Genomic DNA, 72089 nt, shown 5'->3' with positions numbered 1-72089 from the left:
CCTCTGTTATACTCTTTTACATTGTTTCTTACTCGCCCGAATCTAGTTTAAATGTCTGAACACTCCAAGCAACAAATACCATATATAAACATGGAAGGTACGTGGTAGAGGAATGACAGATTTGACCGTCAGGTCACCAGAAGGTCTAATACAGCCCTCACCACTAAATGAAAACACCCTTGGGTATTAATTTCCTTCAAAATTGAAGTTTGTGTTCTCAGGAGATGTGTGCTAAAGTACCGAGGAATTAAGTTTTATTGTACCCGCAAGTTTTATTTTCAAATAGTTTAGTCAAAAAAGATAGATAGATAAAACTAATAAGGCAAAATGGAAATTGTTGAATCGAGATGTATGGGGTATATAGGTGTTAATTGCACTAATCTTTCAACTTCTCTGTAAATATGAAAATGCTGATAGGGAAAATAAAACTGGCATAAATTTAAACTCTTCTATTCCCAAATTCCATGACTGCCTATCTCCGTATTGTACTTAATCAATCATCCTCCCAAACTATCTCCCATCTGGACTTCTATGTTTGTACAAATGTCACCTCATTCTCTCACAACTAAGTTTTGACATCCTGGAGTGACTCTTGATTCCTCCCTGTCCTTCTGGCCTCATAGTCACTAAGCCCAAGTCTATTGAGTCTTCCTTTCAAATGTCTTACATGTTTCACTGGCTTTGCATTCCCACTGGCATCACCTTCAGTCCATCCCTTATCTATTTCAGCATCCTACTCCCTGATTTCATTCCCACGTCAATGGTGCTAACACCAGTTTTATTATGTCACTTCCCTGTTCACAAGTTTTCAGTGGCTCCCTATCTACTTCTCAAATGTTGTCCTCCAGTATTCCATTATACAAGCCCTAGACTCCAGGCAAATAAGTCCATTCCTCATTACAATCTGTGTTCATGATTTTGTTCACACAACTCCCCTGCCTGAAATAATCTCTCCCTCCCCTTTGCAATTATTCAAGCTCTATCAGCTGGCACTCGGTGTATCTAAACCTGTTAATGTTGCTCTCTTTATATATAAACATCCTGTTATCTTCATCTATAGCCTTGGCCCTTATTATACCCAGAGATTTTTTTCTTAAGAATGTAACCTCCATGAGGGCAGAAACCTTGCCTGTCTTGTTCACTGATTTATCTCCAGCACATGGTAAATACAGAATATTATTTGGGGAATAAATTAATATTGTGCTCCTAGAAATTTTCACTTAGTTTTACATTTGTGTTGTGATGTTTCCCACATATGCACACACGATTCTTTCCCACCAAAACAGAATGTTGAAATGTTTTTTAAAGAACTGTATTAGTCAGGGTTCTCCAGAGAAACAAACCAACAGGATATATACAGATATATAGAAAGAGATTTATTATGAGGGATTGGCTCACATGATTACGGAGCTAAGTCCTATGGCTGTCTGCCAGCTGGAGGTCCGGGAAAGCTGAAGGTATGGTTCCAGTCCAAACTTGAAGGCCTGAGAACCAGGAGCGCTGATGCCCAAGGGCAGGAGAAGATGGATGTGCCAGCTCAAGCAGAGAGGGCAAATTCACCCTTCCTCCACTTTTTCGTTCCACGGTAGTCCCCTCTTATCTGTGGGGGATACATTCTAAGACCCCCAGTGGATGTCTGAAACCGCAGGTAGTACTGAACCCTATATATATATACCATGTTTTTTTCTATACATACAAACCTAGGATAAGGTTTAATTTATGAACTAGGCACAGTAAGAGATTTAACAACAAGAACTAATAATAACCTCAACATACAATTTCTTTTTCTTTCCTTATTAAGTGGAGAACTTTCACCTTTTCACTTAAAGGAAGCACTTTATGGCTTTTCTTTGGCATATCAGAATTGCCAGCATCACTACTCTTGTGCTTTAGGGCCATTATGAAGTCAAATAAGGGTGACTTGAACACAAGCCCTGAGACCCGAACAGTGGATCTGATAACTGAGACAGTTACTAAGTGACTAATGGGTGGATAGCGTCTACAGCATGGATCCGCTGGACGAAGGGATGACTCACGTCAGAGCAGGATAGTGTGAGATTTCACCATGCTACTCAGCACGGCACTGCACTATTTAAAACAGTTGAATTGTTTATTTGTGGAATTTTCCATTTAATATATTCAGAATGCAGCTGACCATGGGTAACTGAAACTTTGGAAAGCAAAACCGCAGATAAGGGGAGACTGCTGTATTTAAGCCCTCAATGGATTGGATGATGCCCACTCACATTGGTGAGGGAATCTATTCATTCTACCGATTCAAATGCTAATGTCTTCCAATGCTAATGTTTTCCGCAGACACCCTCACAGACACATCCAGAAATAATGTTTTACCAGCTATCTGGGTATTCCTCAACCAGTCAAGTTGACACATAAAATTAACCATCACAGATCTCCACAATTGTCAGGAAAGCATAGCAAAATAGAATAAGTGTTTGAAGTACAAGAGGTACTGTAGATCCTCCCCTCAGAAAGCAAGTTCTTGGGGCCGGCCCCGTGGCCGAGTGGTTACGTTCACGCACTCTGCTTCGGCGGCCCAGGGTTTCGCCGGTTCGGATCCTGGGCGCGGACATGGCACCGCTCATCAGACCATGCTGTGGCAGCGTCCCACATAGCACAACCAGAGGCACTCACAACTAGAATATACAACTACCTACTGGGGTCTTTGGGGAGGAGGAGAAGAAGAAGAAGAAGAAGAAGAAGAAAGGAAATTCTTGGGTAACCCAGCCAAAATGCAGACACAGATATATAAATATATTGTGAGGCAAAGCATGTGAAGAAAGTCCAATTGTTAGTACCTTAAAGACAAGGTCTAGGGGGCAATCAATATCTGTTGACTATGACAGTGAACGCTATATTTCCTCACCTTGACCCCCACATCTAACCTTCATCCATGAGCCTCTCAAAGGCCTTCTGTTACCAGTTCACTCATGCTTGACTCTGGGACCAATCCTGCTACAGGGGAGGGGCCTGAAAGTCCTGACCCTGAACATCAAAATCCCAGAAGATCTTGGACTTAGAGCTTTATTTGGCCAATTAAACAATGATACTCATGGGTCTGTTCTCCTCCCCCTTCTCTACTCTCCATTATCAGATGCGTACACATGCACACCTGTGTGTGCAGACATACACAACTTTCTGACCTAGACTCAGGCTTATATCATTCTGTAGCTAGGTCCAGAAAAACAACACCCGGACCTGCCCCCATGGTTAGGAAGAAGGCGGGTCTCCTCACCGTTATTAACCAAAACCTGATCATTTCCCTCATGGTGATTGTATTTGAATCACATTTACTAAATCTCCTTCTTCCATCCCCCCCTCAAAATGCTTTTATTTAATGATTCTCTCTTCTACCTTTTATTGAGAGGATACGTGAAAATCATCTTGTTAAACAGAATTTCTGCCTGAGTCCTATAAAACATAATTTAAAATATTGGCTCTTGACTTAATATCATTTATACATAGTAAATTTCTTCATGCTCTTTTTTGTCCCAACTTCCAGGAGAGCCAATTTTGCTTAGGGAAATATTTCATCTCCATAGATTTGTGTGTGGGCACTGGACTGTCAGAAAAAAATAACATTATCAAACACAATGTTTCCTCTGGAGCCTTCACTTTGAGAAACTTGAAAAACACACTTTTTCCCATGTAATATAATCTACTCATTTCTGGTGCCTGACATTTACCTCTTCTGCTTTCTTCAGTTAGATTCTGTTTTAACCTTTTGTGTCCAAACTTTCACGGCATTCTAATTTGTAAACTACGTCAAGTAGATGGAGTGTAAATATTAAAATCAGGATACCATGTCAGCCTCTCAAATTAACAAATAGAAAGGTAATTCTAATTACAGATTCATCATTACAGCTAGATTGAGACTGAGGTAAAGCTAAATATGTGAGTGGGGCCAGCCCAGTGGTATAGTGGTTATGGTGGTATGTAGCCCCCCTGACACAGGAAGGGTTAATAATCACTGGAAAAAGCTTGCCAACAAACTGTGACCCGGAGGTGAGAAGGCCGGTTAGCCAATGACGGGTAAGACCCCCTGGGGGGGCAACCTATGCCAGGCGGCGGCCGCCCGGGGGCACATATGGAGAAACGATATGGATATCGGGAGCAAGAGGGACCGTTGCCTAAGAGACCTTGCCTGCTCTGAGATAAAAATATAGGAGCACAGCAACAACATGATAATATCAAAACAGAGGCCAAGGGAGGGCTCCTTGAGAAATCACTAAGAATTCTTGGCATTCGCTAATTACTTCATCCAGAACACCTGTGTATGTTTAACAGCTGTAAGCTATGTATATATTGAAACGATGGTTATAATAAACTCAGAGTGGCCATCAGCCCTCTCCGCATCTATCCTGATGTGTACATTGGATTGTGACACTGACAGTGGTACACTCTGCTTTGATGGCCTAGGGTTTGCAGGTTCATATCCCTGGCACAGCCCTGCACACTGCTCATTATGCCATGCTGTGGCAGCGTCCCATATACAAAATAGAGGAAGACTGGCATGGATGTTAGCTCACTGACAATCTTCCTTAAGCAAAAAGAGGAAGATTGGCAACAGATGTTAGCTCAGGGCCAATCTTCCTCATCAAAAAAAAAAAGTAAAGGCAACGTCAATTCCAAATTTTCCATTATAAAAGACTGTGTAGGGGGGTCGGCCTGGTGGCTGAGTGGTTAAGTTTGTGCAGTCTGCTGCGGCAGCCTGGGGTTTTTCCTGTTTGAATCCTGGGCGCGGAAATGGCACTGCTCATCAAGCCATGCTGAGGTGGCATCCCGCATGCCACAACTAGAAGGACCCACAACTAAGAATATTCAGCTATGTACCAGGGAGCTTTGGGGAGAAAAAGGAAAAAAATAAAATCTTAAAAAAAAAAAAACAAAAAGACTGTGTAGGCCACAGTGAAATTGGCTTGGGGAAAATTAATGGTGAATAATTCAGAATAAATGTAGTCAGAAATGCACTTAAAATGTTTCCATAAAAATTCAGTTATATCTCAATCATAGTGCCCTTCGTAAACTCCTGGGGGCTCTTGAAAAATAACTCAGACCAGCGTGAGATAGATACTTCAACAGCATATTTTAAAACAAGGCGTCTGTATTAGCTTCATTTTAAATTCAGCTAGACAAAGAGATGGAAAATAAATTCATATAAATCTTGGAAAATTTAAAGAAAAAAATCAAACGACAATTTAGTACTAACCATGACACTTTTCTGAAGTCGATAGCACTGGTGATGTTTGTATTATGTTTTCAATCCAAAGCCTAAAAATTGGTATGATCATTAGAAGCTAGCGATTTCTATAATGAGTACACTTGTAGCTACTCGAAAGACAGGACTCATACATCGCTTAACGTAAAATATAATTCGTGATGCGCACATGGTTTCTACAAACATAGCCACTTAAATTTCTGCATTCCTTCCCAACCTTTTCAAAATATTTACCGCCCACTAGGCCTCCCAATTTCTTTTTTAGTTTTTATTTTTAAATATTTCAGTGTTTTAAAGTAGGTGATCTTTAAAAAGGAGAAAAAGAAGACTAGAGACTGATAGCAAGTCGTCTAAGCTGTCAGCCTTTATCCGAGTTATCCCCAGAGAACAATTCAGGGTGGGAAGCGGGGTCTCTGTTAAGCCCTTCTAAGTGCACCTCTCTGAAGTGACAATGACATGGGCAGGAACCGGCTTGTTTGGAGTCCGAAGGAGTCTCATAACATGTAGAACTATCAAAGAAATATCTTTGATTTCCAAATTAAAGGAGCCATATAATAGTAAATCTATCTTGTTTTATATTTATTGAAGTTGTTTACATTGTCTTTACTGAGGTCGTTCATCACAAGTTCAAAGGATCATATAGTTCTCTAAGTCATGTTACAAAGAAACACTAGCCCTCTCCCCCCACTACATCTCACAGGCCATAGAGACAAGCACTTTCAACAATTGTAGCTGGGTTTTGTAAAAAAAAAAAAAAAAAAAATGCCAGAACCCTTAATAATATGCTTATTTTGCTACTTGTAGGTATTTTTTTCATTTTAGATGGTATTTATTGATATGCCACTATGAAAACTAAGGATCTAGATCATTTGCGCCCTACCTCCTCCAAGACGCAATCACACTAAAACTTTCATAGCATAATTTTGGTTATACCAATAATCAGTATTTGCATTATTTTGACTTGTAAATGATATTCAAAGCTGCATCGTGGACTGCATCACGGTTACTTTTCCTTTCCTGCACAACTTTGTTTCTCCTTGGAGTTAATAATCGTATTGCTCCTTTTCTTAGTTTTCTATATACTAATTATCGATTTATCCCGCAGACTCTCCCTTAGTTGTGTAAAACTCCTCTCAATACGATCAATCATTTCACCCATGAACCAGTTTCCTTTACTTGGAGACATGTCCCAAAGCTTCTGACCTGCCCCAGTCTGGACTGGTTGTACCCCTGGGCATTCCCTTCAACTCTCTCATGTTGGATCTCATTTCCCAAATCACATATATTCTACTTTCTATGTCTATTCCCTTGTATTGTAAAGTCTTGTCTACCAACTTTCTGAGGAAGGATGCAGGAGAAGTGAATCTTATGAGTCCAGGCTGTCCAAAAATATTTTTATTACAGGCTCACATTTAATTGACACCTTGGCATGGCATAGAATTTAGGTTTATATTCATTTTCTCCCTGCAGTTTGAAAGCATGACTTCTAGCTTCCACTACTTCTATTGAAAACTCTGAGGACATTATGATTACTGATCCTTTGTAAATAATTTGCTTTTTTCTCTTTACACACTTTTAGAATTCTCTCTTTGACTCTGGTTTTCTGAAATATCCTAATGACGTTCTTTGATGTGAATCTAATTTCAACCATTGACCCAGCTACCAAGTGAGTTGTTTCAAACTGGAAACATGCCCTGGGACATTTTTTTGATTTACTTATCTGATGTATATCCTCCCCTCTATTTTCCATTTTCTCTTTCTGGAACTGTTATTGTTTGAATAATGGCTCCCAGATTGCACCCAAAATTTTATCTCATTCTCTCTCAATTTCTTTCACTTAATTTTTTGCCCTACTTTTCTAGAGACTTCCTCGACTTTAACTTGGAGTCTTTTAATTTATATATCAACAATTACTGAGCAATTACTATGTGTTAGGCACTGTTCTAAGTGCTGGGGATACAGGAGTTGAACAAAGCAGGTGCAAAAATCCTTGCCCTTGTAAAGCTGACAGTCCACTGTTTCTATATTCTATTATCCTAGACAAACAAACAGGATGAGTAAAGTAAAAGGGATAGGATATTAGACAAACAATAAACAACAAACACAGCTTTTTTTATTTTCCTTTTTTTACATGTACGGAAACTAAGGCACGGGAGGTTAAATAGGATGCTAAACTGAAGAATAAAGCAAGAAGAAAGGATAGGACAGTTGGGAAAGACTGCAATTTTAGAGCTGTTGGTCAGGAAAGGTGTCCCTGAATAGGTGATATTTGATTAAATGTCTTATGGAAGTGAGGGAATGAGGCTTACAGCTCTCTAGGGGACGGGCATTCCAGGCAGAGAAAAGAGACACAGTCAAGGCCGCAAGGAAAGAATGGTCCCCGTGTTTGAGGAAGAGCAAGAAGTCCAGTGTGACTGGAGCGGAATGAGTAATGGGCAGAAGTGATGAGGTTAGAGAGGAAATTCTAGAGCAGGGGCTATAGGTACGTCATGTAGGGCCTTGTAGATCATTCTAAAAACCTTGACTCTTACTTCCAGTTACATGAGAAGTCATTTTCTCAGGACCAGTGTGGTTGTTCTGCTGAAAATAAACTGTAAGTTTCCCTCCTAGGTAATGGTGGACCAGCAAATTTATCCAAACCTCTGTGCTGAGGAAAATAGGGGCCCTCTGTTTTACTTCTGCTGAATCAAACCCCAGAACTGTATCAGGGGAGAAGAGAGCACTGGAAATCTAACTGCTCCTCAAACAGAACTGCTTCCAGTTCTCCTATTTTCAACCCCTCCTTCACCCTTCACTTTCAGAAGTGTCACCAATCCCTGAGAGCTCTGGGGTTCCAGAGGTGTAAATCTGTTTCTGAACCTCCCCCTTTGTCAAGTAAGGATTCGATTCAGCTCCCTCAGACCAACTAAGTCAGTTACCAATCATGCTGCTTTCCAGCTGCCAACATGTTGTTGCGTTCATCTTCTATGCTACTCTTTGTCCTTCTGGTTTTATCTTATTGCTATCTCTTTACTCTCATTCTATTAGGCATTTCAGGGAGACAAAAAACAAATGCATGGTCACTGCCATTTTAAACAAAAGTTGAAATACAGCAATTCTGCACTTTAAAAAAACTACCAAAGAGCCAAAATAAAGTATAAGTTAGCAGCTCAGAATGAAATCTTGGAAGCCAGGATGCCTGGTTTCAGAAACAGCTTTGGAGAAATTATTTCACCTCTCCATCCCTCAGTTTGTTTATCTGTAAGATAAAGAAAATAACAAACCTGCCCTAGACATGTTGTGATTATAATACAAATTAATACGTACAAATAAGTTTACCTGCCACGTGGTAAGTGCTTAGTAAATCTTAGTTGTTATTAGCGATCTCACTAAATCTGTGTACATGCCCTCATAATACCAAGAGAAATAAATGGAATAATTTTGTAGTAAGCTTTTGCAAAAATATTTGTTTCACATAAAAAACAATCCACTGAAATACATCTAATATATTCGGAATTACTCTTCTCAATATTTCTATTTATTTGCTCCTCATTTTTTCTTGTTCATTTGTTCCAACTTGTTAACTCCACACCCACTCTCAGCACATTAAGTGATTTATAAATCTTTTACTTTGGCACTAGTTGACCTCTCCTATTAGCCTCCTATTCCCATTCGCTACAGGTTTCCCATCAGTTAGTAATCAATTCACTTTTTGCGGTCTTCTCTCCTAGCTTTTCCTGGGGCTGTATCAGAACACCAGCAGTAAGTTTTCAGCCCTCATCCTTTCCTTTCCTTACTGCTAGCTTTGCACTAGGGTTCCCTATTTTTACCTCTTAGGCATGCTTGCCATCAAAGGACGTGTTTTCCTTTGTTATTAGCAGAAGCCAGGAATTAGAAACCACTCAATTTATATGTTCTGAAGGAAATAATCAATTTTACACCATCATTTTTCTGACATTTGATAAAGCAAGGGGACTGCTAGAACCCTTCCAGTTCTCCAGATGATTCCCCACTGTGAGAGTTTCTCTCCAGATTTCCATTCCCCGGCTCATGGGTCTGGTTGCCCAAGTTCTGGGACTGCAGCCTTCTCTCTCATCCAGCCACTGCTGCAGAGGCAGAGAATGGCATCAAAATCAGCTATAACCTTCTTAGTTCATCAAAGTTTTTCAATAAATGAATTTTTATACTTTTCTCTGCAGGAGCAAACCATTAAATACTGGATTTTATATTTTCAAATTAATCATATTTCTAACCATTTATGTATGTATGTGTGTATGTATGTGTGTGTATTTAATTATATACGTGTGTGTATTTAACTATGTATGTGTGCATTTTAAAATGACTAGAAGAAAAAGCAATACATACAAAGTTTATCTTTAAAAATTTATGGTTTTTTATCTATTATATGTCTGAAATGAGCTCTTGGCTTTGGTCTGCCATGACTAACCAGCTTTGAAAACCCTCCATCTTTCTAGTTTGTTTACCCTTTTATTGGTGGGTGCCCTTGTACATTTTCTTTCAATTGTCTCTTTGGGCTTGTTTCAGCAGCTCCTAAATTGGATGCCACTGAAAATAACTTTCATCAGAAACTTCAAGACCTCTTTTTCACAGGTCAGAAGTTGAATCCTACTCAGATCAGAGCGACTTGCTAGAGTGACAGGTCAGAGACTCGTTGGCTCTGACTTAAGCAGACCTTGTTCTTTTACTTTTGAGCTAGAAAGCACCAGGGTTACTCTAAATTCTCCTGAGCAGATGAAAACAACACTGAGTTGGCAGTTTTTATGCTTTTTCTCTATTTATACTAGTTTATCCAAATCTCTAAGTCCTTGGTGGGGGAGGGGGATGTAAAAACGCAGTGTCTTAGATTTTGAGTTTCCTTTTCTGCATATTTTCAGGAGTAAATGAAATCATCTATATGAAATCACTTTGCAAACTTGAAAAATTGGTATATGAACATAAGGAATTGTAATCTTCTCAGATATAGGATGCTTTCTTCAACCAACTTATAGTTTGACCAGTAATATTCTTTAGAGAAGCAATAACAATCATAACTCTAAGCTTACTGGATTTGGAGAAAGGTAAGAGATGTTTCGGGACATGAGTTAAATGCCTCAAAAACCTGGGTCATTGAGAAATTGTCCTTTCAGTTGAATGATAAATACTAGAACGTGAAACGAGCTTCTTGTTCATTAAGTATCCAGCATCACGGTATCTGTTCCATATATTAAACTTGTCCCTCCAGTTATTCCTTCAAACATACTTTGAAAACTTTTATTATTATGTACATGACGTAATCAGAGTAGCCCTAAATATACCATGGCAGGTGCATGAAACATCTTTTGAAATTAATAAATCAAGTGGAAAGAACTATTAACTGCTCTGTGTTAAAAAAAAAAATTAAGTATACTACAGGGTTGTCAAACTAAGGCCTATGGGTAAAATCCAGCCTGCTATCTGTTTTTATAAATAAAGGTTTATTGGAACATACCCATGCTCATTCATTTACATATTGTCTATGGTCACTGTTGCACTAAAACAGCAAAGTTGAGTAGCTGTGACAGAAAGTGTGTGGTTCACAAAGCCACAACATTTATTAAGCGGCTCTTTACCAAAACAGTGTGCTGGCCCCTCATATTGCAGAATCTTAGCATGCCTACTAAATTCCTAACACGGCAAAGCTTTAGTAAGGAAACCTCTTTCATGGCATGGACTTTCTATCAGGAATGGAGTTAATTAAGATAATTAATTACTGAATTGCTAAAGGTGTTTTTTTCATTTTAGTTATCTTGAGAATACAGAGGTATTGTTTGCTTGCTTCAGTTTTCTGTTTCTGATGTTGAAGAGAAAGGAGACTAGAGCCTCTACAGAAAGCAAAAGTCATTTTGAAACAGAATAGCTCTCTCTTAAAAGAATAGTTTTTGTAGGCTGACTCTCACATCACTAACAGGAGAATAAGCTTTAATAATTTTTAATCTAAGCACTATAAATAATGTCTGAGTTTCAGGAAAACTATACATATTATAAGCAAACGTGGCAAATATTTTCTTGACAACAGAAAGTAAAAATTTATTAACCGTAATTTATAGCTATTAGAAAATGACCACGAGGTCTATGATTTTTAAGTATCAGTTTATATCTTTGATGTTATTTCTTATGGTATATATTGGTCACTCGTTACTGCAAAACAAATTATCCCAAAACTCTGCCACCGAAAAGAGCAATAACTATTTCTTATTGCACACAGATTCCGTGGGTCAGGAATTCAGAAATGTCTTAGCTGGGTGGTTCTGACTCTAAATCTCCATGAGGCTTCAGTCATCTGAAGGCTTGACTGGGGCTGGAGCATCTGTTTCTAAAGTACTTTCCTCACCTGCCTGGATTTCACTGACACTCCCTCAAAGTCCTACCAGCTTCCAGCCATTGCCCAGTTTCAAAGCCACTCCCACATTCAGGTTTTTGTTATGGCAGCACCCTACTTCCAGATATCAAAATCTATATTAGTTCTCTCTTGCTGTGTAAAAAACCTAAACATTTAAAACAATCAACTTTATTATCTTCTATAGTTTCTGTGGGTCAGAAATCTAAACACAGCTTAGCTAGGCAGTTTTGGCTCGAGGTCTTTCATTAGGATGTTGGCCGGAGCTGCAGTCATCAGAAGGCTTGACCAGGGCTAGAAGATCTGCTTCCAAAGTTCCTTATTCACATGCCTGATTGTTTGAATATCTCCATGATATGGGGGCTGGCTCACCCAGAGCTAGTGATCCAGGAGAAAGGGCAAGGCAAAAGTCATGTGTCTTTTATGACCTGGCCTAGGAAGTCACACTTGGTCATTTCTACAATATTCTCTTGGATACACACAGATCAAACTTATTCAGTGTGGAGATGAAATTCATTAAGGGCCATCTTGAAGGCTGGCCACCACACTATAGTTCTTAGCTCAGTTATTCCTTATAGTAACTTTAAAGAGTAGTTTAATATAGGTCTGTATTTCTTTATCGGCAACTGCAAAACCCATTAGGCTCTGAAAACCATGTTTTTCTTATAACTTTACTGCCGGCCAAGCTTTACCCAATCTAAACTCATCTGTCAGTAAAACCTGGTTTAAACTCATAAGAGGCTAATTATAGTCTCTATTTATCCCGCTTGGTGTGAACATTTCTACATTTTACTGCATAAATACATTTGATTAGGTGGTGTGATCCCCAACTCTCCTGGAGTATTAGGTAACAGAAAATATCTGAAACATATTACTTTTCCAAACTCTAAAAAATTTTGAAGTCAAAAGATATCTGGCTCCAATGGTTTGGGATAAAGTTTAACTTAATAGAAAGAATCTGTTTTCTTCACTACTATTGAGTTTATGAGAACTCTTCTGATGCTGGAGGCCATATATAACTTGTTATAATTCTCCTGGAGAAATCAACACACAAATGCAGGGAAAGTGCCCAAGAAGAAACAACTCACCTCTTAATTGGTGGCTGAAAAAAACTTTACCTAGGAAATGAGAATCAACCCCCTCCCACTCTCTGCTCTCCACTCCCATCACCATCACCACTGTCTATAGTCCTCACTTTCTTTCTTTCTGTGATTTTCTCTTTCCTCTTTCACCCACACAGTTTTGTCCCTCCATGTTCACCTGAAATTCTCTCCTTGACAGTTCCAAAATACAATAATTACCCCCAAAAAAGTGTTAACCAAACAAAAATATGTAGCTATAGTGCCAATAACTAGCACATATACATATTTGACTGTCTGATCCCATAGCAGAGGCTACTCCATGTTCCTGGCTCCACCTCTGACTTCACCCAGAGCTGAGATAGACAATTCATATGTACACTGACAGCGTCTCACCTAAACCACCCAAGTTCCTCCATTTCTATGCCTGAGGGCTCATCTAGTGATGGAGTTTGGGCAGCCTGGAAGTGCCAGGATTTAACATCTTCAACCAATGAGGAACAGAAGTTGGTAGATAAACATTCCAGATTCCCCAACACTCAGCAGAACAAGCTCAGTGGCTTAAAATAAAAAAGGTTTCTTTCTCACTCCAAGTCTGCTGGTCCCAGCAACTCCTCAGGGTAGCTGTCCCCCATGAGGTGACTCACACCTCTACGTAACATACACCTCCACAGTCACCAGTGCAGGGGAGAAGAGAGGCCTGCACTAACAAGCAGCACTTGAATGCTTCCATGAAGTGACGGGCATCACTGCTGCTCACATTTTATTAGCCAAATCCTGTCACGTGGCCACACCTAACTTCAAGGGAACAGGGAAACAAAATGAAATCCCCCCATGTTCCCCATAGGAGAGAGGAACTAGATGCTGAGGAAAAGGAGCAATGCCAACCCCACGTACTGTGAGCCTCCCTTTGCAAATTGCTTTTTTCTCAAGATGCTTTTGAGATTTGTCCACGTTAGTGCATGTAGGTTTAGTTAGTTCCTTCCTGTTGTCCAGTATTCCATTGTATGACTACATCACAATATTTGTTTTCCAACTGATGATTTTTTAAGGTTATTTTCAATAGTCTACTAAAACAAAAAATACTGCTACGAATATTTTATATGTGTAACATGAATTTCTCAAGGTTAATGTTTTAATTTAAATACCATTTTATGAGGCGGTCCATGCTGAGTTGTAGGGAGGGGTCAGGAGATGCCTGATCCACTTGGTGTACAGGCCTACCATGCAAAGCCCAGAGATGTATAGAAATCAAAGCCAACACCACATATACTGCCTATCCACATTTGCTCTAAAGAAATAAAGTGATATTATTTTCAGAGAGCCTTTCTTTCTCCATTGAACACAATAGAACAAAAAGCCAAGGTTGTTGACAATGCCTCATTCAGTTAACAAATGCCAAAATCAGATATTCTAGTAATTTTCTGCATCCTATTCAAACTCTATTGAAAATTATGAGAGCAATTGCAATTTAATATGACTAATAGAAGACACACCTTTGAAGCCTTCTGCAAATGTCAAGATGAGTGAAGTGTTTGACAAGACAAAGAAGATGAATCAACTACAAGGCTTCCCACTTTAGAGTGAAAGAACCCAGTGATAACGCCATAAAGCATTTCCCCAGAACAAAATGTGCTGGGGGAAAATGGATGCGATGGAAGGAGGGAAAAAAATTCCTCTCTCTAAAAGTCGAGGACAGGGACAAAATAATAATAAAAATTCAATTGAGTGAGACTAACTTTGTAACAACTACTGAATAGGAAGGTCAGCAACACAATTGCTTATGTATAGCTGGACCTAATGTTGGAACTGTGAGATTTTTCATAGTGCTTTCCACTCAAGGTGAGAGGACAGCTTTGTCTCTAAGTCATTTTTACCAAATGGCACCTCCTGCTTTGTCTTTTCCTTTCTCCTTATGTTTGTGTGAGCTATCATTTTTTAGATCTTTTTAAATATCATGGGTAAAGATCCTTTTACACCTTGTTAAAAACTCATTCTTTAACATGCACACGAAATGCCAGTTAACTCAAACCACCTAAAATTCTGAAATAGCTTGATGGAAGAAATCATTTATTTTTCTCAATCACTGTTCATAAATGATCAGATTACCACTGGAAGCCAGGCAAGTGTTCATCATTTTCATAAGCTATCCCGGAGTGAAATAAAAAGATGATTTGTCTAAACATGGGCTTTACAGACACCTGGGGCACGGACACATCTCAGTGAAGAAAAGCCTAGCTGACAATGTAATCCCATTACTTTAAAGGAGCAGTGTTTGTGACCACCACTTAACAAGAAGAAGAACACAGGCAGATGAAAGAAAAAAAAAACCACACTGAATTTTTGGATTACTGCTGACAGATCCTCCCCTAACATTTGCAGGATTGGAGCAAGAATATCCACGGAGGCTCACTTATCACACGTCTTTGTAACAACCTGACAGCCCAGGTTTGAATTTATAATTCTGGGCGTCCTTGAGTGAGATCATGGCCACATGGGAAAGCCTGTGACCTGCTCCTTTCTCTCTCCTGACTTCTCCCCACTCTATGTTGCAAATGTGCACACATGCATGTGGACACCAAAGCCTGCACACCTCAGGTCTGCCCCAAACCCCCACTGTCACCTTTTGGCTATTCCTTGGGCCTATGTGTGTATGCTGGTGTCATCATCTTCCCTCAAGAGGGTGGACTTGGGGAAGATGACCATGCAGGCCCTCAGTGCAAGCATGGGGCTCTTTAACAGGCACTCTGGGGTCCTGGGTAGCTGGAGCATGTTGTACAAGAGGGAGTGCAGGTTCTGAGTAGGCATGGCTTCTTGGACCCATAGATTCCTCTCCCCACGAGAGGGCACAGCTGGAGGAGGGCCAGAGTGGAGCCCTCTAAATTGTGGGGCCCAGTTCAGGGGCCCCTCTTAGCAGGCCTAAAGCCATACTGCTTAATAAAACTTCTTATTTCTTTCTTTCTTTTTTTTTTTTTTTTTGAGGAAGATTAGCCCTGAGCTAACTGCTGCCAATCCTCCTCTTTTTGCTGAGGAAGACTGGCCCTGAGCTAACATCCGTGCCCATCTTCCTCTACTTTCTATGTGGGATGCCTACCACAGCATGGCTTGCCAAGTGGTGCCATGTCCGCACCCGGGACGCGAACCGGCGAATCCCAGGCTGCTGAAGCAGAACGTGCGAACGTAACCACTGTGCCACCAGGCCAGCCCCAAAACTTCTTATTTCTTTTAAGGAAATTAGCTATCAAGAAAGGCCTACATACACAAAATTATCATTGGAGCATCATTTAGGATGATAGTCCTAGACTGCTTGGGATTGAGAAGTTAGAGTAGGTAATGAAAGATTTGTAAGAGGAGTGCCTGACAGAAGAGAGATGGATTGTATGAAATTTCAAAGGGGATGATGGGAGAAAAGAATGATCTCATATCTAAAGAAAGAAATAGAATAGAAATAGAATGAGGATGGGAGGACTCCTCTTTCATATCATGTACTTATTTTTATTATACCTCCTCTCTTCATTAATTCATTTCATTCATAATGACATCTTAAGAGACTTGCTGTGCTGTAGCACTTAAACAAAGACAAGAAGGGGACAAAGAGAATGTCAATATAAGAGTTCCCATCGTCAGCAATTTTGGAACTTGTTTGAGAAAACTAGACACTTAAATGCAACAGCAATAGAACAGAGTGAGGTGGTTTGTGCTCAAGCACTAAAACACAGAGCGCGTAAGCTGGTAAAGGCAGATAGAGCCAGTGTGAAGTGGCCAGGAAAAGGCTGCTTCAATTCCAGCACAGTCTTGTCAGAATTAATAGGATTTTATGGTTTCTCGAAAAAATTTCTTTGTTTCTCAAGAGCGGTTTCTCAATGTTCACTTCCTAGTTCTACTCCAAGTCATTTCTTTTAAAATAAAAATAAATCAGACAGACAATCTAACCAGGCAAAGATAGAACTAAATGTCAGAAACTCAAGAGTCTGCTCCCAACAGTGCTCAATTCCTCAAATGATAATTCAGACACATGCAGAGTGATACAACAGCCACACAACAGTCTATCTCCTCTACAGGTCTACATTTTAAAAATGAGGAATATTAATTTGACATGTACTTAACATATTGTCCTTGAATATTTAACAATCACAATACAGGGGACACAAGGTAAAAATTGTGGACAATGGATACAGGTTAAGTGTTGTTTACTGTAGAACACAAAAGGTCATTTCTTCAGTTGCGTGACTCACCTAGAAACTCACTAATACAAGGCTCTATATTAAACATGAAATTTCAAGAGGTTTTTGGAGAATGAGAGAGTGAGAAAAAGTTTTGATGGAAGTGACTCCAGACCCCAATTATCATGGAAGGAATATGGCACTCTAGATAGTAAAACAAAACTTTAGGGTTCAGATTAGGGATATTAGGGGAAAACACACTCCTGTGTGTCTCCTCTACTCTCAATACTCTACTACAACACGACTTCACTTTGCCACCACATGTGTGGGTTTCTCCACTTATCAAGCAATTCTTCCACACCAGCTGGGTGTCCTACAATTTAACTCAATTCTGACGATATCTACCTGGAGACAGCATCAAATCCCACGTTAAGTGTTCAGTCCTAGAAGACTGCCCTCCCCGCTCCAATTTCAGATGCCAATGACAAATCCAGGTGCTTCTGACCAACTGGCTATAAATCAGAGGGAACGAGGACATTCTCCTTGGGTTAGATTAATTTGCTAGAGCAGCTCACAGAACTCAGGAAAACCATCTACATATTAGCTTACCGGTTTATTACAAAGGATCCGAATGAACAGCCAGATGAAGAGATACATAGGGCAAGGTATGGAAGGATCCTGAGCACAGGAGCTTCTTTCTGTCCCCAAGGAATTTGGGGTGTGCCACTCTCCCAGCATATGGATGTGTTCTTGTTCACCAACCTGGAAGCTCTCCAAACCCCATCCTTTTGGATTTTTATGGAGGCTTCATTATGTAGTCACGATTTATTAAATCATTGCCCATTGATGATTGATTCAACTTCCAGCCGCTCTCCTCTCCCCAGAGTTCAGGGAATGGGGCTAAAAGTTCCCACCCTCTAATCACATGGTTGGTTCCCCTGGCAACCAGCTCCCCATACTTAGGGGCTTTCCAAGAATCATCTCATTAACATAAATTCAGGTGTAGTTGAAAGAGGCTTGTAATAAATAACAAGAGCTCTTTTCACCTTTATCACTCTGGGGCTATTTCAGGAACTGCAGCTATTTGAGGATAAAAGACGAAATATTAGGAGCCACTCCGTGAGGTAGTGGTTAAGTTCATGCACTCTGCTTCAGCAGCCCAGGGTTCGCAAGTTCAGATCCCAGGTGCAGACCTACACACCGCTCATCAAGCTATGCTGTGATAGGGTCCCACATACAAAAAAAAAAAAGAGGAAGATTGACACAGGTGTTAGCTCAGTGGCAATCTTCCTCAAACACAAAGAGGAAGACTGGCAACAGGTACTAGTTTAGGGCCAAACTTCCTCACCAAAAAATAAGACCAAATATTTTAACAAAAGATTCTCCCATTGCTCTTATGGTTTAGGAAATTACAAGGGATTTAGGAGCTGTTTGAGCCAGGAACAGAGATGAAGATCAAAAATATATTTCTTGGGGGCCGGCCCCATGGCCAAGTTGTTAAGTATCCACAATTAAAATATACAACTATGTACTGGGGGGATTTGGGAAGAAAAAGCAAAAGAAGATTGGCAACAGTTGTTAGCTCAGGTGCCAATCTTTAAAATATATATATATATTTCCTACTATAAATAATGATATCACAGGGAACAATGTATTCATCAAGAATAGAGTCCAGAGAGAAAATGACATGATTTTTGTCCTAATGGAGAGTAAAATGGAGACTAAGAGTGATGTGCAAACAAGGGCAAATGATCAAGCAGCACCTACACCAGAGAAGTTGGAGCAGTGTTCTTTCAGAACAACTGAGAAAAAGGATCAGTAGCAGGTATGCAGGTCCTCCATTGCCCATTTGATACCGGCTCAACACAAGGCTGACATAGGGAAGCCACATTGTAGAAAAGAAACCATATTGTAACTGTGCATGAACTCTGACTAACTAACCCAGCTGGATATGCACCTTCTATATCTACCTGCTCTGTAGATTTTATCATCACTGCTTGTGTCTGTACCTCCTAGCTGTGATAAGATGGTAACTTTGTTCTTTTGAGTTCCTTCGGAGTGTGAGGACCCCCAGGGAGAGAGTCTATGCTAATAGCCATCATCAGTGACAGCTGAAAGATCTGGTGTGGCGACTCCCAGTCTGTAACACCAGAGGGTCAACATTCCTAACCCTCTCCCCTATGACCCACTGGCCTATATAACTGCTTTCAAGATTCTGTGCCCCCTTAACATGGTTCTTTTGAATAGTAGTCGGCCATCTTCTCCTTTGCTAGCAAGCTGAAATAAAATGCCCTTTCTCTGCCACCATCTTGCCTCTTGACAATTGGCTTTTGTCTCACGGCAAGCAGATCGTGCCCTCCGCGCTGTAACACATTCATCCTAGGATAGCCCATGGAAATCCAACAGTGCTGGATATCAGATTCTAAGCCTCATTAGTGAAGCACCAGTCCTTGCCTAAGTGTAATCAGAAGCCAGAATATAACAGTAATACGACTTACCAAAACCTTGCCTTCAACTCTTTCCTGTCTGCTCAGCATTAATGATTGGATGAAGCACCAAGATCTGCACTAGTTGGGTCCAGGTGTTGGGATATAAGCCTGTGGTTATAGCTAAATGACAGGAAACTAGCAGTAGGATTCACTACATCAACCATTGAAACCAGGGGCCAACTTGCTTTAACTATACTCAGTTAGTTGTCTGTTTGCAAAAGTAGTTAGATAATGCATTACTAAAACCCACCCTAAGATAACATTTCTGACACTTAGGTCACCATAGGAACAGGTGCTTGAATTTTTTGGGAACTGAGAGTCGGTTAACTCCTTGTCAAGTTCAGGCTGGTTAAGATCACCTGGGGCCAGCCCTGTGGCCAAGTAGTTAAGTTCACACGCTCTGCTTCGGCAGCCCAGGGTTTCGCTGGTTCAGATCCTGGACGCGGACATGGCACTGCTCGTCAGGCCATGCTGAGGTGCATCCCACATGCCACAACTAGAAGGACCCACAACTAAAATATACAACTATGTACTTGGGGGATTTTGGGAGAAAAAGCAGAAAAAAAATTGGCAACAGTTGTTAGCTCAGGTGCCAATCTTTAGAAGAAAAAAAAAAGACCACTGACTTATCAACTGACCAACTGTCCCTGTGCAGATGACCAATAGGTGACCCTTTGATGTCAAGGAGCCAAAAACTCCACCCTCAGATCATGGTAATGCCCCCATTTTATGAACATACATCCTATGAAGAGCCACGAAGTTTGACTATGCTTGTGTAGATGATCAAAATACCTCAATCCTCCTTGCCTCCAATCATTGATTGCCACACTTCAGACCACCTTGACCCCTACCCCATAAATCTCCCTAGTCCCCATCTTTAAGGAGGTAGATTTGAGAGTCGTTCTCCTGTCTCCTCACTTGGCTGCCTTGTGAAAAAAAACATTTCTCTGCTGCAAACTCCTCATCTCAGTGATTGGCATAATTGTGCAGCAGGCAAGATGAACCTGGTTCAGTAACACGATCACAGTTGTGGAAGAAACTATCACTCTTCTTACATGGGTGGAGGATGAGGGGTGGCAGGAATTTAAGCCAGCCTTGCAATTGACCTGAATTGACTGTCATCTGCACTGGGTCATAACTAATTTCCATAGAGATTTGCAGACCACTTGTTTTTCTGGGAGGCCAACTTGCAGAGTGTGAGTCTTGGATAAATTAACCCTTACTTTAAGTAAGGCTATTTAGGTAAAAATGACTCTGGGAAGAAGGGTTGGAATTTATCTTAAGGAAAACACAGGAATAATATATTTGAGTAGTTAGTCAAAACAGAAGGCACTCTAGCAGATTTAATCAATTATGCTAATTCTTTACCCCTCCCTGTAGCTACAACTTTTAGCATGTGACTTTGCAGTTCCTCTCATTAGGATGTGGGAATATTTCTCTGCCATTTGATTCTTGTTTCAGCCATTTGATTTGTTTTGACATTGAGATGTTTGCAGATGTGACACAAGCAGACACTTGGAAAAGTGCTTGGGAAGTAGGCTGCTCTCAAACTTCTGGATTGCCAAGAGAAGGATGTTGGGGAAGAAAAATTTTCCCTTCTTCCCTTCTTGGTTCCTTGGCTGGTGTAATAATTAAATTGAAACAAGACAGATTAACAGGAGAAAAACATTTAATTTCATTTATATGGGAGCCCCACAAAGACATGAGACTCCTTGGCAGTCAGACAATTGAGGGGTCTTGGGCTTCAAAGGGGAGGAAGACAATTCACAGGAAGACGAGAAGAGCAAATGTTTGGTAAACAAGTGTTTGCTGTGCCATGCAGATAACTCTTTCTGATATAAAAAGTTATCACTGGTAATAGCTCTCTTCCTGGTACAGGCTCCCTTTCTAAAGTCTTTTAGGCAGTGAAAGGGGAGGTATAAAGGTCTTCCTGAGTCAGCTGGGCCCTGATTGTCTTCAGCTTGAAATGATCCACATGCCAAAATGGAACATTCTGGGGCAGCCTGGCCTGAACCACCTCAAGGACATGGCCAGTTATTCCACTGGTCCAAGGAAGAGGCTTAAGAGACATGTGGATCAGACCCCGCCCTCCCCCCCCCCCCAGCCAAGCTCACTCTGGATTGGTCAAGTCCCAGCCTTGGCCACAGACACGAGAGTGAGCCCTGCAGAGACCAGCAGAACCTCTCAGCTGATCCCAGCTCAGATCAGCCAACCTCCAGTCCGAACCACAGACTCTAAAGAAATAATAAATGAATTTTGTTTTAAGCACTAAGTTCTGGGTTGACAGCAATAACTAAGTGATACAATATTCAAAACTACCTTGAGGAAGTTGTGGGGGAATCAGAATTTGCCACCCTAAAATGTGTCTCTTTGGCTTGATTATTTTTCAAAACAATAGACTCAGAAAGAAACTGACCTTCCCCCAACTGCCTAAAAGAATTTAAGATAGAAGGCCTGTTCCAGGGAGGAGCAAATACCATAAGATAACTATAGGATAATATGAACTAGGTGTGATACACTGGGAGGAACCTCGCAAGGCCCACCTAATCAAAGTCCTCCCCATGTCCCATTGTTTTCGAAAGGGATGACAAACATTTGTTTACCAAACATCTGCTTTTCCATCTCCATGTAAATTGCCTTCTTCCCCCTTGAAGTTCCAAACCACTACCCACGACATCCTCCTTTGTCTTTAGCTAAAGACTGTATTTAAAGTGGTGGCTTTGGCCATTTTGCCAAGTTACTCAGTTTTCCTGGGTTTCTACCATGTGTGTGTGTTATTAAATTTGTTTGATTTTCTCCTGTTATTCTGTCTCATGTCAATTTAATTCTTAGACGAGCCAGAAGGACCTAGAGGAGAGAGGAATAGTTCTTCCTCCCCTGCAAAGTATTTTCACTTTGAGCATAATAAAGAAGGTACAAGGGAAGACATTGAAGGGCTACAGGAAAGTTCTTTAGCAATGCCATCAGTGCATATAAACAAAGGCTATCACAAAAGCAATTAAAGCATTTGAAATGCCAAAAATACATTGGGATTGCTAATTAGGGGAAATAAAACAAGTGTCATTAGACAAAGCTCAAGAGCCTATCTATAGTTAGATGTACATTTATGTTATTAATATGTCAAGAAAGTAGTCTTCATTTTGTCCTTACTAAATCTTTCTTTTAAGCTAACAAGTTTCTGTAAAATAATACTTCTTTATCTTCCATAAAGGTGTATAATCAGGATAATAGTATTAAGATGATTTATAAGCTAAAGGGAGTGGAAAAAGACCAAATATGCCCATATTTCCACAATTTCCATAAAATTCATGACACAGTTCCATCAAGTTGATGGCACTTAATATAGATTAGTTGAACATTTCCCTAAGGTGGAAGAAACAAAATCTAATGAAAGTACTCTACTTTGAGACAAAATTGGTTTATTATTCAGGACACCATCAGTCTCAGGAATTAATTCAACAATTTTTAGGTCTAGTATAGACATTCAAAGGCTCTTCCTTTGTTTATCAATGAAACTCTCTATTCTTTCTGGACTAAGCCTTTAATCTTACTACTTCTGTTCACATATGGGATTAGGAAAATCCAGGTATATATCTAGAATCAGATCAGATCAGGTCAGATGAACCTGTGTGAGCTCTATATTAGAAATGGAAACTACAAAAGAAAGAGGGAGAGTTCATTGCTTTACCAAAGAACATATAATCCAGTTCTATCATCCAGGTAGATGAGTATTCATGGGGTAGACTAGATGGGGCGGTCAGGGGGAGCAATTCTAAGTCATGCAGCAATTGAGAAGAAAAGGTAACTTTGTGCTAGAGTCATTGGAAAAGCTCTATGGGTAAAATGGTACATATATTGGGCTTCAGATAGAGAAAGGTTGTCTGTCCAGAGGAAGACAATGATTCAAGAAACAACAACAACAAAAACAAGAAAACCTAACAGAAATAAGTGTTATTAAATGAAGATTAAACACAATTCTTATATCATTAGAATGATACCTCTTAGACTCTGAATAAACATTAATTTCAATCCAATCACACATATGAAAATAAATGCCCTTCCTGTGATTTATAGTCTCTTGTTTTAGAAGCCCAAGGACTTCTTCCTACTATGAAACATTTAGTGTCCCTGTGAATCAGAAGTGAAGATTAAAAATATTTTAAGGAAGATAGACAAGTGACAAATCAAGAGATACACGATGTGGGGGATCAGAATTTGCCCCTCCAAGATGTGTCTCTTTGGCTTCATCAATTAAGAACAAAAGACTCAGGAAGAAATTCCGACCTTCCCCTCTAACTGCCTAAAAGAATTTAAGATAGAAGGCCTGTTCCAGGAAGGAGCTAATATCATCAGTTAAGTATAGTATAATATAAATCAGGTGTGATAGACAGGCAGGAACCTAGCAAGGGCCAGTTGATCAAAGTCCTCTCCCTCTCTCACTATCTTTGCAAGGCATGATAAACATTTGTTTACCAAACATTTGCTTTTCCATCTCCATGTGAATTGCCTTCCTCCCCTCTGAAGTCCAAACCACTACCCTCAACATCCTCCTTTGTCTTTAGCTGAAGATGGTATTTAAGGTGGTGGCTTTGGCCATTTTGGTGAGTTACTCAATTTTCCTGGGATTCTCCCATGTATACATGTTATTAAACTTTGTTTGATTTTCTCCTGTTATTCTGTCTCATGTCAATTTAACTCTTAGACCAGCCAAATGGACCTAAAGGGTAGAGGGATATTCTTGCTCCTCTACAGTGACTTTCCCAAGGTCACCTAACTTCCATCCTCCCTTTTCCTTTTCCTCTAGTACCTATCTCTGCCATACCTTTGATACCAGAAAAGCAGGATTGCACATATTTCCTGCCTTTAAGAAGTAGAATCAGAGCTAGCTGTCATGGCCTAGTGGTTGAAGTTCAGTGCTCTCACTGCTTCGGTGGCCCAGGTTCGGTTCCCAGGCATGGAACTACACCACTCATCTGTCAGCAGCCATGCTGTGGCCATGGCTTACACAGAAGAACTAGAAGGACTTACAACTAGAATATACAACTATGCACTGGGACTTTGGGGAGGAAAAACAAAGAGGAAGATTGGCAACAGATGTTAGCTCAGGATGAATGTTTCCCAGCAAAAAAAAAAAAAGAAGTAGAATCATGTAAATGAACAGAGTAAACCAACTATCAAGAATCATGAATAGAATTTGCAACAAAGTTTATACTCATACGAATATTAGACTTCATTAGGCACCAGATAACCTGAAATTCCCTTTCCACATTTGAAAAAAATAATAAAGCAAAATATAAAATTTTATAGTTAGAGCTTTTCTTTTCCCACTTTTTTTTATCATATATAAAACATCTAAATCTTTGATAATTAGACCTCCCCCTGAACATTTCTGCATTTTAAGCATTTATTATTTACAAAACAGCTATGGTTGTGATGTAAATAAGCCATAAAGGAAATTGCCCAACCTCTTCTGGTTGCGGGAAGGGAGGGGAGAGGCAGGCCTTGTGGGCTGGACAGATTTGGGACAGAGGGATCTTATTCACCAAAACGTCTCCCCCCGTGTGAAAATCCCACTCCTGACAGAGGACCAAGCTCCACTTTACAAACTTCTGAAAGCCAAGGCTTTCAAGCTAATATTGCTTCAAGGCCCATCATTCTGCCAGAAGTGGTAATACCTTAATTTGTCACTGTCAAGCAGGCAAATTTCCTTAAGGTCTGCTTATTGTTGTTCTGTTCCACTGTCTCTGGACACACCAGCTTGCTAATACAACAAGCATGCTGAGGATCAACTTCAGGGACATCAAACTGAGCTCATTACTCTGACCTGCCTGCTGTGTTAACTGTCCTAGCAAGAATGATGTGGCTCAAAAGGACATTTGATAGGGCACAGGCTGTCCAAATGGTTCTGTGGTTTTTGCCGTGATGCCTTTCAGGAGAGGACGCTGATGAGCAGATATCTGTTTCTCTGACACTGAACACTGAATTTGAAACACTAACTCATAATATATTAAATGCTTCATCCTTCTTCCTATTAGAGGACCCAAATCAATCTCTCAGGGCACAGGGAGGACTGAGGTATGAGCACAGAGGATTTCTCTCCAGAAGCATCCAGAGAGATTGCCCTCATGGTTGAGGCAAAGGACCTCTGTACAAAATCCCACTTGAGGTTTTCAGGGTCTTTCACCTGCATCTAATTCAAGGGACTCTGGATTCACTGAGACAAGTGTAGCAAAAAGCCTCGGGCTCCAAGCTCTCCCTGCCATGCCTATTTTTCCCTGTGCTGTGCAATTCTCGAGCTCCTGCTTCCATTTGAGAGTTTTTCACCCAAGAACAGAACCAGGACAAGATTTTTGTGTCAATTCCCAAAAGACTATGGGGAAAATAATACTTAACTTTGACACATGATGTAGGAGTGTGCAGTTAAAGGTTGACAGAAGCCAATATTTACAATGTTATTTAGAAACGATAGGACAGTTAGTTATAAAATCTTCCAAAATCTTTATAACTCTCTTCCAAGGGTCCTTACAGTTGGAAACTGCCTGACAACAAAGACATTCAGTGCTTGGATAGTGGCAGTTAAACAAACAAAACATTCAAAACTTCCCCTGCAACCACCCAAAGAGGGAGGCTCTATGCTGAGGCTCAGCCTAGGGAAACACTGTCCCTCAAGAATGCCTCAAGAATTGGGTCGGGGGCCAGCCCAGTGGGGTACTGGTTAAGTTCGCACCCTCTGCTGTGGCGCCTGGGTTCGGATCCCAGGTGTGGACCTACACACTACTCATCAAGCCATGCTGTGGTGGTGTCTCACATACAAAATAGAGGAGGATTGCCATGAATGTTAGCTCAGCAACAATCTTCCTCAATCAAAAAGAGGAAGATTGGCAACAGATGTTAGCTCAGGGCCAATTTTCCTCACCAAAAAAAAAAGAATCCAGGTCAGATAAGTGAACACCATCAGGACATTTGAATTCACATTTGAATTCCACAGGAACATTTCATCACTCACTTGAGGATCAAAGTCAGTCAGATTTGGTTTTCACAGGCATCGATGTTTAAGGTCACTCTGGTTTAGTGGTTGTGCCTATTTTCTTTTCGTTACTATGACTTTCCTCCTTTACACTGTAATTTGCTTTCTCTCCTCACATTTCTATTCACATCACCTTCTGAGGGTAGACTTCTTGCTTCATTTTCATTCTGATTGACTTCTAGAGTACTTTCTTCTCTGTTGAATCTTTCCTGGAAATTCCCCTTCCCTCAGTTTTCTTCCTTTTGTGTGTGTGTGACACATTTATTTATTTATTATTGAGGTCACATTGGTTTATAAAATTATATAGATTTCAAGTGTACATCATTATTATTCAACTTTTGAATACACTACACCATGTTCACCACCAAAGTCTAGTTTCCATCTGTCACTGTACACCTGTGCCCCTTTACTCACTTCACTCTCCTTCAGGGTATCATGCTAAAGTGAAATGAGTCAGATGGAGAATGACAAATACTGCATGATTTCCCTTGGTTTTCCTTTTCAGGTTCTCCCACTCCTCGTCCCCCATCTCCCTTGCCTCATTGGCTTTCTTTCCCCACCCCAGGACCATGCATTGACCCTCTCCACAGCCCCTAGACCAGTGGTGCAAACCTGGCAGCCCATTAGAATCACTAGGTGAGATTTTAAAATTCTGATGCCCATGCTGCACCCAGACCTGTTAAATCAGTCTCTGAAGTGGAACATAGGCATTGGAATTTTTTCTTTCTTTTTTTTTCATTGTTATAATTTACTTACCATGAAATGTACAAATTTTTGATATCATTTGGCAAATGTATACACTCATGTAACCCACCTCCTTATCTCAATATAGAACATTTCTGGCGCCCCAGAAAGTTCCTTCAAGTTCCTGTACAATCGATCCTCACCCCACCACCTCCTAATAGTAACCAGTTTTTTGATTTTCACCACCATGGATTAATTTTACCTATTCTAGAACTTCATATGAATGGAATCATACAGATCTTTCGTGTCTGGCTTCCCTCACTTAACATGACGTTTTTGAGGCCCATCCGTGATATAGCATATATCAGCAATTTGTTCTTTTTAACTGCTGAGTGGTAATCCCTTGCACGAAAATACCTTGATTTTTTAAAATTCTTCTGCTGATGGACAACTGAGTCATTTCCAGTTTGGGGTTATCAATGAGGGTGCTATGAACATCCCTGGACAAGTCTTTTTTTATGGACATATACTTTCATTTTCTGGGAGTTGAATTGCTGGAGCCTATGGTAAATGCGTATTTAGTTAACTTTATAAGGAACTGCCAAACAGCTTTCCAAAGTAGGTTGCAGCATCTGTACAGTCTCATCAGCAGTCTATGATAGGTCCTGTTCCTCCCTATCTTTGCCAACATTTGGTTTTGCTTTCACGTTTTTGATTTTAGTTATTGTAGTGAGTGTGCAATGTAGGCATCAGTATTTTTTAAAGCTGGCCAGGTGTTTCCATGGCATATCCAACGTTGATAACCAGAGCATGTCTAGGTCTAAACTAATACAATTAGAAGTATCCAAAGAGAATGGGTTATCTTATGAGCTAATAAGCTCTCCTTCACCAGAAGTAAGAAAACAATGGGCGCTAATCGGGAATGGTAGATAGGCAGTGCTTCTTAATCTTTAACGTCCACACAAGTTCCTTGGGGCTCTTGTTAAAATGCAGATTCTAATTCAATGGGTCTGGGGCAGGGCCCGAGATTCCTCATTTCTAACAAGCTCCCACATAGTGCCAATGCTGACCATCTGGAAACCACACTTTGAGGAGTAAGGGTAGAGAGGCAGTTCCTACATTAGGTAAGAGATTGAAATAAAACTAAGAGTCCTTCCTAAACTCTGATTCCAAATCCCAGTGACATTGACATCCTCCATCCTGATACTTTGCATGGCCTACAGTCTCTGAATATTTCTATCTGGATGCCTGGACATTATATCAATGCCACTTCCATAAGTAAAATTATACCCTCAAATGGGGGTAAATTTAAACCTCTCTGCTTATTCTTAACGCTAAGCTTGAAACCCTGCTTATCAGAGCTATCATTCTCCTTGTCACAGAGACACCTTTGAATAGAATTTCTCCTTTCTCTCCCATAACCAGTCATCACCAAGACTTTCCAGATCTCCCTTTAATTTATCTCAGCCCACGTTTACTGCACACCCACCTGTCTGTGAAAGGCACAATACAAGGTACTGTGGAATTCAAAGGACTAGGCCCCACCCTTTGGTGGGAAAGCAGATGCAAACAGCTATGTAATAGAAGAAAGAGACATGAAAAGCCCTTTCTATAACGTTGGTCTAGTCTTCACTCCAACAGCCCCCAGTGAGAGCCAGGCTAGTGTGTCCACTACTGGAACAGCCTCTTTACAAGAAGGGAATGATGTCACAGTTTTCACATCTTAACTACCTGCACACTCTGTTTGGGCTTGTCTTCCCCCAAGAAGCCCTTTCATCACATTATTCCTCTCCTCAAAAGCCTAAGTATTTTCCCATCCTAATGCTAACCACTTCCAGTCGAAAGCCCTCCACCTGGTTGTCAGGCTTCCTCATAATCCGCTACCAGCCTGCAGGTAATACAGAACTTCTTGCTACAGAACTAATTAAGTCTCACCTATTCAGTGAGGCCTTCCCTGACCAGTAACAGCCCCCAGTGATCTCTAACTCTTCTGGAATCCTCAAGTGCCAACAACTAAATATAAAAAGTAATGTCTTAGTCCGTTCAGGCTGCTAAAACAAAACACCACAGACTAGGTAGCTTATAAACAAGAGAAATTTATTTCTCACAGTTCTGGAGACTGGAAGCCCGAGATCAGAGCGTGAGCATGTTAGGGTGAGGCCCCTCTTCCAGACTGCAGACTGCTGCTTGTGTCCTCACATGGTGGAAGTGGGCAAGGGAGCTCTCTGAGGCATCTTTTATTAGGGCATTAATTCCACCTCGAGGGTGAGGTTTCAACATATGAATTTGGGAGGATACATTCAGACCATAGCAAGTAATTTAGTATTTAATTGTTTCATGATCTCCTTATTTTTCTTAATTGGCATATGTGTTCACTTTTTTCTTACTTAATTAAAAGATACATGAAGATAGGGTTCTTGTTGGCTAGCCCCATGGCCAAGTGGTTAAGTTCGCATGCTCTGCTTTGGCAGCCCAGGGTTTTGGCGGTTCGGATCCTGGGCACGGACCTAGCACTGCTCATCAGGCCATAATGAGGTGGCATCCCACATGCCACAACTAGAAGAACCCACCACTAAAATATACAATTGTATACTGGGGGCTTTGGGGAGAAGAAGGAAAAATAAAATCTAAAAAAAAAAAAGATAGAGTTCTTGTCCTATTCATCCATCATATCCCATAGAGCACCTCGTTAGTATTTACTGGATGGAGAGGGGAGACAGGAGAAAGGAAATGAATATTGATTAAAATCTTCCTATTTGTCAGACACCTTGGGATTTGCTTCATAGAGAGCACTTATTCAATACACACAACTATTCCAGGAGGTATTATTAAACTGACTTAGGGTAGTGAATCTCAAAGAATGGTCCTAGGACCTGTTTTCATTTTAAGACTCTAGGGTAAAACTTTCAAGAAAAAAAAGCGATTTAAAAAAATTTAGGTCTTCCCCAAACAACTGTAGCTGTAGAAATTATCACAAAAGAAGAAGTTCATATTACTTTTGTTGACATAAACTTGGATTTCCAGGAGGCTAGAAGTGCCCAATGACTAAGAAAATTGAAATTGAGTCTCTATTCTATTTTTTTTTTTAATATTTGACTCAATGCAGAAAGTTTCATTAATCTGACTTTGGGGTTTTGTCAAGTAGTTTGATAGACAAGGAGAAAGCTTGGCTGCTTTTTTTTTTTTAAAGAATGGCACCTGAGCTAACAACTGTTGTCAATCTTTTTTTTCCTGCTTTTTCTCCCCAAATCCCCCGAGTACAGAGTTGTATATTTTAGTTATGGGTCCTTCTAGTTGTGGCATGTGGGACGCCGCCTCAGCATGGCCTAATGAGTGGTGCCATGTCCACCCCCAGGATCCAAACCAGCGAAACCCTGGGCTGCCAAAGCAAAGCGCGCAAACTTAACCACTCAGCCACAGGGCGGGCCCCTGAGTCTCTATTCTAAACCTTGTGTCTGACAGGTGGTATATATAAATTGGCATCAAAATAATATAATACCAACATTTAAAAATAATAAAATAAATACTAAATGAAAACTTTATTTCCATTTTAGTCAAATATTCCACAGAGTAAATGGTAAAAACTGCTTGAGCTTTTAATGGGCACAACAGTCTCACTTGCCTTAATCATTAAATGAAAAGGAAAAGCCTGTATCCACTAATCAAGTTCCCTTGCCTTGCCATTCTCTTAGAGGAAAGAGATGCTATAGCCCCAAAGCTCTCCTCAGAGAGCCCACTAGAAAAGCCTTACTCACGAGCCAGAACTTGTGAATCACCTTTCCAACACGTGAAAACAAATAAGGCAGGCAGTGTCTTACAGTCATTTTCATAATTTAAAAAAATCATTGTTTATTTTACAGCAATAAGATCAGGCTATTTTATTAGAATCTAAAAAAGATATTATGACATAATAAAAAGGCCTATTTTTTTCATTTTGTGAGAACTATTCCCTAAGCTTTTGTGTTTACATGTAAAAAATATATGACTATATTCCACATAAGTTGCAGCTATTAAAAACCAATTTAAGGGGCCGGCCCCATGGCCGAGTAGTTGAGTTCTCGTGCTCTGCTTCGGCAGCCCGGGGTTTCGCCTGTTCGAATTCTGGGGGCAGACACGGCACCACTCGTCTAGCCATGCTGAGGCAACATCCCACATGCCACGACTAGAAGGACCCACAACTAAAAATACACAACTATGTACCGAGGGGCTTTGGGAGAAAAAGGAAAAATAAAATCTTAAAAAAAAAATCAGTTTAAGATCATAGCGGTTGTGTCAGTCATGCTGTATGGAGCATCCACGCTAGGTAAGACTTTACTGTACTGGCCACTGTAGACTAGACTTCTGAATATGCTGCTTTTAAGAACCCCAACTGAACACCATAATGGAATGAATGATTGCTAGAGATGGAAGGGACCTTAAAGATCACTTAGTTAAACTCCCTGATTTTGCAGGTGATGAATTTGAAGCCCCGAAAATGAAAGTGACTTCTTCCTGCACATCATCAATGACAGCAGGACCCAGAATCCAAGTCTCCTGACTCTTACCTAGTTCAGCTGACTTTACAGTGCACTCTAGAATGTCAGTGCAAATCATTACTTCCTTGCTTGGTTCAGGAGTTTTAAAAGGAATTCATTCACGTGAAGAAAGTAGGGTTAGATAAAGTTTCTCAGTTTGACTCATCCTTTAGTGATGAAGAGAAATGTATGCAGGGGGTAGAATATTATTCCCTAGTCCCCAGTTTCTCCAAAAGGAAGAGAATTTTCACTCTACTCCACAATGGGAAAGACAAGAGAAGGAAGCCACCCAGCTACTTCCTCCATACTCTCTTGGTCATGTCTCCCCAAAAGAGGGAGGAGAAGGTTCTTACCAAAGTGACAGAATTGGGAGATGCATGTGGGTTTGGGCTCTTCAAGGCTTGTTTCTTTCAAAAGTTCCTGTTCTCAGGACACATAAATATATCATTTTTTGCAATTTAAGCAGATATTTTTACCTCCATTTGCCTAACTCCATAACCTATCTTTCAGTTGGGAAAGAAGCTGATAATAACTCCTTCAAACCTCAGTAAGGACAAGATTTTTCACCCATTGAAAGTAGTCAGCTACAACAACTACTACTACAACAAAACCTGGTTCCAGAGTGATATTAAAAAAAAATCTTTAGGTATAAAAGACAAAACTTTTTATTTTATTTTATTGAGGTCATATTGGCTTGTAATATTGTGTAAATTTCAGGTGTACATTATTATATTTCAGTTTCTGTGTAGACTGCATCTTGCATGCCCCAAAAGTCTCGTGTTTATCTGTCACCATACACCTGTGCCCCTTTACCTCTGATCTCCTCCCCCAACCCTCTTCCCCTCTGGTATCGCTAATGTGTTCTTCTTATCTATGTGGTCATTTGTTTTTTTATCTTCCACATATGAGTGAAATCATATAGTATTTGTCTTTGTCTGTCTGACTTATTTTGCTTAGCATAATACTGTCAAGGTCCACCCATGTTGTTGCAAATGTCAAAATTTTGTCTTTTTCTATGGCATATATATACCAAATCTTCTTCATCTATTCATCTGTTGATGGGCACCTGGGTTGCTTCCATGTCTTGGCTATTGTGAATAATGCTGCAATAAACATAGGGGTGCACATATCTTTTTGAATTATTGATTTCATGTTCTTTGGATAAATACCCAGTAGTGGAATAGCTGGATCATATGGTATTTCTATTTTTAATTTTTTGAGAAACCTCCATACTGTTTTCCATAGTTGGCTGCACCCCATTTGCATTCCCACCAGCAGTGTATGAGGGTTCCCTTTCCTCCACATCCACTCCAACACTTCTTATTTCTTGTCTTGTTAATTATACCCATTCTGATGGATGTGAGGTGATATCTGATTGTAGTTTTAATTTGCATTTCTCTAATCATTAGTGCTGTTGAACATCTTTTCATGTGCCAGTTGGCCATCTGAATATCTTCTTTGGAAAAATGTCTGCTCATATCCTCTGCCCATTTGATTGAGTTATTCATTTTTTTGTTGTTGAGTTGTAGAAGATCTTTATATATTTTGGAGATTAACCCCTTGTCAGATATATGATTTGTAAATATTTTCTCCCAGTTGCTGGCTTGTCTTTTTGTTTTATTGATGGTTTCCTTTGCTGTGCAGAAGCTTTTTAATTTTATGTAGTCCCATTTGTTTATTTTTTCTTTTGTTTCCTTTGCCTGAGTAGACATGGTATTCCAAAAGATACTGTTAAAACCAATGTCAAAGAGTGTACTCCCCATGTTTTCTTCCAGGATATTTATGGTTTCAGGTCTTACATTCAAGTCTTTAATCCATTTTGAGTTAGTTTTTGCATATGGTATAAGATAATGGTCTACTTTCATTTTTTTGCACGTGGCTGTCCAGTTTTCTCGACACCATTTATTGAAGAGACTTCCCTTTCTCCATTGTATATTCTTGGCTTCTTTGTCAAAGATTAACTGTCCGTAGATGTGTGGTTTTATTTCTGGGCTCTCAATTCTGTTCCATTGATCTGTGTGTCTGTTTTCCTGCCAGTACCATGCTGTTTTGATTACTATAGCTTTGTGGTATATTTTGAATTCAGGGAGTGTGATACCTCCAACTTCTTTCTTTTTTCTCAGGATTGCTTTGGCTATTCAGGGTCTTTTGTTATTCCATATACATTTTAGGATGCTTTGTTCTATTCCCATGAAGAATGTCATTGGGATTCTGATTGGGATTGCACTGAATCTGTAGGTTGCTTTAGGTAATATGGACATTTCAACTATGCTTTTTCTTCCAGTCCATTAGCATGTAATGTCTTTCCATTTCCTTATGTCTTCTTCAATTTCTTTCAATAATGTCTTAGAATCTTCAGTGTACAAATCTTTCACCTCCTTGGTTAAATTTATTCCTAGGTATTTTATTCTTCTTTTTGTGATTGTAAATAGGATTGTATTCTTGATTTCCCTAAGCATTTAGATGGTAATATAGGAGACTATCTTCATAGAATCAGGTAAAGACAGGATTTTTGTAAATAAATCTGTAAAATCACAAACAGTACTAAACAAAAGAAAATGATTGCTTAAACTGGACTACATTAAAGTTAAGAACTTCTGTTCATCAAAGACACCATAAAAAGAGTGAAAAGATAATCCACAAGTTTTACAACCAACAAAGGGCTAATATCCAGAATATATACAGAAAGAAAACTTCCATGAGTCAATAAAATAAAAGCAAAATGATCTAAAGACATAGGCACTTTATAAAACAGGAAATCCAAATGGCAAATAAACATAAGAAAAGATGCTCAGCTTTGTTACTAATTAGGAAAATGTAAATTAAAACCACACTGAGATGTTACTAAATACTCAGCAGATCAGCAAAATTTAGAAATCTAACATTACCAAAAGTTGGGAAGGAAATGGAGCAACAGAAACTCATTCATTACCAATGAGTGCATAAATCTTAAAATACGACCACATTGAAAAGTTGCCCATCTCTACTAGTAAACTTAGGGATGTGTCTTGTGCAAAACATGACCACAAAGTCTTCCTATTCCTGTAGGCATGCTCCCCTTGTAAGGTGACTTTATGGCTCCTGCCATCAATAGGTAGAATATTTCCCCACAGCCTTTATCCCAAATAGCCACAGCCTTGTGACATGGTTTAACTAGTAGAACGAGGTGGCTGTGATGGTGTGGGAAAATTGAATCCAGGCCTCAAGAAGCTGGCAGCTTCCACTCTTGCCCCCTTGCTGCCATGAGACTGCTAAGTGAAGAAACCAGGGTAGTCCTTGAGGACAAGAGACCTTATGGAGAAAGGATCTAGTCGACAGCCAGCACAAACTGCCAGACATATGACTGAGGAAATCCTGAGCAATCTCATTCTAGTTGAGCTGCCAAATGACTGTAACCACATGAGCGAACCCAGGAGAGACTAGCAAAAGAACTGGCTAACTAAACCCAGCCTAAATTGCTGACCCACAGAATTTATGAGCAAATAAAATGGTGGTTGTTTTAAGACACTATGTTTATAATGGCTTATTACAGAGAAACAGATAACTAATTCATTGTTCCTATCCTTTGACTCAGAAAGTCCACTTCTAGTTTTGTACCCTAGAGAAACACCAAAGAGAAACACAAATGTCCCAGAAGATATAATATACAAGAACATTCACAGAAGCACTGTTCATAACAGTCCCAAACTGGAAAAAATTCAAATGTTTATCAACAGAAGAATAGATTGATAAATTGTGCTATATTCATAACTTAGAATACTCTACAGCTTTATAATTAGCCTTGATCTGTACATATGTTTAATACAATCTCCTGTATGTCTGATATATTTCACAACTTTTCAGAATAAAAATAGTCATCTTTATATTTGGTGAAATAGATGAGCAATTTAATTTTCAGGGGCAACCAATATAGCAGAAACAGAGAGGCCCAAATACCACCAATGCCCTGGGATGGCTCATAAATTAACTTTAGCAAAGATAGATGAGGCTGATTTACCAGGAAGGGAAAAGGTTCTGATTTAATAGAATTTGTCATCCACCTTGACATCAGGCCAAGTAAGGCATCCCCCAGGTTTTTGACCTCTTGCACAACTCTTTACATCAATATACCTGGTGGCAGAGATAAGAGTCAGTTTGGCTTAGAGAGCAAATGCTCAAAGGAGATTCAATCTTGCCCCCTTCCTGCAGATGAGAACAGAAGGCAAAAATGAGATGCCATGCTCCTTCGCCACATCTAAGAATCTAAAGGAACTAGTCTTCTGAGAATTAAACTATGAAATCAACATGTAACGGATTAGAGTACATATCTTCAGAGTCACTGTGGTAGATTGGATCATTGTTCCCAATTTTTAACTCTTCCCTCTCTTTTCTTAGAGAGTTTACATCTATGCTCTTTTCAGTTTAACTCCTGCTTTGAGAAGAGTATACCTCCCAACTCTCTTGATGCTGGGCTTAGTCCTGTGACTTTATTTAGTTGATAGAGCATGGGGGAAGTGACAGTGTGACAGCTCCCAGTTGAGGCCTTAAGAAATATCACGTTTCTGCTTGCATTTTTGTGCTCCTGTGATTTCCCATTAGAAGAATGTACTCCAGGCACCACGGGCCCAGAAAAGAGGAGGAACAGACCTGAACCTGACCAGAAGCCTGTGTCCACTCTGGCCCAGCCAAGTTCAGCCTAGATCAGCTGAATCATGGCTGACCTACAGACCTAGGAGCTTGAAATAAATGTTTCATGGTAACCACTGAGATTTTTAAGTTATTTGTTTCTCAGTAAAAACTAACTAATATAGTCATCTTAAAGAAACAATCTCTCCCAGGCCAATATCTATGAGTGGGAGCTGTCAGCCCCAGAAACATGAAAAAGAGAAAGCCTAAAGGGCAAAGGTTGTACCTATCCAAGATGCACCCAGAAGTGAGGTAAACCATGCCCAAAGACACAACCTCTCTGATCTGTGTATATAGGCATACACTTAACAAGAAGTTGTCACAAACATTAAACATTCATATTATGCAATCAACTCTTTTTCTTCTGATTCCATGCTCACTAAAGAACCCTGTGATTATAACATGGCTCCATGTGTAGCTTGCCTATAGGGACAGAATATGCTGGTTGTTGAAATAATTAAACAATGTGACATATGTAAATAAGGATGTTCAGAGCCTTGAACAGAGCAGAGCTCAATAAATTTTAGTCTCCTATGTCCTTCCCAATGCCCTCCAGAGCCCTCTCCCAAATAGGCAGTATTTCCCACTGTCCACAGCAGGAACTAATTTTTGCTCCAACTCAACATTTCAGATTCTATCATTCTCCATGTGAGTCTTGTCTGAACAGACATGTCAAATGACTTTCCTAGAATCACATCTTTGATATATGCTTTGCCCCTTAGAAAGAAGACTTTCACAAAGAAACATGGACATACTTCTAGTATCTGTAACTCCAGGTTCTAATGAGAATTACCAGAAATATAAATAGATCTGAAATCAAATCCACAGTTTCCTGAATACCTGATGAGACACTCCCTCCTCATTTAATGAAATGATTTCATTAAGCCTGGGTCTCCAGTCTCAAAGAATGTTAACTTCAACAATCTACACATGACTGAAACCTTTTTCTATCACTCATATTTAATTTTTGTCAAAATAAATGAGTTATAAAAAAGTCATAAAGACATGGTGCAAAATTTTTTTTCCTTCCCCAAAGCCCCAGTCCATTGTTGTATATTCTAGTTGTAAGTCCTTCTGGTTCTTCTATGTGAGCCATTGCCACAGCATGGCTACTGACAGATGAGTGTTGTGGTTCCATGCCCGGGAACTGAACCCAGGCCGCCAAAACAGAGCGTGCTGAACTTTAACCATTGGGCCATGAGGGCTGGCTCCATAGTGTAAATTTTCAAGTTCCAAAATATGCAACAGTGTAGTAGGTAATAGTTTTGTGATCTTATGGTGCCCAAGTGAAGATGTATAAACTGATTAATGAAGCCTCAAATTAGAGTTTAAATCCTTAGTTTTATTTTATATACTTGGTGATTTTAATTTGCAGAATATTTGGTTAGTCCTCATTATTATTCAAATCTTGTGGAGGGCAAACACTTCCATTTTATGCGTGCAGAACCTAAACCCAGAGGGTCAGAATGAATCCATCAGAACTGCCATGATGTCATACAAAAAATCCAGAACTCAGACACTCTAACATGACTAAATAACTCCCTGTGCTCTTCTGAAATTTAGTTGCTTGGGGATAATATTGTGCAGGAATACTGGTGAGTAACAATTATTAAAGTGAAAGTTTCTACTACATGTGCACTTTATATGTCACTGAAGCTTACTGTGATCCAAAGTGGCACATCAATAAGCTGCTGGGAGTGCACAGCAGCAATCACATTGAACACACTAACCAGGAGGTGGCTCTGTTAAAGCAAAGATAGACCATGAGACAGAGGCCAAAGCAGAAACACAAAGTGGAAAGGAGAGGGGTGGCGTTGCTCTGCACAGGCGTTAAGATATAGAGCTTAAACTGCCTGCAGTGACTAAGTTACCCTAGTCCCACGAAGCCCTGAGACGCCATCCAGTCTGTCCTTTTGATTCTCATTCAGAAACCAATCAGATAAACTAAGAATAGCAGATGTTTTCTCAAAAGTGAGATGCCTTTAGGGTTTGCTGTAGGCAACAAACAAATAAGGCTGCTAATACTTCCAACATATAATAATCAAATGCTCAGAGAAAGTAAAGGATATAATTTAAATATGTAAAGGATAGAATATAACTTTTATTAAGCACCCACCAAATACCATGGCAGATATTATCTCCATTCCACAAAGAAGAAAACAGATGTTTAAAGAGATTAAATTTCCCAGGGGCATATTATTGATAACTGGCCCAAAGAGATTTGAACTCAGCCTTGTCCAACTCCAAAACTTTTGGATTTTTTTTATTATAATGTGCTTAGAATCAAGAATTGTTTATTAATAGACGAAATTGCATTTTAGAATTTGCACATTTGCCTTTCTCTTATATTTATTATATTAAATCAATTTTAGTGGTAAACAAATTAATTGAGGGAATGGGAGAAACATTTTGTGGTTGTTGGCACATACGCTAACTTCAATTACTCTTCCATTCCTTTCCAAATGAAAGCACTAAAATTTTTTACATAATTTTAACATCTCTGGTGATTATTTCCTGTCTGGAAAAGTTCATTGTTCTTAGAATGTCACCTTTGATCAACTGGAAAATTCTGGGCCATTCTCTAAGGGTCCTGGTAACAATCAATACATTTTTTTCAATTATTGACTTTCTGAAAGCTTGTGGTATGCCTGAATGGCTTTGGTTGTAATCACAAAAGCCAGGTTCTATTTGTCATTATTTTGCTATGCAGAATTTTGCTGGCTCTTTCTTTTCTTCATCAGCATGTCACATAACACCTTCAAGGACAGAAAGCAAGGTGGAGGTTTAAGAACATTTTCCCTCAGTCTTCCAGGAAACCTTTAACCTTTTGGCAGTGAAAGTGCTGAGGTTCATAAAACTTCCTTAAGAGAAGCCAGCACAAGAGGGGAATTATTGCTGTAATTTTTAAAAGCCTACAGACAACAGTAAACCACAGAGCCCATCTCCTTTAGAGTTACACATACATTACATCTGTCTACATCGCCCACACAATGGAATAGCTGCCTGTATCTGCAGGGGAAAGACAGTCATTAACCCCCAGCATAGTGCAGTCATCATCTCTGTTAACAGCAAATATGGGATTGCTCTTTGTTTTTCATATTCTAGCTGTTAAATATTTGGTCGAATTTGCCCCACTCTCTCTAGACAAATTAAAAAACAGCTAATCCATTTCTCTCTAGACTTATAGGGCATTAGCCATATGTTGAAAGTCGTTGTCCTCTCTGAGTCAGTATTACAATAAGTAATTTTTTGTGTATGTGAGGAAGATTGGCCTTGAGCTAACATCTGTTACCAATCCTCCTCCCCTTGCTTGAGGAAGATTGTCCCTGAGCTAACATGTACGCCAATCTTCCTCTATTTTGTATGTAGGGTGCTGCCACAGCACGGCCCAATGAGTGATGTGCAGGTCTGTGCCTGGGATCTGAACCCATGAACCCCAGGCTGCTGAAGTAAGCAGAGCGCACAAACTCAACTACTATGTCACTGGGCCAGCCCCACAATAAGTAATTTTAAAGAGAGAGGGCTGGGAAAGAAGATATAGGCTAAAGGGCAGTAAAGAATGATATATAGGAGAGAGGGAGAGAGAGACAGCCTGCGAGTGAGAAGGAGGGATGAAGGAAGGAGTAAAAGGAGGAAGACATTGAAAGTAATTAATTTGATAGACAGTAGGTAGGCAGGTAAGATGAAAGTTCAATTACTTTCCTAGAATCACATCTTTTTTTTTTTTGAGGAAGATTAGCCCTGAGCTAACTACTGGCAATCCTCCTCTTTTTTTTTTTTTTTTTTTTTTGCTGAGGAAGACTGGCCCTGAGCTAACATCCATGCCCACCTTCCTCTACTTTATACGTGGGACGCCTACCACAGCATGGCTTTTGCCAAGCGGTGCCATGTCCACACCCGGGATCCGAACCGGCAAACCCCAGGCCGCTGAGAAGTGGAACGTGTGAACTTAACTGCTGCACCACCAGGCCGGCCCCTAAAATCACATCTTTAATGTATTTTGGCCCTTGGAAAGAAGACTACCAATTATGCAGCTCTGAAGGAAGCCTTATATGCCTATTATCAATGCTTAACCAAAATTCTTTCCACCTAGCTGGAATAAAAGAGAGCAAAATGGGTGGAATCTCTCTCCTCCCTTCAACATTTATTGCCACCTTATCCCCTAAGTTGTATGTTTTATGACTTATTTCGTGTTTCAAAACCCATTGATATTCTTTTCAACATGATTTTACCCAGAAAGAGTTAGATATAATAAAAAAGGGAACAGAAGTCCACAATATCATTTATCCGAACTCTCTTTAAGGGTGTCCAGTGTATGCAAACAAATTGACAATGTAGAGGAAGGACAAGCAAGCAAGCAAACAAAACCTTAACAACATAGAGAAGAAGAACATAACGTTAAAAAGGAAAAGAAATTGTCAGCATAACGTCCACACTTATAAATGGTATCTTTCTTCCCATTCCTAAAATATTTGAAAGCTGTTCTATCCTTTTAGGAGCAAATACTGTGATTTTATAGTCCATAAAGATTTAATATCATCATCCTTTTGAGCACTTTATTAGGCTGAGAGGACTTTATAGTCTATGATGTATTTCCCCAATATGTTAATTTTTTTAAGCTAAGATACAGACCGACCTGTACCTCTTCCAGAGTTAGAGGAAGCCAGAGGATAGGTGTTAAATGGTAAGAAACAAAGCTGAATTTATTTGCCTGCCTTGCAAGGGAGAGCCATGTCCCTCTGCGATGCGTTCAGCAGGTCTCTCTGAGAATTGAAAGAATTAAATATTTAGGGATAAGGGAGTGTAGGGAATAAAAAATAATTTTCCCTCTACCCTTGTAGGTTCTTGGCTGAGACACCCCAGTAATAAAAGACAGATTAATAGGAGAAAAGCAAACAGAAGTTTAATAACACGTATACCTCTTGTATACATGGGAGAGCTCCAGGAAAACTAACTCCCCAAAATGGCCCAAGCCACCACCATAAATACCATCTTCAGCTAAAGTCAAAAGAAGATGTTGAGGGGAGGGGGATGGAGGCCAGTTGTGGGAGGTGACCAGGCAAAGTACAGTAAACAAGGGTAAGGTTGTTGTGCAAATTTAAGTCCTTGCCTTCTCCACTGGTAAGAGTTTCTAGAAATTTAGTCATCCTTCTCTTCCTGGTACAGAAAGGGAGACACCCTTACAAATGGAGATTTCCCTTATAAATGCAAATATCTCTTACAAAAGGATAGCTTCTACTCAGTTTTCAGAGCTTCTCTTGTGTCTGATGTTTCTTAAAAATAACCAGCTTAAAATAATCCTTATGCCAAAAAGGCATAGTTTGGGGTGGCATATTCTGCTCCCCTTCAGGAGAAAGTGTTCCAAATAAGGCAATATCCTGGGTTTAGCCTTTTGGTTGTCTTACAAGGGGTATGGTGATAGATTGCTTGAGTTGTCACTTTCAGATTTCACATTGCTGATGCAAGGAAGTCTGGTCTCAAACAAGTATGGGATGGATATGTAAAACCCAGTGGGGCCCAGGCCATTCTGCGAACAGGCTCACATGTGCGTGCTTAATGCCTATCAAGGATGCTCTCTAACACAGAATAACAATTCAACTTGTCAAATTCATGTTTTTATTGATACTCTTTCTTTGGATGTGGAATTCTCAAGCTTATTTTAACACCTCTAGTGCCAAGAAAAACATTGTGGATACTTATTATATAAAATGTGTTGACACATTTCACTTAATTTTTACCACAACTCAATAAGGTACTATTAACCCAGCAAAGTATATATTCTTTTCCCCAAGTGGATCTGTTAGGTCAGTACAAATGTCTACTTACAAAAGTAAATCAACTAACATTAGCAATGGAAAACAATAACCTGGTGACTGGAGGCCCATTTAAATAGTGGCATTAGAGAGTGAATGAAATTTCCATTCTGTCTGATTCACTTTAATAGAAATCTGCTTCAGAGGGGCAGGCCTGAGTTGCATTTACTACAGTCATTTGCTGACATTGAGCATAGGGAAGATTTTCACTCCAGAAAGGATTGTTTTGACTCCAGGTCTAAATTTCTACCTTATATTATAGTTATTTATGACCTACGACTCGTCTCTTCTGTTAAGACAGTGAGTCCCTTGAGGCCAGAGTCCCTTATTTTCAACTAGCCTCTCACCATGTCTTTCAGGAGAGTTGTCCAATAGATATTGGTGAAATGAATAAATGAACAGTCTCAAACTATTTAACTATTCAAGTATATGTCACAATTGTCGATGCAAAATAACCAACAACCATTCTACAGATAAGAGAGAGAAGGTGCATTCTACCTGAGCCAGGGTCAGGATTACAACCCAGGAAGGCAGTTTCCACAAAGGAAGAAGGCGTCTGGAGAAGCATGGTTTTCAGTATAGTCATATCTTTCTAGAACAAAGAAAATGCATTAAACACACCCAGGATACATATTCATCAAAGTTTCAATGAGGTATTCAGTCACAAATTAGTAGGTCAACATGTCCCTGATGTCTGGGAAAGGGAACTTATCTTCAGGAGTACTAATAATGGCCTTGTAGGAGGAGAAGCATGCACTCTTATCTTAAGAAAGCGCATTCTTTACTTTACTGGTTAAAGCAGATGTTCAATGCATGTTTGATAGGCCATAAGTCAAGATTCTTTAGCTCAAGCCAAATCCGTTTTGAACCAGAATAGCTACCCCATATATTCCAATATGTGAAAATCTCTAGTCAAAATCTTACTGTGTGATTCACATTAGACTTGCTTGTATATACAACTAAGATGAGCTCATTTCTTCCCTCACAGTACTTATATTCTGCTGAGGAGACATACGTGCCAATAAAGTAGAAATAAACAAGATACTTGCTATGATGGAGGTGTTCACCAAGCACAACAGGGGCCTAGAAGGTGCTGCCCTTCAATTTGCCTGAGAATGAGGGAGAGGTGGGTGATTGAAAGGGAAAAAGAGAAGAGTTGACATAGGGTCTATCCAGGAAGGCAGAAAAGCTCATAAAATTGCAGCAGGAATGAACCTGGAAAGACAAGTTAATTCAGTGAGTAATAGAATGAGATGGATAGGAAGGTATAGAATTTTGTAATGAAAATAGCACTCATCTCTGAGTCAAAAGACCTAATTCTAGTTCCAACTCTGCTACTGAATTACTGGATTATCTGAGGCAAATTACTTAAACCTTCTACAGCTGTGAAGTGTGGCTAGTAAATATGCCTCACAGCAAGCATTAATTGTCCAACTTAGATTTAGTGTCCTATGTTAAAAAAAATAAGACAGCAGGCCCAAAATGGAGTCACTCAGGCTAAACCCCACATCACCAAACCAAGACTTGACTTAATTACACTTTCGGCTCTCCCAGAAATGGAATTTTAAACCAGTCAATCAGGAATCACCTGATCAGCACTAGTGAGGTCATCCGCCTGAAAAACCCCTGCCATTCCCTAAAGAAGGGTGACATTGCCACAATCAATATACTTTTTGCTATTATAACTTTGTTGTCCTGCTCCCTTCTGCCTATAGAAGTCTTCCATTTTGTACAGCTCCTCAGAGCTCCTTTCTGTCTGCTAGATGGGATGCTGCCTATTCAAATCAATTTTTGCTCAAATCAACTCTTAAAATTTTTAATATGCCTCAGTTTATCTTTTAACATCTGATATTGTAGTCTTTGCTCAAAATGACACTCTACATCTCCTGGAAAATGCTTCTTCCTGTACTCTATCTGGTTCAAATAGAAGTCCCCAACTCTTTACGAATGACCCTCTTAGACACTCTTGACTACTCCAGCATTGCCCAGTGATCTGGAACATGGACTCTGGAGTCAAGACTTCCTGAGTTGCAGTCCTGATCACGCCACTTTGTAACTGTGTGACTTTGGTTAAATTACTTAACCCCTGTCAGTCTCAATCTTCTTACATTTAAAGTATGCATAATAACATATAATCTATGTGAGTTACATGTAAAGCATTCAGCATAGTACCTAGAACATACTAAATATTTATTAAATTCAGTTTTAATTGCTATATCATCATCATCATCATCATCATCATCATCATTTGAGCCAGGGAGTTTTGGGAAGCCAGAGTCCTGGCTGTGTGGAAGAAGCTGGTAGAAAAGCAGAGACAGGAAATGGAGAGAGTCCTTGATTCCAACCATCCCTGAATCCCAGCTTGACCTTCAGCTTCCTATGCTTTGGCTCCATGATCCGAAAAATTTTCCTTTCTGTTTAACTGGTTTGAGTCAGATTTTTTTACTTGCGATCAGAAGTCCTAACACAATGAATGTGGAAAGCTTGGAAATTTTAAAATTCCATGCAAATCAAGAGGTAATGACTTCAAAATTTTTTCACCCCAAAACTTCCATTCCAATCTTATCATCCAGTGCCTTTTAATGCCCCTTATGTTCCAGTCAACCAGGTCCCTTGTTTTGCTTATGCTGTTGGTTCCCTTTGTCCAAAATGGTCCACTCTTTTTTTTCTGCCTATTTAAATAATATCCTTCTTTCCACCCATAGATTATATGTCACCCTCTCCATGAAGCTTTTTTTTTTTTTGAGGATGATTAGCCCTGAGCTAACATCTGCTGCCAATCCTCCTCTTTTTGCTGAGGATGACTGGCCCTGAGCTAACATCCATGCCCATCTTCCTCTACTTTATATTTGGGACGCCTACCACAGCATGGCTTGCCAAGCGGTGCCATGTCTGCACACAGGATCCGAACCAGCAAACCCCGGGCCACCAAAGCAGAACGTGCAAACTTAAACTGCTGTACCACCGAGCCAGCCTCTATGAAGCTTTTATTGATCATTGACATCAGAAGTAATTGTTTCCTCCTCTGATCTTCTAAGTTTCTTGGTTTGATTCTGGCATAATTCATCATGTTTTGCATTATAGCTATTTGTAACCAAACCATTTCACCTTTCTTAGACTTAGCTTACTCATCTGTAAAATGAAGGGATAGGTGGCTAGATTTCTCAGATTACTTATAAGATTTGTCCATTATAATGAAATAAGATATTGTATATGTATGGAAAGTTTTTATTATTATTCCAACTATTATATTATTACCCTAATGATAATCTTGTTGCCCTTATAACGCTGTAATGTTCTTGATTGGCAACATCTGGTTGGTCTAAGCATTTTGTAATTCTTTATATTTTGACTTTATTCTTCAGATATTATGACCCTTTTATTTGTCTACTCTAAACCTTCCAAACCATAGTCAATCCAGTTATTCTCTATGCATGAAGGAATTGTGAACAAGTACAATTACCTAGATCAAGTGCCAAAACACATATTCCTCAAGCATTTTGATAAGTAAGGTGAAACCATATTTTGATTTGAATTACTTGGATATTTACTTTAATTACTTAACTGTTTTCTTGCAAATGTGGATTAATTGGTTAAACGACCTGAAGCTATTAATTAATATGTATTTATTAAGTGCCTTTTAGGTTTCCAATAATATGTTAGGTACTTTGGGGCCAAATAATAATAATAGCCTTAACAACAGTAATACTAACATTTATTGATAATAAGTGGTCCAGGCATTGTGCTTAAGGCTTTTACGTACATGAACTCTTTTTTTAATTGAAATATAATTGACACATAATATTGTATTAGTTTTAGGTGTACAACATAATGATTCAATATTTGTATATATTGTGAAATGATCACCACAATGTCTAGTTAGAATCCATCACCATACATAGTTACAAAATTTTTTTTTCCTGTGATGAGAACATTGAAGATTTACTCTCTTGGGGCCAGCCCCATGGCCTGGTGGTTAAACGTGGTGTGCTCCACTTTTGAGGCCTGGGTTCGGTTCCTGGGCACAGACCTACACCACTCATCAGTGGCCATGCTGTGGCAGTGACTCACATAACAAAATAGAGGAAGATTGGCATGGATATTAGCTCACGGCTAATCTTCCCCAAGCAAAAAGAGGAAGATGGGCAACAGATGTTAGCTCAGGGCAAATCTTCCTCAGTGAAAAGAAAAAGAGATTTACTCTCAACACCTTTCAAATGTACAATACAATATTATTAACTATAGTCACCATGCTGTACATTACAGCCTCATGACTTATTTATTTTATAACTGGAAATTTGTACCTTTTCAGCCCCTTCACCCATTTCACTCACAACCCCCCATCCCAATCCCCCACCCTTGGCAACCACCAATCTGTTCTCTGTATCTATGAGCTTGGTTTTCGTGGGGTTTTTTGGATTCCACATAAAAGTGAAGTCATACAGTATTTGTCCTTCTCTGTCTGACTTATTTTACTTAGCATAGCGCCCTCAAGTTCCATCCATGTTGTTGCAAATGGCAATATTTCTTCTTTCTATGGCTGAATAATATTCCACTGTATATATATACCACAACTTCTTTATCCATTCATCCATTGATGGCCACTTAGGTTGCTTCCATACCCCGGCTATTGTAAATATTTGGGCAATAAACATGGGGTGGCATACATCTTTTCAAGTTAGTGTTTTCATTTTCTTCTGATAAATATCCAGAAGTGGAACAGCTGGATCATATGGTAGTTCTATTTTTAATAGTTTAGATTTTCTAAACTTTAATGTGTTTGGGACACTATTTACAAACCTCACATTTCTCTTCTAAGTGCAGTTTAATTTCTTTGCCTCAGTGCCACAGGAACCACTGCAAATAACTATAAGAACTAAAAAGAGAGTCTACTTGGAAATACAGGGGAAAAGCCAAATCAGTGTTGTGACCTCCATATTTTCACTTTTTAAAAGACTTTGCTGACACTTGTAAAGCTCATGTTAAAATATCCATGAGTTAAAAGACATTACTTATGAGTATGTATCCACAAGCCATCTCTGCAGAATGCATATCAAGTTAGTGGTTCTTCGATGTTAGCATGTATCATAACCACCTGGAGGGTCTAGGAAGACACAGATTGCTGGGCTCTACCCTCAGATTTGCTGATTCAGTAGATCAAGGATAGATCTAATTGTGGAGAAGACCAAGAGTTTACTTTTCTAACAACTTTTAAAATGATGCCAGTGCCAGGGACCACACTTTGAGAACTGCTGTCTTAAGTATTTAATTCATAGGAAAAATTTAGCTCAAGAAAGACCAAGCTAAGAAATCTGTCTGCTTTACATTATGGCTATATTTCTTGTTAAAAGAGCAAAAGCACAGTTTTAAAAGATAAGTTTTAAATGCCCTCTGTCCCATCATTTATTTTGCCATTGCCTCCAAAATATATGCCTTTGTTTTTCCCATGATTTCACTGGGATGCTTAAAAATCAGTATTTACTAGCTAAACAGGTGTACTCATTTATTGCTGATGGTCACATAAATTGCTTTTGAAGAGCAATAAAGCAACACATAAAGATGCTCATATCTTTTAAAATAATAATTTCACTCATAGGAATATTAAATAGAAGGAAAAAAGTGTGTACACAAAGATGTTAAAGTTTTATTATCTATAGTAGCCATAAATTAGAAACTATATAAATGTCCCACTTTAGGGGAACAATTTAATAAATTGCAGTACTGCAAAACAATGCACTATTATGCAACCATTAACATAATAATTATGAATATGATGGAGAAACATGAAAAATAACTACGATTTAATATCAAATATAGAATAACGCTGAAACTATGTAAAGATGAATTCACATATGGAAGTTAAGCAGATGTTTGATTGTGGTTGGTGGGTTTTCTTTTTATTTTATGTACTTGTTATTAAGACATCATCTCTGAGTTTCAAACCTGCCCGTCTATACTACTCTGTTTTGCTGGGGCCAGGGCTGTGTGAATTTCATTTCTGTTGGGCCACCGCTCCCTGTTCGACTCTACCACTAGGGGGCATTAGAGGAAGACCGTGAGGCTAGAGGAGGACAAAAGGACTTGCTCTGTTTCTTGTTCTTCTGAGTCATCCCAACAATGATCCTTTACCCTAGCAGCAGCTTTGAGTTCTAGTTTGTAGTTTTTTCACAGACCCAGAAACAGCCTCACTGCACACCCTCACAGATACCAGTATCAGATGGCCGGAACCCGATCTTCCCAGGTCTGAAGCCAGTTCCTTGAGACTCCTCCCCCAGGGTCTATGTTTTAATAATCCTAACCTCTTTCCCATGTCCTCACAGTCCTAGGAACATTTGTTAACACTTTCCTGCTGTTACAACCACTGGTATACCTCCATCCCCTCACTTTGCCTTTTTGGTTCTCTGATACCTGATTAACCATTATTTTTATTAAATTGTATCAGTTAAAACAATTGGTGGTCTTCTGACTAGACTTTGATTGACAAACCTTTCTTTACTATTGTATTACATTATCTTTTACATTAAACAAAGAGAAAACATATCAACTCTCACTAATAGGAAGCTGATGCATGAAAAGTAATAGAAAGAATCTAAATATTTAACCAAAATGCTTTTATTTTCTGGAGAAAAGAAATAAAAAACTGTGATACTTACATAGTCTTGCCTTAAGCCAGATAATAATATCAAGTACTTTTGATCTTCTACAGGTTGACTTTAATGTTTGCATTCATTCTTAAATTAAGGCTTGCACCTGATCTGGAGCTCCATGCCATCAAATGGCACCTAAACACATTAATTTGCAGCTCTGTTCATTCAATAAATATTTATAGGGTACCTTCTATGGGCCAAGGTCTATGCTATATGATGGGATACAAAGCTCTTATCTACCAGGAAACCAATAGTTAAAAGATCATGTGATAAGTGCAGTGGTAGAAATAGACCCAGGTTGCCATGGGAACAAAAGGCATCTTTTGTATGTTTGGACCACTTTCCCTGGTGCCTATTGCTTCAACAATAGTGAGAAGATTTTAGCTAGATGGAGAAGGGGCAAAAAAGCATTCTAGGAAAGGGATCCCACTGGTAAAGGGCACAGAGGTGTGAAAAAGTATAGTACACTTAAGGATCTGTGAATAGTTTATGGCAGTAACAAAGTTGGCATGCAGCAAAGATAGGGGCCTGGTTCATCTGGTGAAGGAATTTGGAGGCACTGATGGATTTTTAAACAATATCCTGATACTTTAAGGACACTTCCTGCCTAGCATGCATTTGGACAACTGGCACATTGAGAGGATTCTTTGGCCTGCTGTCAGTGTAAGTGGGCTATATCCCTCGTTGGTTCCTAAACTGCCTTTCATCTATCCATTCCTCAGTCTATCTTTGCTTGCTCTGTATTGATCGCTGCTTGATTTCTCCAAATCCTTGTTTACTCTGGCCTTTATACTTTGACATCTCTATTGATTACATCATCTGCCTCAGAACCTTCCCACTTCTTTCCTCTCATGGCTTGCCTATTATTCCATGGTGGTGTGCTTGTTCTAGGCATGACTCCTCCCATTTGATCTATTCAATTTGGTCCTATTAGACTTTCTTGGTGGTCTACCCCAAGCAGCCCTGTTGAGTGAAATTCAGTATCCCAGACTCTCCCTGACACTTGACCTTGATTCCAGAGACCCTGCCCTTCAGGAAACTTGTGGCAGAGGGTTAGGTGTGAAAATGGCATAGAATTTGAACCTAAACAGACCTGAGTTTACATCTCTATCCTAACACTCACTAGTTTGGCAAAGATAGTGTCCACCAAATATTCCATTTGCAATACCATATTTCCAGCCTCCCTTCACTTAGACTGGTGTCACAGGACTAGTTCTGGCCAATGGGAAAGCAGTTAAGAACAGTGTGCCTTGTCCATTACTTCCATATTTGCTTTCATGGAAACCTGTTCCAGATGATGTAGATGCAAGATGGCAGGACCTCCATCACCTTGGGTCTCTTAGTAACTGTATGGAGCAGAGCCCCCTACTAACCCACATTAGATATGCAATATGAGTGAGAATAAACACAATAAGCACAATAAACCTTTATTGCATTAAACCACTTAGATTTCAGGGTTAATTCTTCCCACATAATAGTATATCTTATATTCATAAATACATTAATTATGTGGCTTTGGACAAGATATGTAACTTCCTTAGTCTTCAGTTTTCTCATCAGAAAAACAGGAATGATACCTTGCTATGGACTAAATGTGCCCCCTCCCCCCAAATTCATATGTTGAAACCTAATCCCCAATGTAAGGGTATTTGTAGGTGGGCCTTTGAGAGGCAATTAGGTCATGAGGGCAGAACCTTCAAGAAAGAGATTAGTGCCCTTATAAAAGAGATCCCTGAGAGATCCCTCACCCTTCTGCCATGTGAGGACACAGTGAAAAGAAGGCCATCTATGAACCAGGAAGTGGGCCCTCACCGGACTTTGAATCTGTTGGCACTTTGATCTTGAACTTCCAGCCTCCAGAACTGTGAGAAATAAACTTCTGTTGTTTATAAGCCATCCACTATATGGTATTATGTTAAATGAGACTAAATGGACTAAGCCTCATTGGGCTGGATAAAGATTAGTGAAATTATAGGTGAATGACCAACTGTTCCATTACATGTGTTTCTTCAGCATGAATTAGTTCATATGCAACTGGTAAACTGGGGAATGATGTATAACATAGAAGACGGGTTGGTCCATGCACCATTTTTTCCCAGCACAGTGATATTTTATCTACTGAGTAACAAGAGCTAAACACCAAGTACATCACACAAGAGATGACTGCTAGAGCTAAAACTAAGTCTTGGTAAAAATCTTCCTCAGTCGTCCTTTGTCTTGCCTAGACCTCCACCTTTCTGGCCTATGACAAATTTTTTTCTTCATTCCTCCAAAATCCTTTCCTATCTCTTTGTATTTGATAACCAAATGGTTGCGCTCCTTCAGGTTTCTGTTTGTCCTTGATCCCCATCTGGCCTTCCAGGTTCTGGCAGAGGGCTTATTTTAGGGTATTCCCCTGCTAACTACATTCTTGTGACTGGAGCTGGAGCCAGGTATCTGGATTATATCCCTAACATAATATTAGATAAGAAATACAGGAGGAGAAAGGCAGGGCACTGGTGGAGTGAAGCATTATTAGATGCAATTCTTAGTGGAGACAGTTGGCTATGTAAGTAAAAAGCTCAGGAAAAAAACATAAAGACTATAAGTATGAATTAGATTTGGGAGACATTGGCTTATGAGAAGTAGTTGAAATCATGGGTGAAAAAGAAGCTATCCTATAAGATGATAAATGCACAAGACACAGAGACTTAGGGAGAAGCAATATTTAAAGGGCAATGTAGAAAGTATAAGGTCATTTGGACATGATGGAACCAGAAAGAATAACATTTAGGGAACATTTACCATCCTAAGTGCTACAGCTATATTAAAGCAAAGCACACAACCACTTTCTTAGATTTTATAATCCATAAATTTAGGACAGCATAAATTGGCCTATAAATGAGAAACATATAATGTATTATGAAATTAAAACAAGAAAATTCCAGAAGGTTCTTTATGCAGACTAATTCATAGCCAACTGAGCAGGGATTCAAATTGAGAGCCTAAGTAATAAAATGTGCTTTCCTGGTCTTACCATCAACTGGCAGCCTGCTAAGGAACAGACCCACAAATCTCAAAAGATGAGTCCTCAGAACTTTCTAGCACCTTTGGGCTTCTTTGACAACAAATGCCTGCCAGCATATATTGCCTTCAGAAGGCTTAAGGAAGCAGGTGCAAAACCTTGGCACCATTGTCTTTCATATTTGAAAATTCTGAAAAAAAAAAGGAGGGAGGATATGCTAGAGTACTTGAAATTCAAATATCCCAGTATTCAAAGATAAGTATCACAGCTATTGGGAGTGAGAGGATAGCTAGCTTGATATTAATCCATGAAAAGTACTAGAAGTGATTAGTAAAGATGAGTTATAAACATTTAGATCATGAGATAGCAACATGACTTCATTAAAAAAGCATTGCAAGCAAATCTCACTGTTTTTGAAATCAAAATAATAACTCACAGGAGTGACATGGACATTGCATAGCTGGCATTCAGGAAAGCATTCCACGTCAGGGTGATACCAACTGTCCCAGTTTTCCCAGGACCGAAGGGGTTCTCAGACACAGGACTTCCTGTTTTAAAACTAGGAAAGTCCCAAGCAAACCAAGACAAGTTGGTCACCTTACTATTATGCTCCTGTGGGTAAAGTACTCAACCATGGCTTGGAGGATATTCTTGTTAGGGAAATTTACAGTTATTTCAATAATTCAAGCCTATAAGTGTTGATTATTTGTTCTCATTCAGTGGGGAGGGTTGTCTCTAGTGGTATGCCACAGAGCTCTTTCCTTAGCTACATGCTGCCAAACAGTATTAACCTATGACTTGGATGAAGTCAGACAAGGAATTTTTAGCAAAATCATAGATAATGCAAACATGAGGGATTCAGTAAATATTCACTTATTTATACAACAAATGCTTATTGAGCTCTTATTATACTGCGAGCACCTTTCCTAGTCCCAGATACAACACAGAACAAGACAAAGATCCTATTCTTGTGGTATACAAATAAAAATACCATGAAGGGTCAGGAAGTGAGAAGATCTGTGAACAAAATTAATCTGCTTAAGAGAATAGAGATCGGCAGGGAAGTTAGGTGATCATGGAAGGTTCTTTGTGGAGGTGACATTTGAAAAGAAGTATGATCAAAGTCTGAAAACCATGGAAAGAGCTGGAAAATAAGAAAATAATTAAGTTCAAAGACCCTGAACAAGGAATGAGACTTGCTCTACATTTTAACATACTCTGTCTCAAAATAAGCAATATTTAGAAAGCTTTATTCACTAGTTTTAAACTTTCTTTCTACATCAAATAGGATATGACCAAGATCGTATGTTATCCAGCAATCTAAAACAACTATATAATTTTAATAACAATGCAAGAGACTCCTGAAGAAAGAAGATCATTGTAAGTCGTGGTTGTGAGTATAGAGAACTGTGTCTAATCTCCTTTACCTGGTGAAGGGAAGTGATTGCCCAGGTTATGGTTTGTCCCAGAACCCAGAGCTGAGTAGGAAGGTGACCCACTGTGGAACTATGTGTGATCAAGTCTAAGCCCCAGGTGGGGATGAGAGGCAAATGAGAAAGGCTGTTTATATTGCTGAAAAGAGAAGGCTGGAAATCAGGGAACACCTGAAATATCAAGTTCATGAAAGAGGTCAAAAGCAACAGAAACCTGGGATTTAAACAGACAATAGGCAAGTGAGAAAAGACCCCCTTAAACAACACTTTGCAGAGTTCTTTGGCCTTTAATACCACCAAGTCTGAGGTGAGGAGAGGGCTGTTAAAGGCTTTGAGCTGTTTCCTACAATCAAAGTCTCCAACTTGCCAAAGAAGAATTTCAAATGATCTATGGAAGGAAAGGTGATCTTTTGGAAAGTTGCTTGAACAACAAGCCTCCTAGTAACTATGCAGAGGAGGCTTTATCCCCTTCTTCCAATCCTTGTCCTAGAGCTTTCCAAGAAAAGGAGTTTCAAACCCACTATTGTCAGACGTTTGTAAGTATTAGTTATCTACTGCTGCAAAAAAAAACCACCCCAAAATATAGTGACTTAAATGCCACTCATGATTCTCTGGGTGAGCGAGTCAACCTGGACTCAGCTGGGCATTTCTTCTGCTGGTCTGTCTGCTCAATGGTACTGAATGGTCCATTATGGCCTCACTCACACATCTGGCAGTTCGTGTTGGTTGTCAACTGGGCCTCTCTCTCCTCCACGTGGCCTATCATCCATAATGAGCCTAGCCCGACTTCTTCACATGGCCATCTCAGGGCTCCAAGAAGGGAGGAGCAGAGGCCTTGGCTCCAGAGCTCATATAACACACTTATACCACATGGTATTGGTCAAAGCAAGTCACAGGCCAGCCCAGATTCAAGGGATGGAGAAATAAACTCCACTTCTTGGGGCAAAGTCATGTTGTACAGGGAGGGATTTCTATGAAGAACTTTGTAAACATCTACTGCAAAGTAAGAGGTCATTTATCTCAGTGCAATCTCTTTTTCTACTTCCTCTGTTTAAAGGGCCAGGTAAGTACGTAAGATGATCTGATCCCAGGCTTCTTCCTCTCATCTCTCTCTCTGGCACTCTCCTGCAGGAAACAGTACAGGGCTCTCTTGCTGTCTCCATCACAGCTTCCTACAATGCAGCTGTCTGCGGAAGTCAAGGCTCTCTCCTCCTCCCACAGGAGCGCTCAAGCAATCAAGAGATCTCATCCATTTAGATGGCCTGGAGATCTGAGGATTAAGGGAGAAATGAGAGGCACATGTTCCTGCATCACTTATGGAGGCCAGCTTTGGGCCATCAAACACTTATCCAATGAATAAAAAGGTGACCTTTTGAGATTCTTCTTTTTTGTTCTCATGAGCATAGTTTCCTTAGGAACCTCATGGAGGAGGGCATTATCCAATTATGAGTGGAGGCAGAATTCTAGTTTTCCTGGTCTTCTTGGTTACAATGCCATCTAATGGAAACAAGGCCTCGCCCACATTCTTTACAAATAAAAAATGAGGCCTCCTTTGTGAAGACTTCCCTGAACATCTTCCCTCCCCACTTAGGCCTACCTTCTACCTGCTCCCTGCCTACTATCTCTGTACCTTGTGCACATATTATACTACGTTGTACTTGTTTCTTTTACATGTCTATCTCCCGTAATAGACTGTGAGGCCCCCAAGAGGGGGGTTCACGTACATCTTTGTGATGTTAGCTACACAGTGATTGGCACCGAGTAGGAGTTCTATATAAATGTTTGTGAAATTGAATTGAACTGAATGTATTATAACAGTGAATATGAATTCTAGATCTTTAAAACCACAAATTAACAGAGATGCTCATGAAGCTCAGAGCATCTCCACAGAAAGGCGACCTGGGCAATATCCCTGGTATTGTATAAACTACCCAAGGAAAGAGACTTCCTGGGATATTCCACAGAGACTACAACCTCTCTCAGTTTTCTTTTTACTGGAATGAGTTTCTCTGGTAAGACAGAGAGAGGGAATATTTGTGTGTGAGAGGAGGGATAAACTTAGTGATTAATAAAACCTTAAAATGAATCAGAATTCTATGCTCACTAGTGATTTGTCTTAAAATTTTCCTTTGTGATAACTGGATTTATAGGAGATACGTTGTTTAACTTTGCAGAGTGTATTCCCTGATTAATTAAGAATTTAAAAGTTCATATGCTTAAAACTGAAAGAGAAGCACGCAGCCACTGAGAATCGCCAGGAATAGAATGGATTCATGGATACCAGGTCCAAAAAAACCAAGCCCGCAGTGACTGAGGCATGAGGAAAATGAAAAGGAAAAGAAAAACTAAGTCCTTAGAATAGACTTCGGATGAGAATAAGAAAGGAAAACTTCTTGATTCCTATGCTACTTCCAACTTTTCCATCAATGAAAATGATGACCAAATTGGAAAGAATAGAACAAAATTCATCAAAAGACCAAATAAGTCAAACAGTGAGAGCCATTTTAAATTAACTTGTGTCTTTGGGCCCTAAATAACTGAATGAAATACTGGGGAGATGGGACAGAAGGATGAGAAAGTGAATAAACATTTATTAAGTATCTCCTTCATTCTAGGATCTCCCTACCCCAAGTGTGGTCCATGACCAGTAGCATCAGCATCACCTGGAAGCTTTTTAGAAACAGAAAATTTCAGGCCCTACCCCAGACCTGCTGTACCAGAATCTGCATTTTAAGAAGATTCTCAGGTGATTTCACACGCACATTAAATTTTAAAACACTGGTCTAAGGACCCTGTTGGGATATTTATATGTATCATCTCATTTAAACTTTACAAAAATCCTATGAGGTGGATTTTAATTCCTCTTAATTATAGATGAAGAAACTCAAGCTCAAATAAATAATTGCCTAATATTACTGGACAAAGATGGGGTTCTCCTACTCTATGCACATACGAAAAAGCCAATTATTAGCTTTATTGCTAGATCCATCTGCAAGGAGACAGAAGGCATATGCTCTCAGATCTGTCTCCCTGCTCTAGGGCTTGGGACAAAATTTATGAGATGACAGGCAGAGCGGTCTGAAGTGTGGAGATGGATGATTAGAGGTAAGGAGAAGTGAGGTAACTGCTGATCTGCACAAGCATAGTCAAGTTTCATGGCTTTTAGGACACGTTCACAAAACGGTGGCATTAGCACCATCTGAGGGTGGAGTTCTCCACCCTTTGACATCAAAATGGTCACTTATCAGGCATTTGTGTAGGCCCAGTTGATGCGTTGGTAGTCTCAACCAGCTTGAACCGGACAGGGAGTCGTTTCTCAGTTCCTGAAAAACTACTCTTAATTACTCCGTTGAGAAGATGGGGTCACTTGAACTGGTCCTAGAGGGCCTGTGGTTACACTGTCAGAGTTAGTTAAGTAACGGGACCTAATTCAAACCTCTTTGGAGTCTGGCTTTTCCAAAGTCCGTGCTACAACTGGGACTTTGGAACATAATGCTTTCTACCATAAATAATTTGTAGATATGAACATATAACATCCCCCCAGTTATAATTACTCCTGAGAAACATGAAGAAAAGTCAAAATGCCCCTGAAGATGCACTTATGATTTTCAAAAAGGAAGCAAAGATCAATTCCTAAAAATCTACAGAACGAAAATGTCAATGTCATTAAGAAGGGGCTGGGAAGGATTATAAAATTCTAAGTTCAATTCATTCAATGTTTATTGATCATGTGGCTGCCAGGTGCAAATCTGGGTCATTAGGATACATTTGTGAACAAAACAGGCCAAGATTCCTGCCCTCATAGAACTCACATTCTTGCAGGGTGGGAGCACTAAACAGTAGACATAATTAATAAGTAAATTAAATAGTAAAGAGTTAAAAGGGCTAAGTCTATGGGGAGGTGGGGATGGCAAAGAGAAGTAAAGTACAGGAAACAGGACAGGAGTGAAGTGTGCAATATTAATTAGGATAGAAAGGGCAGGCCTCACTGACAGGGAAGTAAGAAGAGGGTAAACCAAGGAGCTATCTGGGAGAGGAACATTCCAGGAAGAGCCAGGGAGAGTAAGGACCCTAGTGTGGAGGCGTGTTCCAGGGACAGCAAGGCAGTCAGTGTGGATGGAGCAGGGCTGGCAAGGGGGACACAGCAGGAGAGAAGGTCAGATGGCTAACAGGGGACAGATCATGCAGGGACTCATGAAATGCAGAGCCACTGACAGGTTTTTAAAAGAAGAATGACAGGGCTGGCCCCGTGGCCGAGTGGTTAAGTTCGCGTGCTCCGCTGCAGGCGGCCCAGTGTTTCATTGGTTCGACTCCTGGGAGCGGACATGGCTCTGCTCATCAAACCACGCTGAGGCAGCGTCCCACATGCCACAACTAGAAGGACCCACAGTGAAGAATATACAACTATGTACTGGGGGGCTTTGGGGAGAAAAAGGAAAAAAATAAAATCTTTAAAAATATATAAATAAATAAATAAAAGAATAATGACATGATCTGACTTCAGTTTTTTAAAGTTAACTCTAATAATTGGAAATTGGTACCTTTTGACCCCCTTATATATATCAATTATACCTCAATAAAAATTTTTTAATTAAAAAGTCTAATTAAACAAACAAATAAATAATAAAGTTAACTCTAGCTGCTGTGTTGAAACTAGACCGTGGGGGCAAGTACAGAAGCAGGACGATATAAGTTATGTACAGCAGAGTCACATCCTATGCTAGGTTAGGTTTAGAAAGTTAAAAGCTTTGGATATTTTCATTGTTTCATCAAGAAAGCACGGATATACTAGCTGACTTGTGTTTAGGAATCCTGCTGTGTGAGAAATTTAAAGGCCTGCTTTGTGAGAGATTCAATTTTCTCGTTATGACCCCACAGGACCAACAGAAGAAGCTATAGGAAGATAGAGTCCAGTTGAATATATGGCAGGACTTCCATAGAGTAAAACTTTCCTGTCACGAAGTATCTTGTACAAGTGTGGACTTATCTATGTGACAGAAGCTGCTTTTTAAAGGGAATTCAGACACGGATTATACAAGATGCCCTTTCTGATTCCTTCCAAGCTTGCAATTGTGTCATCCTAATCCACACCAAACTAACTGCATTTCCAGAGTTCTTACTCGGGCAGGGCCACAGGAGATTTGTCACAGAAACAGTTTCTGTGCAATAGTTTCAGGTCATTATTTGAAAGTCACCTCCTCCTTAGAAAATGCTCCTTCACTTCTAGCCCCATGGCGACAAGCTTGTCCCAGGTCTCAAGACAACCATTAAAGATAAATAGAAGGAGACAGATACCCAAGATCAAGGACAGAGAGCCCATAATCCCAGAACCTCCTTTGTGCAGAAGGGCCGCATCTCCCTCCCTCTCCCCTTTGTACTTTTCTTCTCACTCCACTTCTGGGTTTGCTCCACTAGTATCATAATATCCTTATGGTTCAGATGGAAGAATTAGGGCTAACTAGTACATTAAGTGGGTTCAAAGGTTGAATTATTGGGTAGTTGATTAATAGATCCTGTCAACATACGTCCCCTGTGACAGGCCTGCGGTTTCTGTATCTGATCAGATCTTTTACAATGGCAGAAGTATACACCTAGTACATTTCAAACCTTTGCTTGCTGCCAGGAAGAAAACAGTCTTCTTCCTAGGTGTACGAGCTCAAATATGAGCCCTAAACAATATATTCAAACTATCCTCTGAACAACTGAAAACATATTCTATGCTTTCCCCTATAACATGATAGTCACTCATCCAAGAGAGGTGCTTTGGGAACCAATGTAAAAATTATTTGTCAGTTTGAGAGTCCATGATTCCCAGGGGATGTCCATTCCTCCCTCAGTTCTGTCACTATCCTATCCAAGCAGTAGTTCTCATCATTCTACATCTATGGATTAAATTATATACTTCACCATAATGAACACACCCTATATGCAAGAGTGAATAAAAGTCAGAAGAGTATTAAGTTAGCAACAACTACTAAAATGTAAATATTACAATGCTGAGAAAAATAACTCCAAAGCCCTCATTTCTCCATAGGCAGTTCGACGATCCCTTTGCCTTCAGCCAGCATTGCAGAGGGCGGGTCGGGGGGCAGGATGTTTTACTAAGTGGGGTGATTCAACTCAACCAAGAGATCTGAGAATTTGGTAGCATCTTTGCCCCTTTCTGTAGAGATACTGCCCAATTTATGTCTGAGATTCTTTCTGTTTCTGCTTCCCTTTATATTGTCAGCGTCTCTCTCCTGCTTTTTACTTTTGCCAAGTCAAGTGCAGAACCCAGCTAAGCTGCTCCCAGATTCCTTATCCATAGAAATTGTGAGATAACAAATGTTTTTCGTTTTAAGCTGCTAGATTTGGGGGTAATTTGTTATACAGCAAAATATAACTAACACATTAGGACTTGAGATGGCCCAATTTGGTCAGAGTGGAAGGAATCGCACAGGAGGACAATAAAGCATTAGGTTAAAACTGAAGGCTGAAGTCATATTGTGGGGTATCTTGAATGCTATACTAAGGAGTCTAGACTTAATCTGAAGAGGCAATGAGGGTCCTATGAGTATTTTTGAATAGAGGAGTTATCAAAGGAGTGTATTAGAAAGATTGGTCTAGCAGACCTGCCTGGGATAGATTAGAAAAAGCAAGCTTGAAGGTAGGGAAGATGGATCATTCACATAAATATTCCATCCCAGTCACATGTCCTGCTGAATCCTATCAAACTCATTCTGCCCTATATATGTTTTTCACACACTGAGCTAACTTGAGACGGATGGCAGGATTCCTGTCCAATTCCTTTTTGAATCCTCTGAACCATTTAGCAGAGTGCCTTGCACATTGTAAGTACTTGGTAATATGTGAATCATGTATAAAACCTCCCTAAATTCACTCCACTTCCCTGCAGACAGAATAATACTCTTTCCATAATATTTTGTTCATATAGCTAATAGACCACTTCCCAAATCTCAGCATTATATTACTGATTATATTGTATTTCTTTGTCTTCCCCCACAGTACGAACCCCTTTAAGGCAGTCAGGACCAGCTACATAATTTGCTAGGTCAAAGTCAAATGAAAATGCAACGCTCCTTGTCTCAAAAGTATTATGAATTTCAAGACAGTGACTGGGGTGGGGAGAGGTACTTCTGAGCTGAGGGCCCTGTGTGAACAGGTCACAACCCAGGAAGCTGGCCTTGAAGGCAATAATTCTGTCTTCTACATTGTTTTCACCATGGCTCCTGCCATGGGAATGTTTGGTAAATGCTAATTAAATGTACTGAGTTAAACAGTGAAGGTAGGAGAGTTATCTGGAAAGGGGAGGTTTACGTGGGAGAAGTCTAACATGAGTGGAGTCCACTCTCTAGTTAAGATGGCCTGTTTAAGATGCATTCAGGAGTGCCATCTGCTGTCATCTGCCCTCTCCTGCCTGGGCTGCCTACCCTGAGTGTCCGGACTGCGGGATTTACTCACACATATCCTTACATGGTCCAAAAGCTTGGTTTGTCTGGTGTCAACCCCCACTCTAGGGGACTCTGGCTTTGGTCTAGTTATTTATTAGATTTGCCTTATGTAATGGCAGTTTCAGTGCTTTAATAGGTAAGAAGCAAACAGCTGAAGAGATTTTCTAGGCAGAAACAACGTGTTGACTAATAACATAAGACGGTAAGGGGTGGTACTCATCAAATAAAGAAAACAAGGCTGAGTGATGTAACAACACGCTGCAGAAAAATCCTAGTTACATTTTTGAAAAATTCAGAAGTGCAGAATAGTGCATATTGATCACCCTCTTCGAGGAATGGCACAGACCTCAGAGATGAGCTCTAAGCATGAAGAATTGTTTTATCTATTAGACAGACAAGACAATTTATTGAATCCTTTCTTACCCCAGGTGAGCATCCCATCCACAAAACACAAAGATTTATCTCTGGCTCTGAATAATGCCCCCCTGAGATACTGAGGAAAAGCAGCTGCTTGCAAGACGGCAGTCCTCCCCACATCTTCCCCCATTTCAGGCAAGTTGCAGCCACAGCTCCAGAACTGCAGGCAAACCTTAGCAATTGTAATGGTGACCCCCAGTGGCAACTGTTTGCAAATGAAAAACTGGCTCCGTTTCTCTGCCAAGGATGTCAATTTTATTAAAATGCTTTCTCTAAGAAGGATATTGGCAATTTTGTTGAACTGTAATAAAAACTAATTGTACGTTGGTTCCAAAAAATCAATATCTTCTCCTCTACTTTATTGTCACTAGTTAAACACATGAGTTTTCCTTCCAAAAGAAACTCTTTTTAAAGTAAGAAGCAGTCTCTGGAAGGCCTGCTCAGCAATGGTGTAATGGCACTTTTCTTTCCTCCAAGAGAGAGGGAAAAATGAGGCCTAATTTCAAACCTGGTTCACCCATACCCCTGCATGCCCACTGAGTTCTGAGAGTCAGCCTTAGTAGAAATTTAATCAGCAGCTGTTTATGTAAATCTAATTGAACTCTGGAAAGATAACTAATAGTCTAATTGAAATCTGGAAAGATAAATGTGTGTTAAATGGTCAATGGTCAACAAAAACAAGTTGAAAAGATTGGGCTTGCCCTCTAGAAACTTTCCTTCAACACGACAAAAGAAATCAGAGCAAAGAAAGCAAAACTTCAGTAACAGAGGTATGAGGAATAAGTAACTCAAAACAATGAACTGTAGGGTTCTGTACCATATTCGATTTTCACAGTTTTGCTCTTCTATTCTGACATACATATGTTATGGTTGGGGAAAAAGCAGCAAGAATATACTATCAATTTATTAAGTCATTGAAGGCTCTATTAGATGAAATTCACATGTAGGTGCCCCTAAAAACATCTTTAATATGACTTAAACTATTGAAATTGACTAAACAGGTAAGTGTTTGGTAGGTGAGGCTAAACTGTGGTTCTCAACTTTGCTGCATATCAGAATCACCAGGGAAGCTTTTGAGAGTCCTGAAATCCAGGCTACACCCCAGACTAATTACTTCATAATTGCTAGGGCTAGGGCACAGGCATCAGTATTTTTTTAAAGCTCCCCAATCCCGAGCAATTCCCATGTGCAGCCAAGGCTGACTGGCTGCCAGTGAAATCGCTGGGTTTTCAGCCTCAGTTTGACCATGGATGAGGCATATCATTTACCTAACAGGCAGTTTACCAATCTCGAAAATATTTACTAGAGTTCTCTGCTGAGAGTCTATTATAGTATCACCTGGGGGTTAAAAAAAAATCCCAATGTCCAGGTTGCACCCCAGACAAATTTCATTAGAATTTCTGGGGGTGAGTCTGCCAGAGCATCAATATTTTTAAAAGCTCCTCAGGTGATTACAAGTGCAATCAAGGTTGAGAAAACCTACACATTCAAATATTGAGAAAGAGCAAAAAAAATTCAGCCCTAACTTGGCAAAAGTAAATGATTTTAAAGTATAGCATTTATCTATTATTGACTGTTCCTTGAGGCTACAAAGAGATACCCCCTAGAACTTGGAAATACAGAGAAAGATGCCTTCAGAAAATAAACCCAGAAAGGTGCTACACAGAGGTGTAACACAGTCAACCCTAGAAGAGAAAAACAGACTAGAAAGGTTAAATAAGCAGCCTTCTCCAAGGTGGCAGCCTGGTGTTTCCCACCCTGGCTCCATGTTAGCATCACCTAGGAGCTTTGAAATTTGCCACTGTCTGAGCCCCAATCTCAAGGCTTTTGACTTAACTGATTAAACTGAGATGTTTACAAACTCCCCAGGTGACTCTAATGTGTGGCCAGCATTGAGAAACACTGCCCTAGGCAAACCAGGAATACGCCAGTGTGCCAAAACCGCAACAGATCTGGTCCGAGAGACACAAAGAGAAACGGGGCGTTTACAGAACCTCACAATGCAGCATAAATAAAAGTGAAGAATAGATACGAAAGATCAACAATGGGCACACAGCTCTGTCAAAGGAAGTGTTTGCCAAGGGACTTCAAATATCCTGGTCCCAGTAGTAAAGCAACTCAAGTAGGAAGATTTGTTTATCTGTTTTAGCTAAGGAACTTTCCATGGCATCATCTTTAGCTTTATTTCTTACTCAGCAAAGCAAACTTTGGATTACCTATTGAACTGACCACAGGTGAGGATGCACTTGTGCAGACATCGAGTATTCCAGTGCTCTGACAGCTATTTCTCGTGGGACCTTAATTGACTGGCATCCTGGGGCCTGTCTCCCTGCTGTGTGCATTTACCCAAAAAATGTTCCTGAGCAAGGTCATGGCTAGCCCCAACCAACCGACCCTCTTAGACATATTGCCACTTCCACCTACAAATTTCAACATTTATAACTTCAAGCTTGTAAAGATAATGAATCATGTACTATTCATGATTTTTTACAAATATACAAATATTGAAACTTCTTAAATAAGATCTTATTTTACTTTTATTCGCACACACAAACACTAATGAATCATTGCCTTTAGGAATTAAGCTGCAGGCAACTGATGACCCCTGCCATTAATTTTTCTCCAGTATCTTTTCCATGTTTCTATGAACTTTTACAAATTCAAAACTTGTTTTTTTGAGGAAATTTCTTTTCTTTCTACTGGTACTCTGATTCTTCACCCAAAGTGGGGGGAGATTTTATATATATATATTAGCCTTTTCACTTTTTCAAAATTAAAATTTCCCACCTGCAGATCTGATAATGGTAGCTATAGATAGCTTTCCTCTTAAAAGCACAAACTGGGAGGCCGGCCCTGTGGCGCAGCGGTTAAGTTTGCACATTCTGCTTCTCGGCGACCCAGGGTTCACCGGTTTGGAGCCCGGGTGCGGACATGGCACCGCTTAGCAAAAGCCATGCTGTGGTAGGCGTCCCACGGATAAAGTAGAGGAAGATGGGCACGGATGTTAGCTCAGGGCCAGCCTTCCTCAGCAAAAAGAGGAGGATTGGCAGTAGTTAGCTCAGAGCTAATCTTCCTCAAAAAAAAAAAAAAAAAGCACAAACTGATTGTTTTGAGAGCTCTCACCAGACAGTGCAACCTTACAACTCAAGGTTGTCCAGTTGCTAGTTGGAACAGCAGATCTAAGTGCAGAATATTTCTCCATATTCTATTAAATAATACCTATAATATTAGTCAATGTCTCTATTATAAAGTTTCAAAGTCAATCACTTCCTTTTGAAATTTACCGGCTGGACCTTTTTCTCTCTTCTTGAACAGGAGCTTCCTGTTACCAGTCATTGAAAACAGTGTCGCTGTTTCCACTGTCCTGTCTTCGTTGCCTGGAAGCTCAAAAGCAACTCTAGGAACAAGTTTAAAATCTCAGTGGGTTGAGGCATTAATGGGATATAAGGAAGTGAAGCAAGTAGATCTAAGTAACACCATCATGAAGTTTTGCTATGAAAGGAAGGAACGAGTATAGTAAATAAAAGGGAACAAATTGTCAAGAAAGGGTTTGGGGGTTTTGTTTAGTTTATAGGATGAGACACTGGAGAGCAGACAAAAATTTAAAAATGTAATTCCTAAGAAGTCAGGAGTCATTGACACCCAGAGTATGGGTGAAAAGCTTAGTTTTAGCTACAAGAAGGTACACCTTCCATTGAGACAGGCCAAAAGTTTTCATACAACTAGGTGTAGTTGCAGAAGGTGAAGAAGTTGGTTTCTATTTTCTCTTGTGAGATGCACAGTAGTAGGTAGAGTTGTATTTGAAGTGAGTGAAGAGATAGAGGAGTAGTAAGTTTGAGCAGAGTGGAGATGTACATAGATGCAGAACTGAATGGGAAAGAATCAATGTTGACAGCCAGCTAAGGATGGAAACCATGAATTTATAGAGGCACCAAGCTAAGAGAATGAAACTATCTCTAGGGGTATACAGAGGCCCAGATTTAAAGTTCCAATGACATACAAAGAGGAGGGTTGTTGGGCTTTTACTAATTTTGTTTGTTCGTTTCTTCTTGTTGAATACAATGGAACAACAATGGCCCAAGATGATTAAAGATATTGGCAAGAGAGTGGATAAGGTGATAGTCTGTGGATAAGAAACTTGATCATAAGGGGACTGAGAAGAATAAACTAGAGGGGTCATGGGAGCAAAGGTCTCAACGAAGTCAAAGAAAAGAGGAGGTTGGAAAATGAAAGCAGAGAACTGGAAGAACTGTAGAGTGTGTTGAAAAGGTGAGATGTGCAAATTTTTAAGAGTTCAGAGGAGAAACAATTCCAAGTAGTGACAGGGTATTTTCATGGGAGTTGGTGGCTGAGAGGGATGAAAGTGAAATTCACTGAAGTACAGGAGGTCAAGATAGGAAGAGATCTATTTGTCGTTTAGGTCTTCCTTGTTAACTTTACCACAATGACAGCAGGGTAGAAAATAATGCTGTGAGCCAGGTATCAAATATTCAGTGGAAGATGGCATGGACGATGAGTTCAAGGACAACAACAAGAAAAGTATTGGGTAAGGCAGCTAGATGACATGAGCTCCAAAGGAACAGGCACAAAAGAATGCAAAAGTACAGTAGTCCCCCCTTATCACAGTTTCATTTTCCAGTTTCAGTTGCCTAGAGTCAATTGCAGTCCAAAAATATTAAATGGAAAATTCCAGAAATAATTCATAAGTTTTAAATTGTGTGCCTTTCTGAGTAGCGTGATGAAATCTCATGCCATCCTGTTCCATCCTGCCCGGGACGTGCATCATCTCTTTGTCCAGCGTATCCGTGCTGTATACACTACCTGCCCATTAGTCACTTAGTAACCAACTCGGTTATCAGATTAACTGTCGTGGTATCACACTGCTTGTATTCAAGTCACCTTTATTTTACTTAATAATGGTCCCAAGGTACAAGAGTAGTGATACTGGAAATTCGGACATGCCAAAGCTGTAAAGTGCTTCCTTTAAATGAAAACATGAAAGTTCTCAACTTAATAAGGAAAGGAAAAAAATCAGATGCTGAGGATACTAAGATCTACAGTAATTTTTATTACAGTATACTGTTATAATTCTCTATTTTATGATTAATCTCTTACTGTGCCTAATTTATAAATTAAACTTTATCATAGGTTCGTATGTATAGGAAAAAGCATAGCATAGATAGGGTTCAGTACTATCTGTGGTTTCAGGCATCCACTGGGGGTCTCGGAACATATCCCCATGGATAAGAGGGGGCCACTGTATAACAATGAAGAGCAGAATCTCCACTGAGGAAACCAATCTCAACACCCAACCCTGAGTGAGTAGGTACTTAGAGAAGATGCATCCACTTGGGAGAGCTGCAGGAAAAGCAATACCTTTGGAGGATTTAGTTAGGGCAAGGTAGAAGTGTCAAGCAAGTGCTCTCTGTCTGCCTATTATCAGGAGTAGAAATTCCAACACTTCTGCCCACTGTATGTTGGTATCAGTCATCAAGGAAAACAATACGGTCCAGCCCTGGATGGAGCAACGCCTTTCTCACACGGAGAAGAGACAGCAAGATCAGCTTCAGTAGCGGGTGTCAGTCTCGCATGGCCAGCAGATCGCTCCCGGCCTGCAAGCACCCTTTTGGTGCCACAGAATGAAGGGTCCCATCCCCCCCCCACAGAGGACAGATATAGTAGTGGAGTTGGCCAGGTGCCACATGATGCACACGCCTAAGCAGAGCGAAGGAACACACCTCGAGTGTGAAACAGAGAAAGATATTCCCACACAAGGTGATAAGCCCAGAAGCAGTGGGGACTCTCTCTCTCTCAGTAAGGAAGTGTTCCAGGCCCACGGCCCATTCCTATGCGGCCCGAGTGGGAACGGAAAGACTACGTGCTCGACACTGCCTTTCCCAAAGAGAAGGAATATTCTCTGAGGAGACTGAGGAGGACCAAGTGGAAAGGTTTACATTGAATAGGAGTGATAAGAGGCAAGGGAGAAAAGAGCAGTGTGCAAATCAGAATAGAGGAACAAGGGGAATGTTTTTGGAGCATTGTCAAGTTCCCCAAAACAATCATTCCCAGCATTCCTCTGATGAATGATGAAAAAGGGATTCAGATACCTACGGGGAGAGTCAGCTGTGGCCTTGATGGATTATGTTTCTGAGGCAGTTCACTTTGCCAGACTTTTGATTTTTATTCTTATTATTAAGCCTTATTTTTAGTATACCTTTAATGGTAAGCCTTCAAATTCTTTTTGGAAGTATGGTATAAATTTTTCTTTAAAAAAAGAATAAACACCTTAGCAAAATAAAACTTTAGATAGCTTTAAATTGGGCTTGTTTTATAACATGATTGAATATTAATAACAATAATAATCACTGGCATTTATTGAGTCAGGCATTGGCCTAATGACTTTACAAGGACTAGCTTATTTACTTCTGACAACTGTAGGAGACTATTTCTATTTCTAGTTTTCAGAAAAGGAAACTAAGGCTTAAAGACGTTATCTAACTTATGGTGAGCAGTGCCTAGTATTAGTTCTGAACTGTAAAGCCTAATTAAGGGCATTGTGGGAACTTTACAAGGACAAAAGAGAACAGAATAGTGAATAAGCTCAGGGTGGAGTGGGGGATTTTGCGAAGAGAGAGCTGCTGCAATCATGACAGCAAATTAGGTGAGTAGGTGAGAATTTTGACCTACCTTCAGAATAGTTTAAAGAATAAATAATCACAGCAACTGTTCAACTATGAAAAGCTAGGTTTATGTGTCTTCTTCCCCAGAGCTCAAAGTCTTTGAAGAGGAGTCTTTTCTCTGGAGCCCACATATAGGGCTATGTATCCTGTGGACGACTGTTTTGAGGTCGTATGTCTCCTTGCTGAACAGTTAGAAGTGTAAAGCATGGAGAATTTATATCGTTTCATCTATTTGTAGGCAGCAAAAATTAGGTCTTCTGACTCAGCATCATATCAGGGTATAAGATTTGGCTCAGTAGACGGAGGAACAAAGAGCAGCCGGATTGCTAACTTAGAGAGTCCTCCTCTACAATCCTCCAAAGCTGTGTTTGTTTGTTCCTAAAGAATACCCCCTCACTTACTCCTTAGCTATTTCGAGGAACAATAAAAATGGAGACTGAGACTTTTTTGAAATAAACTAGGTGATATGAAATAGAAACAACAGTCGCAGCAGCGTGCTGTCTCCCATGTGTCCCCACAGTTCATGGGTGTGCTCTCCACAGGATCCGAGTTGGGATTTCCAAGGACTCATACAAAGAACGGTCTTCAAACACAAAGGTAGCTGGGTTTGAATCGCAATTGTGCGACCTCGTAGATCTTTGATCTTGGGGAATTTACCTAACCCTTCTTGAGTCTTGGTTTCTTCAACTATAAAATGCAAGGCAAAAGGTGCGTCGGAAGTTGCTGAAGGATATAGAGGGTTAGGAACAGAGGAGGCATCCATAAATGTTAGCTCCGCTGGCAACCTCTCTCCCTCCTTTCCCAGTAAGGCAATATCTTTTCCTCAACTTCCTTCCCAACTGGTTTTAGAGTAAAAATTATTGCTCACAGTGGATTCAAATACATCTTTTGTTTTCGTTTTGGATTTGGTTTTGGTAGTAGTTTTACCAACCTGCCTGTCTCAAATACATATTGTTATATTATATGTTATAATTATATACGTGACGTGACTACTCCAGAAACTCTGCACATGTAGTTTCTGTCTTTGTCTAATTCATTCAGAGCAGTTTGACATGATCATTCCCTGTACATAGTGGCATTAAATAATTATTGACAGCTTGACAGCATGTATTTACTTTAACCCATCATTTTTTTTTCTACTGGCAAATAATTAAGAAGATTTTTTCCAAGGAGTGGCCTACATTTTGAAGCTTAAATGTCAAATAGGCAAGACTTGTCATCTAAGGAGCAAGGATGATGTATTCCACAATATAACTGGTGCAGTATCAAGGCTCAGGCTAGACATTGTGGATTCTGAATCAGAAGGCTTAGGATTTTCACTTTCAGTAAATGCTGTTATTCATTCTGAGGGGCCCCATCACTCAATTTTTATGTGCAGTCTGGACAGCTGACACACATCTGAAACATTCACTAATATTTAGCACATTGAGCAGTCTTCTCCACAACAATCTGAGATTCATTCATTCAGACATGCCAATATCTTCCCTGGTTTCCCAATAAAGCTCATGTACCTCCTGAAGAGCAAAATCTTCAAGTCTGCACCCCCCAAATTTAAAAACATTAAATGTGCTCACTTATGAAGAAAGCCCTTTTAAAGCTTAAGGTTTTACTTTTATTTTATTTGTTTACTGTTGGTTTAATAAACATCAAGAACCATGACATGTAGGATATATTAATACATCACCCCAGATCTATTCTTTCCTTCCACTGACCACTGTTCCTCCATCTATAGGGGTCGAGGGAGCCTAGAACTCACATGCTTCTAGAAATTCTCCCCACCCCTCCTCCTACCTAACCTCCTAACCTCTCCACTATTCTTTATTTCAAGATCATTAACGGTAATCACGTCATACCCTCTACTTCTGTTTGTGTCAGTTGTCAACCCAGATCTCTTGGTTTATCTTCAATGCTCTGAACAAGCCTTTCCTCTATGCCCTCTAAAAATAGTCGCAAACTTTTTGTCACGGGATCCTGTAAATACTTAAAAATAACTGAGGACTTCCAAGGAGCTTTTGTTTATGTGGGTTATATTTACTAATATTTGCTGTATTCAAAATTAAAAGGAAATTTTAAAATATTTATTACTTCATTTAAAAATAATAAACCCACTACATGTTAACATAAATTACATATTTTTATTTTAAAAATGTAATTTTTTGAGACAAAAAATCAGTGGGAAGAGAGGCATTATTTTACATTTTTGCAAATCTCTTCAATGTCTGGCTTAATAGAAGACAGCTGGATTCTTATATCTGCTTCTGCATTCAATCTGTTGTGATATGCTATTTTAGTTGAAGTATATGAAGAAAATCTGGCCTCACCCAGATATGTGGTTAGAAGAGGGAGGAATATTTTAAGAATCTTTTCAGATAATTGTAGATATTATTCTTTGACACTATCAAATCTCAAAAAATGGGAGTTTCTTAAAAGTTAGTTGCAATATGGAATCTGAAACCATATTAATAAACTTACTTTTACTCTGTTACATTAAAATCCATTAGTCTTTCTTGAACTTTGAAAAGATATTTGACCCATGCATGATTTTATAACATCTTTCATCGCTCATTTGAAAAACACTGCTTCACTGACTTATGCAGATATTCCAAATGTCGACACATTTTATTATACAATATTAAAAAATTACCTGTGTTAATATCACCACTAATTTCATCAAAAGAGTTTTTAAATATTGAGAAATGATCACCTTGGTGGATAAAAGTTTTCCAAAAATCAAAACTATACTTGAAAGCTCAAATTTTATCACTGGCAACAAATATTGTCAGCTGTTTTCCTTGAAGTAACAGGTTCAATTCATTCACTTATGAGAAATTGCCAAATACCCAAGTCTGGGTAGCCATTGTCTTTTCTGTCAGTCTTTCTTTCAAGTAAGAACAGTCTTCAAGATAAAAAGCAGTTAGTTCAGCTGGCAGCTCAACCAACTGCACACACACTTTTCTTCAAGATAACCCTTGTGCCTCAGTATGCAGAAAAAGCGTTTTTGCATACTTCCTATTTAATCACAGTATATTGAATAGACATGCAATCAAGGGTTGAGATTGAATAAATTGCTGTTCTAGAACTCATGATCAATCATCAACAAAACCCCCGAATGTTGTTTGTAGTATAAGAGGGGTGGAAGTGTTGTACGAAGGGAGTTAGAATTGTTACAACATATTGACATCATCCTATAATCTCTTAAACCTTTTGTAAGCTCCAAAAAGTGAGCTTTCTCATCTTGTACTTACACTTTATCCTTGTACCAATTAGGAAGTCTTTGCACATAACAGTAAACCTTACTTAAAATTATTTAGATAATCAGGAAAAGTTGTCATCTCTCAAAATGAGAAATCCCAAGGTAGGGCATCTTTAGGGCTGGTGAATTCAGGGCTTATGATACCAAGATGGGTCTCACATTTCCAAGTGACATGTGAATACGTGATATGCCTAGTGCAGAATGTGATACTGCCTTTTTCGATGAGTCTCTTAATCAGAATGAAGAAACCTTTCCCAGAGGCCCTCAAGCAGACCTCATCTCACAGCTCATGCCACATTGCACCACATGTCCACAGAGACACCAAGGCACAAGGAATGGAATCTCCATGAATGGCTAAAATTAATCCAGATTTACCCTTGAACTTTAGGTAAGGTCATCTCCCCTAAGGGATGAATACCTGAATAAAATCAGGCTTCATTCAAGAAAGAAAGTAGGAAGGGGTGTTGGAGTAACTGCTGTCAGTGCCCTGCTCACAGCTACTCTGCTCTCTCTGCACACATCAAAGGCTGTGACTGCCAAGCCCGGTGACTCCACAGGATTGAGGGCTTTTTGTTGGGCATGGTGCGATAAGCTGTGCACGGGGCAAACCAGAAGTGCCAGAGAATTGATGACCCAGAAGCATCCCTCAACCAATGATACACAGGGAGCTGATGGATAAATATCCAGCTTTCTGGGTCCTCATTTGAGATAACTTTGAAATGCATTGTACATTTCCCAGAATTAACCAGTGGAATAAGCCATGGTAGTAACCACTTAAGAAGGCATTTTTTATTGGCTGTCTTCTTTGTCCTGTCTCATTTCTTCACTTCCCTTACCAGTGTTTCCTGTTATCATCTTCCAAATAAACTATTCGCAATAGCATCTTTGTCTCAGGGTCTGCTGCTGGGGGAACCCAAACCAGGAAAACAGCCCCTCCCTCCAAAAAAATCCACTACAATCAGAAACTCAGAAGCTCTTTTTCAATTCTGTGTTCTCAGAGAACCTTTATGAGCATCGTTCTCCAATAAGAGTTCCTGTTCTCTACCAAATACTGCAAAAATGAAGATAGAAAGACCTATTCTGGTTTAAGCATGCACACAAAATATTTTCATTAAGTACATAAAGTGAATCATGTTGCCTCTATACCCAGGGCTCCTTCTCAGGAGCCACCTCCTCCCA

Source organism: Equus caballus, chromosome X, assembly GCF_041296265.1.
Source record: "Equus caballus isolate H_3958 breed thoroughbred chromosome X, TB-T2T, whole genome shotgun sequence".
NCBI lineage: Eukaryota > Metazoa > Chordata > Mammalia > Perissodactyla > Equidae > Equus > Equus caballus.
The sequence above is the reverse complement of the archived record's forward strand: the minus strand, read 5'-3'. Positions refer to the sequence as shown.